Here is a 72089-nt window from a genome sequence, read left to right on the forward strand (position 1 = left end):
AGGGTGGGCTACCTGAAGGAAACGCAAATGAAAGAATTTCACCATCTTGTGCATGGACTCGCTCCTGACCGGTTGCTCCCTCCTTGCTCCTCTCCCAGTACTGCTGCTGCTGTCTTCTTGGGGATCTCCGCACTGCTGAATTACATCACGGTATCGCCTGCATTCTGTAATCTAGAGGCATCGCCTGCATTTGACCAATTTGTGCTGTATTTCAAATCTCATAACTCACAGTGATTGTAGCGCCGCCCGCCCTGCTTTGCATGTGTTTGTAGCGTCGCCCGCCCTGCACTGCATTTAACTGTATTTGCCCACCTGACAGCAACGTGCATTATTGTATTGTATTAATTTGGGCTGTCCCAGGCGACCTACTGCCCCTGCCTCGCCTCCCCTCTGACCTCCATCTTGCTTGCTGTTGTTGTTTTCCCTGCCCCTCCTCCCCGCTACCGCCTCCCAGCTGCTGACCCTCCCACCCACGTTCACAGAGCCTACCTCGTCCTCTCAGCCCCTGTGACCGCCCGGACTCGCTCCTGACCGGTTGCTCCCTCCTTGCTCCTCTCCCAGTACTGCTGCTGCTGTCTTCTTGGGGATCTCCGCACTGCTGAATTACATCACGGTATCGCCTGCATTCTGTAATCTAGAGGCATCGCCTGCATTTGACCAATTTGCGCTGTATTTCAAATCTCATAACTCACAGTGATTGTAGCGCCGCCCGCCCTGCTTTGCATGTGTTTGTAGCGTCGCCCGCCCTGCACTGCATTTAACTGTATTTGCCCACCTGACAGCAACGTGCATTATTGTATTGTATTAATTTGCGCTGTCCCAGGCGACCTACTGCCCCTGCCTCGCCTCCCCTCTGACCTCCATCTTGCTTGCTGTTGTTGTTTTCCCTGCCCCTCCTCCCCGCTACCGCCTCCCAGCTGCTGACCCTCCCACCCACGTTCACAGAGCCTACCTCGTCCTCTCAGCCCCTGTGACCGCCCGGACTCGCTCCTGACCGGTTGCTCCCTCCTTGCTCCTCTCCCAGTACTGCTGCTGCTGTCTTCTTGGGGATCTCCGCACTGCTGAATTACATCACGGTATCGCCTGCATTCTGTAATCTAGAGGCATCGCCTGCATTTGACCAATTTGCGCTGTATTTCAAATCTCATAACTCACAGTGATTGTAGCGCCGCCCGCCCTGCTTTGCATGTGTTTGTAGCGTCGCCCGCCCTGCACTGCATTTAACTGTATTTGCCCACCTGACAGCAACGTGCATTATTGTATTGTATTAATTTGCGCTGTCCCAGGCGACCTACTGCCCCTGCCTCGCCTCCCCTCTGACCTCCATCTTGCTTGCTGTTGTTGTTTTCCCTGCCCCTCCTCCCCGCTACCGCCTCCCAGCTGCTGACCCTCCCACCCACGTTCACAGAGCCTACCTCGTCCTCTCAGCCCCTGTGACCGCCCGGACTCGCTCCTGACCGGTTGCTCCCTCCTTGCTCCTCTCCCAGTACTGCTGCTGCTGTCTTCTTGGGGATCTCCGCACTGCTGAATTACATCACGGTATCGCCTGCATTCTGTAATCTAGAGGCATCGCCTGCATTTGACCAATTTGCGCTGTATTTCAAATCTCATAACTCACAGTGATTGTAGCGCCGCCCGCCCTGCTTTGCATGTGTTTGTAGCGTCGCCCGCCCTGCACTGCATTTAACTGTATTTGCCCACCTGACAGCAACGTGCATTATTGTATTGTATTAATTTGCGCTGTCCCAGGCGACCTACTGCCCCTGCCTCGCCTCCCCTCTGACCTCCATCTTGCTTGCTGTTGTTGTTTTCCCTGCCCCTCCTCCCCGCTACCGCCTCCCAGCTGCTGACCCTCCCACCCACGTTCACAGAGCCTACCTCGTCCTCTCAGCCCCTGTGACCGCCCGGACTCGCTCCTGACCGGTTGCTCCCTCCTTGCTCCTCTCCCAGTACTGCTGCTGCTGTCTTCTTGGGGATCTCCGCACTGCTGAATTACATCACGGTATCGCCTGCTTTCTGTAATCTAGAGGCATCGCCTGCATTTGACCAATTTGCGCTGTATTTCAAATCTCATAACTCACAGTGATTGTAGCGCCGCCCGCCCTGCTTTGCATGTGTTTGTAGCGTCGCCCGCCCTGCACTGCATTTAACTGTATTTGCCCACCTGACAGCAACGTGCATTATTGTATTGTATTAATTTGCGCTGTCCCAGGCGACCTACTGCCCCTGCCTCGCCTCCCCTCTGACCTCCATCTTGCTTGCTGTTGTTGTTTTCCCTGCCCCTCCTCCCCGCTACCGCCTCCCAGCTGCTGACCCTCCCACCCACGTTCACAGAGCCTACCTCGTCCTCTCAGCCCCTGTGACCGCCCGGACTCGCTCCTGACCGGTTGCTCCCTCCTTGCTCCTCTCCCAGTACTGCTGCCGCTGTCTTCTTGGGGATCTCCGCACTGCTGAATTACATCACGGTATCGCCTGCATTCTGTAATCTAGAGGCATCGCCTGCATTTGACCAATTTGCGCTGTATTTCAAATCTCATAACTCACAGTGATTGTAGCGCCGCCCGCCCTGCTTTGCATGTGTTTGTAGCGTCGCCCGCCCTGCACTGCATTTAACTGTATTTGCCCACCTGACAGCAACGTGCATTATTGTATTGTATTAATTTGCGCTGTCCCAGGCGACCTACTGCCCCTGCCTCGCCTCCCCTCTGACCTCCATCTTGCTTGCTGTTGTTGTTTTCCCTGCCCCTCCTCCCCGCTACCGCCTCCCAGCTGCTGACCCTCCCACGCTCCGCCCCCTCCACCATCCATTTATGGCCAATGCCTCCACGTGCAGCGTCCACGCGCTACGTCCACGCCGAAGGTGCGCCAAAGGTAAGCCCGTCTACGCCCATCCGCGCCTGGACCGCGCCCAGCGCCAGACCCCCTGCCCCTCGCGCCGCCCAGCCCCCCCGCATTACCTACGATGCCGCATCCCTCCTAGCCCTTAACTCCGGTCGCGCCCCGAACTGCGTCCAAGCCGCCCCTGGACACACCCATGGACCCTTCTCCTGCTACTCCTGCAAATTCTGCGGCACAGACAACATCACCACTACGACCACACCACAGACTCCCAACCCCAACCACCTACAATGCATCCTTCTCAACACCCGATCAGTCCACAGGCACGCCATTGACCTATGGAACCTACTAGACACCATCTCTCCAGACGTCGCCTTCCTTACGGAAACATGGATGAACGCTTCCTCCGCACCAGACATCACCATTGCCATCCCTGAAGACTATAAGATCACTCGAAAAGACAGTACCAGCCACACAGGAGGAGGAATCGCTATCGTCCATAAGAAATCAATCCGCATATCAACCAACTCTGACGCCAACCTCGCCAACTCCGAACACCTTCACTTCCAGATCCACATCGACCCCAAAACCACACTCCGAGGCACTCTCCTCTACAGGCCACCAGGACCTCGCGCAAAATTCAGTGAAGACATCACGGACTTCATCACCCCACACGCGCTCCCCTCCAAAGACTACATCCTTCTGGGAGACCTCAACTTTCACCTTGAAAAGAACAACGACCGCAACACCGCCACCCTTTTGGACAACCTCGCCAACCTCGGACTTAAACAACTTGTCACCACCTCCACCCACATCGCAGGTCACACACTCGACCCCATCTTCACTTCCAGCAACCATGTCTCCTTCAGCCACACCACAGACATCCTCTGGACTGACCACAGCTGCGTTCACTTCTCCTACAACAAACCAAAACCCAGCATCCACCTCCAACCTACCCTGCAAAGAAACTGGAACAAAATCACCACGGACCAAATCTCCGCTTCGCTCCTTCAAAACACCCCAGCCCTCTCCTCCAACACTAACGAAGCCGCCGCCAACCTCACCATTTGGCTATCCAAAACCGCTGACACCCTAGCACCACTGAAAAAACGTCAAAACAAACCTGGCAGCAAGAAGGCCTCATGGTTCAACGATGATCTTAAGAAGTCCAAGAAACTCTGCCGCACCCTTGAAAAGACATGGAAAAAAGACCCAACCACCAGCACCAAGGACGCCTTCAAAAACGCCACCCGCATTCACCACCAACTAATCCGAAAAGCCAAGAAAACAGCATTCAAGGATCGACTTGACAACAACGCTCACAACAGCAAGGAACTTTTCAACATCGTCAAGGAATTTTCCAATCCCTCGGGCAACTCCAACGACATCACCCCCTCTCAAACCCTCTGCGACTCCCTAGCCTCATTTTTCCACAACAAGATTGCAGACATCCATAACAGCTTTGACAACCAACCCGGAAACCAACCCACCCTACCAATTGCTGATCATCCTCCCCCCGCGAACACCCTTAACGACTGGAACCCAATCTCCACTGAGGACACCATCCGCCTGATGAACTCCATCCACTCAGGATCTCCCACAGACCCATGTCCTCACCACATCTTCAACAAAGCAGACTCCGTCATAGCACTGCACCTCCGAAACGTCATCAACTGCTCCTTCAACTCCGCCACCTTCCCGGAAGACTGGAAACACGCTGAACTCACCGCCCTTCTGAAAAAACCCACAGCGGACCCCACCGAACTCAAAAATTACCGCCCCATCTCACTTCTTCCATTCCCGGCCAAAGTCATCGAGAAAGCTGTCAACAACCAGCTCGCCGCCTTCCTCGAAGCCAACAAATCCCTCGACCCCTCACAATCCGGATTCCGAGCAAAACACAGCACTGAGACCGCCCTCATCGCAGCTACAGACGACATTCGAACTCTACTGGACAATGGTGACACTGTCGCCCTCATCCTCCTTGACCTCTCTGCAGCATTCGACACAGTCTGCCACAAAACACTTTTACATCGCCTCAATAACATCGGAATCCAAGGAAAAGCACTTGAATGGATCACCTCGTTCCTCACCGGAAGAACCCAGAGAGTCCGTCTTCCACCATTCACGTCAGAGGCCTCTGAAGTCATCTGCGGCGTACCACAAGGATCCTCACTCAGCCCCACCCTCTTCAACGTATACATGAGCCCCCTTGCGGCCATCGCACGCCAACACAACCTCAACATCATCTCCTACGCGGATGACACGCAACTGATCCTTTCTCTCACCAATGACCCCAGCACCGCCAAAACTAACCTACACGAAGGAATGAAAGAAGTTGCCGAATGGATGAAACTAAGTCGCCTGAAACTGAACTCAGACAAAACAGAAGTCCTCATCCTAGGTACATCCCCATCTGCATGGGACGACTCCTGGTGGCCGGAAGCCCTCGGAAAAGCACCCATCCCGACAGACCACGCACGGAACCTAGGCGTCATCCTGGACTCTTCACTTTCAATGAACAGACAAGTCAGCGCCGTATCCTCTTCCTGCTTCAACATTCTTCGCATGCTCAAAAAAACATTTCGCTGGATCCCCTCCGACACAAGGAAAACAGTCACCCACGCTCTGGTCACGAGCCGACTGGACTATGGAAACACCCTCTACGCAGGTACTACCGCAAATCTCCAGAAGAAACTCCAACGAATCCAAAACGCCTCAGCCAGAATCATATTAGACATCCCACGCAACGAACACATCTCTGGTCACCTTAAAGACCTCCACTGGCTACCCGTCAATAAGAGGATCACTTTCAGACTGCTTACCCACGCACACAAATCACTCTACGACATCGGTCCAGAATGCCTCAACTCACGACTGTCCTTCTACACCCCCTCCCGCCAACTACGTTCTTCCAGCCAAGCCCTTGTCACTGTACCCCGCATCAACAAGACCACCATGGGAGGCAGATCCTTTTCATACCTGGCTGCTAGAACATGGAACTCACTCCCCGCTTACCTTCGCCTTACCCAGAACCACCTAGCATTCAGAAAGCAACTTAAAACTTGGATATTTGACAAGTAATCCTCCCCCCTTCCTAAGCGCCTTGAAACCCTCTGGGTATGTAGTGCACTATACAAATTCTCTGACTTGACTTGACATGGTAAAATGTGGAACTCTGCAACTAGGGGTTGTAGTGACCCCAGGAGTAAGTAGCCCATTGGCTACCACCCTTCACTACCCTTAGCACCTCTTAATTGAGTATTTAGGTGTCCCCTTGACACCAGGAACCTAGATTTGTCTGCCTAAAGAAGGACAAAAAAGAGCCCAACACACAAGAACTGAGGCGCAGCAGCTGACCTTGCCAGCCTGTCTGCTGTCCCCAACATTTGCTCAGTCCCAGCTCCTCCAGAAAGCGTTGTCACCACCAAAAGCTGTGGGGGAGTGACCCATGACTTCAACTGGCCAGTAACATTTCCCTTGGGGCAGAGGAGCTGCTTCCCTGCATAATTGCAGGCACCAAAAGGACCGACACGAGAGCCTCTGCCAGCGTGACTGTGCCGGACAAAGCTGAACTGCACACGAGCCCCCCAGCCCGAGTTGCTGTGAAACAATGGTGCTCCTGAGGCATAGAGACCCTCAAGAGGCGAGGCAAATCTTGGGTTTAGCCAGACTGGCCCCCCCAGTCCTCGCCTGCAGGCTCTTTTTGCAGGAAAGCAGGAATCGAGAGAGCCTTTGGACCATGACGCCTGAAGACACCACTGCACCCGAGCCCAAGAAGAACAAGGCCAAATGGTGCCCAATGGTCCTGAGACCCTCCTCAGCTGAATCCACCTTTAGGTTTGGCCAGACTGGTCCCCCAGTCCAAGCCTGCAGCCTGTTCTTGCAGGCAACCAAAAATGGTGATGCATTCCGCAGTGCAACCCCGCCGGAGAAAGCACCATTGTACATGAGCCTCCCAGCCCAAATTCCAGGTCCAGTGGGCAAATGGTGTCTCTGCGGGCCCGAGACCCTCAAGGAATGAGCCCCCCTGTGGGCTTGCCCTCACTTCCCCCTTTCCCCCGGTCCTTACCTGAAGCCTCTTTTTGACCAGGCCATTCCCCATTGATTTAAATGGGGCAACCGATGCTGGAGGCACCTCTGCACATGGATGCTCCAGAGCCGACCGAGATGGCCTGTTGGTGCTGCCTTGGACCTTGCCCCATACTTACCTTAAATTCAGGAGGACAGTCCCGTAAGTTGCTGCTTAGTACCAGTATGCAGTAAATGTTTGTTTCCCATAAGATTACATTACCCCTGTACCAACAAGTGCTAATGTACTTCTGTCCATTGCAAAATTGTGATAACTGAATGCGAGTGTATTTCTGTATACTTTCACCACAGTGGTATTTCAAAACAAAGTACTTACCCCATAACAAAGTCTTGGTGTTAAAGATATATATAAAAAGAAGGGATCATTTCCTAAATTGGTGTGGGTCTCCTTTTTGAGTGTTTGCATCATTTATTGACTCTGTGTGTAACAAATGTCTAACACTCCTCTCGGATAAGCCTTAGGCTGCTGGATAAAAATACTACCCTGGATAGAGCACATTGGTATTGCTAGAGCAAGCCCCTGTCCACTCATAAGGGATTCCTGGACTCTTTACACAGCATACCTCTTTTTAGTATACTGTATAAAGAGCCAGCTTCCTACACCCATCAATTCAGCTTCCACTGTCCACCGGTGCCAGGCTTTAAAAAATAGTGCCCCAGAGCTTACTCTTAATATTGCCCATCAGTGCCAGCTTCTTACAGCTCAGCAGTACTAGCTCCCTGCACTGCCCACAAAATTGAGCAATATACACTGTACCGCACTCTGTCCATCTCAGTGTGAGTAATATCCACTATTCTATAGTGCACACCAGTGATGTATTAATATTGTTTCTCTTACACTCTTCATCCAAGAGGGAGTAATAAACATCACCCACGTCCTCCTCAAGGCTTGAATAATATGCCCCCTCTTCGACTTCGTCCACCCATGAGGATGTAATATCAGAACTCCTCCACTTCCTCCACCAAGGAGTAATAAAGGCCTCCCTCCACTCCCTCCGTCCATCCTTGAATGAGTGCTTGAGTGACTGAACTATAAATTTTCACTTTAAAACAAAGAGCAGTAAGAGTGCCCTCAACTCATCCACCAATCCCCAGAAGAGCTCTATAAGAAGCGAAGTATTGTGTCTCAGACCAGGGCTGATACTGCTGGTCCATGGCAAATTGATGGGCAGTGATGGAGGTTTCTATGTAGTTGCTCAGTTGTGAAACACACTCAGGCCCAGATTTATGAAGCCTTTCTGTTGTCCTTGCATCGCGCAGGGTGACATAAGGACAATGCAAAGGCTTCAATAATATTTACAAAGCCACACAAGGGATAATTTGCACTGCCTTGCAGGGCTTAGTAAACAAATTTACTACTGCAACCCAGCTAATTGTGCTACATTACATTTCATTTTAATGTGGAAGGCATTCCATGGGTAAAACATGGGTGTTTCCATGCATCCAACCATAGATTGTGGTGCATTTCTAGATTTACTACAGCTAGTAAACATGGGAATGTGTCAAAATGCTTCATCTTCCACAGTGAGGAGCAATGAGGAGAAATATCATTATATCTCCTCGTTATTTTCTCTTTCAACGTGTGCTGTATTCCGCAGCACACATAGAAAGTGAATTACTCCTCTAAGGATTTTTTTAGTGCAGGAAGGTAACCTACACAAAAAATCCCTAAATGTAATGCAGGCAGCCTCACACTATGGTGCATGGGTAGCTGCAATGCCGCTAGCTGCACAGAGTGCACCAGCACAAAAGGAGAGCAGAAATGCTTCATCTCGTTCTAAATATGAAGCATTTTTGCTCTCTCTATTTCAAGCAACGCAGCACAGCAAATTTGGGGCAGATTTACTCAGAAATCAAGCCATGCAGTATAGCAAGGCAAGTTGCTGCTCTGTGTGGCGCAAATGGGAGAGAGAGCTGAAAATCTACTAGATTGGCACACCTCAACTCTCTCCCTGTGTTGGCGCACATGAGGCAGCCTAGCGCCAGCACAGGTACCCTTGAACCATGGTACAAGGGTGCCTGTTTTATGGGTAAGATTGTTTTGCATAGGAAGGCCTTCCTGTACAAAAACAATCCTTAGAGGAATATTCCTCTTTCTATGTGTGCTGCAGAATGCAGCACTCGTAGGAAGATAAATTAACGAGGAGTAATAAGCATATTTCTCCTTGTTACGCCTCATTAGGAATGCGTAGACTTTTAAAATATACCCAGGTTTAGTAGCTTTAGTAAATCTGGGTGTGTGCCAAACTCTATGAGGGAATGCATGGGACAGCCATGCTCCACCCATGAAACGTTTTCCTAATACAAGGTAAAGCTTGCGCTGCCTTGCCTTACGTTATATTTACTATACCACGCAAAGTGGCTTTACATGGCTTAGTAAATACCCAAAATGATTTTGTGTTGGGCTGCACCACAAAAGTGACACAAAATCATAGTAAATTTACTACTTTGCTTGCTGCCCTACGTGCATGCAAGATTAATAAATATGCCACTCATTTTTTTACATCGGCTTATCTTCTGATTCCTGTGAATACTCCGGATTAGTAAACTGCACATTAAACATGAACAAAACTTTCCCTTCAACAAGTACACGCTGAAGTTGGAAAATCAGATTTACTTAGAATTCATGCAACACAGTGCATCAAGGCAAGTTGTTGTGCTTCACTACGTGTATAAATGCAAAAACAAAAATTGATGGACGAAATGTTGCACAATGGCAAAACATTCACGCCCAGTCTCAGATCTGGGTTTAATCCATCGTTATTTTGCTCACCACATCACCCTAGTTCAGACATGGCCATATGCAAATCAATCTTGACCCTGTGCCTCATGGGAACAATCCAGCCCGAACTGCCAAGCCATGTCTTCCCTGGACCGGAATCAAGCATCCTAGGACCAGTTTCTGGCTATCAGCTGTCATCAGCCAGGATAGCTTGATTCCAGTGGCATGGAGAGCACGGTACTCAGGTCTTAGCATACCTGTCCCACTCGGGGTGACAAATGCAAAAGCAACAATTGATGGACGGAATGTTGCACAATGGCAAAACATTCACCCCCATTCACAGATCTGGGTTTAATCCTTCGTTATTTTGCTCACCACACCACCCCAGGTGGAAGGCTGCGGAGAGGTCGAGGAGGATGAGGGCGACTGTGTCTCCATTGTCCAGTAGAGTTCGAATGTCGTCTGTTGCTGCGATGAGGGCGGTTTCAGTGCTGTGTTTGGCTCAGAAGCCGGACTGTGAGGAGTCGAGGGAGTTGTTGGCTTCGAGGAAGGCGGCGAGCTGGTTGTTGACAGCTTTCTCGATGACTTTGGCCGGGAATGGAAGGAGCGAAATGGGACGGTAGTTTTTGAGTTCGGTGGGGTCCGCTGTGGGTTTTTTCAGAAGGGCGCTGAGCTCAGCGTGTTTCCAGCTCTCCGGGAAGGTGGCGGAGTTGAGGGAGAAGTTGATGACGTCTCGGAGGTGTGGTGCTATGATGGAGTCTGCTTTGTTGAAGATGTGATGAGGGCATGGGTCTGTGGGGGATCCTGAGTGGATGGAGTTCATCAGGCGGATAGTGTCCTCAGTGGAGATTGGGTTCCAGTCATTAAGGATGTTCGAGGGTGGTGAAGGTCCAGCAGATGGTTGGGTGGGTTGGTCTCCGGGTTGGTTGTCGAAGCTGTTGTGGATGTCTGCAATTTTGTTGTGGAAGAATGAGGCTAGGGAGTCGCAGAGGGCTTGAGAGGGGGTGATGTCGTTGGAGTTGGCCGAGGGATTGGTGAATTCCTTGACGATGTTGAAAAGTTCCTTGCTGTTGTGGGCGTTGTTATCTAGTCGTTCCTTGAAGGCGGTTTTCTTGGCCTTTCGGATCAGTTGATGGTGTATGCGGGTGGCGTTTTTGAAGTCGTCCTTGGTGCTGGTGGTTGGGTCTTTTTTCCAGGCCTTCTCAAGGGAGCGGCAGAGTTTCTTGGATTTCTTAAGATCATCGTTGAACCATGAGGCCTTCTTGCTGCCAAGTTTGCTTTGTCGTTTTTTCAGTGGTGCTAGGATGTCGGCGCTGTTGGATAGCCAAAGGGTGAGGTTGGTGGCGGCTTGGTCGGGGTTAGATGAATGGGCTGGGGGGTTTAGCAGAAGCGATGAGGAGATCTGGTCGATGGTGATTTTGTTCCAGTTTCTTTGCAGAGTTGGTTGGGGGTGGTTGTTGGGTTTGGGCTTGTTGTAGGTGAAGTGAACGCAGCTGTGGTCAGTCCAAAGGAGCTTCGTGGTGTGGCTGAAGGAGACATTATTGCTGGAGGTGAAGATAGGGTCGAGGGTGTGACCTGCGATGTGGGTGAGGGAAGTGACCAGTTGTTTAAGTCCGAGGTTGGCGAGGTTGTCCAGCAGGGTGGTGGAGTTGCGGTCGTTGTTCTTTTCAAGGTGAAAGTTGAGGTCTCCTAGAAGGATGTAATCTTTGGAGGGGAGCGCGTGTGGAGTGATGAAGTCCGTGATGTCCTCACTAAATTGTGCACGGGGTCCTGGGGGCCTGTAGAGGAGGGTGCCTCTGAGTGTGGTCTTGGGGTCGATGTGGATCTGGAAGTGAAGGTGTTCAGAGTTGGCGAGGTTGACGTCAGAGCTGGTTGAGATATGGATGGATTTCTTATGGACGATAGCGATTCCTCCTCCTGTGTGGCCGGTACGGTCCTTGCGTATGATCTTATAATCTTCTGGGATGGCAATGGTGATGTCTGGGGCTGAGGAGGCGTTCATCCATGTTTCTGTTAGGAAGGGGACGTCCGGAGAGATGGTGTCTAGTAGATTCCATAGGTCAATGGCGTGCCTATGGACCGAGCGGGTGTTGAGCAAGATGCATTGTAGGTGGTTGGTGTCGGGAATCTGAGGTGTGATCGTAGCGGAGTTGTTGTCGGTGCCTATGAATTTGCAGGAGTAGCATGAGAAAGGTCCATGGGTGTGTCCAGGAGCGGCTTGGACGCAGTTGGGGGAGCGGCCGGGGTTAAGGGCTAGGAGGGTGGTGGCATCGTAGGTAATGCGGGAGGGCTGGGAAATGCAAGGGCCAGGGGATCTGGCGCTGGGCGCGGTCCAGGCGCGGACGGGCGTAGACGGGCTTACCTTCAGCGCGAATTGGGCGCGAACGCTGCGCGTAAACGCTGCGCGCGGGAACAGCTGTCATATATGGAAAGTGGAGGGGGAGGGGCGAGGGCGGCTCAGCTGGGAGGCGGGGCGGGTTTACAATGAGCAGCACAACAACAAACAAAATGGCAGCGGAGTGCTGGGGGATAACGCGCTAACACAGACAAAGTTACACTGGCACAATATTATGCAAATCAAAACAGAGCAAAAGCGGCGCGTTTAAATGCAGCAATGTGAAAAGCGGCAAGCGAGGCAGATTGCAGGCAATGAAAGCGAGGAAGCGCTGCACAACGATTCCAGTCACAGGGGAGCGACCACTCGGCTCGAGAGCTGAGAGCGAGTCACAGCGCTTAGTGGAATTGGAGCGCTGGAAGTAGTCTGTGGGAGGGCGGCTCAGCTGGGAGGCGGGGCGGGTTTACAATGAGCAGCACAACAACAAACAAAATGGCAGCGGAGCGCTGGGGGATAACGCGCTAACACAGACAAAGTTACACTGGCACAATATTATGCAAATCAAAACAGAGCAAAAGTGGCGCGTTTAAATGCAGCAATGTGAAAAGCGGCAAGCGAGGCAGATTGCAGGCAATGAAAGCGAGGAAGCGCTGCACAACGATACCAGTCACAGGGGAGCGACCACTCGGCTCGAGAGTAGCTCTGCTTTAGTGTCCTCCAGGCCGCAAGAGGTTTGACGCGTGTCTCTTTGTCGGGTTCTCATGCCTTGAAAACACTGATTAGCGGCGGCTTCTCCACTATGGCGGTGAAACATCGCCACCCCTGCCAACTGCCTCAAAACAGCAGGAAATTAAACATAAAATGATAATAAACACGTTTTATTATCGCTATATTTTTCCTTTCCTGCTGAGTCTTTGGGGGTGGGCTAAGGGGTATGACAGGCTGCAGGAGGAGTGGTGAGCACTGTTGTCAGTGCGCATGACGGTTTGGCCAGCTGTCTTAGGCCGGCCAACGCATCAAGCTCACTGAATCTGTCTCCAACCCGAGCTGTGTTGCCGGGTTGGAGAGTGCAGGCACCAACTCGCAGTCTCACTGGAAACACAATTTCAGGGCGCTCAGGCCAATCCTGACGCTGTTCTCATGACATGAGAGAAGCGTCCGGATTGACCACAGTGGCGTCTGAGAGCTTGTGCCTCCGAGGAGAGGAGCAGAAAAGAGTGATGCGGCTGACTGCAGGTAAGTTTTAATTTTTTATTTTATTTTATATAACGAAAGGGTGGTGAGGGGTGAGAATGATGAAGGTGAGAGTGGTATGCAATTAGAGAGAGGAGGGGTGAAAGACAAAGGAGACAGTGTGTGTAATTATCGGGGAAGGGAACCCTATGTGATTGCTAAGGTGTCCAAAAACAGTGGATGTCATGCTATTAGTTCAAAGAGTAAATGTGACACCATTTCTAAAGGCAGTAGCGGCCCTTGCAGGTAAGTGCGGTGAGGCCGGGTGGGGGGGGGGAATTTGACAGATGGCAAGGGAAAATTAATCATTTATTTAATTTTCCCTTGTTGTCGTCTATTAAATCACCCCTCCTCCCACCCAGCCCCAATACGCTTCACTGCACGGGTTGCTACTGGCTGAAGGGGTGGTATAGACAAATGTTCATACACCTAGGGTTTCATACATCCTTGCACTGACCTTTGGTGGTGGCGAGAGAAATAGAAATAGGTAATAGGAGGAAGTAAGAGTGGAGGTAGGTGAGAGACACAGGGTGAGAGGGTGGAAAAATGAGACATTTGACAGAGAGTAGGTGTAAATAGGGTGAGAGGAGAGAGAGACATGCGCTGTGAATGAAAAGTACAAAGCTTGGGAGGGTAAGAAAAAAAGCACAAAGTGAAATGATGCTGAAACAGGAAAAATAGATGAGTGGAGGAAGTGAGCAACTGAGTGACAAAGGGAGGGAGAAAGGGTCGAAAATGTAAAGAGATACAGAATGACTAGAGAGAGATTGATAATATCTATATATAGAGAAGTGGAAACTAGAGAGTAGAAAGGGCAGTGGAGTTTTTTTTTTTTTTTACCATGTGGAATATTTTGGGCCAAATCATGCAACACAGTAAGTATAGCAGTTGCATCAACAGAAGAGAGTAGAACAGTGCCATGCCTACTGAGATGCGGAGCTGTTCTCTCTCTGCACTGGGAAACTTTAAGCTGCTGTTGGGATGGAAAGGTTCCTCGCACGGTGTTGGGCGTGCTCCCTTACCCTAAGTGTCTTATCTGCAATGATGTCTGATACCTAAAGTTGATTTTTCTTGTCAAAGGCAAACACGGATCATGAGTGTGCTCGATGGCTTGAACCTGACTCACAGATTGTGGTATTGTTGGACCAGGAAGGACACCCATAGTGCTACCTTCATAGTGGTGTAAGGTTCTTGCCTTTACCAGGAGCTAAGCAGCATGAGTGAGGTGGTGGCAGCATACAATGTAGTGACCAGTAGGAGTGAACAGGTCCTTTTTTCCTGTGTCACTGGAGTGGGGTCTACTAGTTCACTCATTTAAAATTCTGCTGCTGTGTTCTTAACTCACCCTATATCGATTTAGTGTGTACTGCTGTGCAGTGCATGTGCGATTTCCATGTGTTGGGTGTATGTGTGCTGTACAATACAGGGATAATGCAGTACTGTGCAGTGCATGTATATTGTCTGCTAGTGTTGGTATACGTGTGCCTGCTAATGGTACAATACATGAAGGATGTAGTGCTGTGCAGTGTGTGTGTATAAAATGCATGTGCTGGGTGTATGTGTACCTGTGAAGGCTACAATACATGGAAGACTCAGGGTTCCATTTGTGGAGGCACAGGGCTGGATAGAGAAACATGAGGAGAGAAGGTAGAGGCATCCGTCCGAGACAGTGACAGATTTATTTTTTGTTGCATTCCTGTAAGCTAGGTGGGACAACCTGGAGAAAGCCTGGCTCCCCAGTACACTGCAAAGGGTGCTGTTTGATTCAGAGAGAGGTCATAAGCAAGAGGTTTGAGCATATCTCAGGAAGGAGAAGGGGGTGATAAGATAATCATAAAGAGTAGGGCTGAGGCCCTGGGTAACCTTTTAACACACATGTCCTTGTGGCTGACATCCCAGTGTTAACCTCTAGTCACTCCCATGGCCTGTGTTGTGGGGTTATCAGACTTGGAGACACTCCTGCAGCGACACACAGCTTTCTGGAGGAAGAGAGAACAGAAGAGGGGGCACTTCAAAAGGAAGCACACCCTCAACATAAACTTCAAATACTTAGCCTTTAAATTTCTTTTGGTGTCTGTAAATGTACTATAAGAAGGGGAGTTTGAGATCCCAAAAATTGACAACTATCAAGCAGTCAGTCACGCTGAGCAAAACATTTACCTGTGACCAGGACTGGGGGCCTAGGGCTGCTAGCCTCCCGGCTGGCTGAGAGAGCATCGCCCAGGGAATCCAGGAACACCTGCCCTGTACCCTGGAGCACCAACCCCTGCCCGCTTGCCAAGAACACTGTGTGCTGTGAGGAAGAGGAGAGTGTTGGAGGGAACAAGGTCCAGTGGGGAATCCTGGTGGGTGTATTCCCTTAGCAAATTGTGAGGTGAAGGCTGCGGCACCAATGGGGTAATTGCCCATGTGCAAGGAAAGTCAGCAAGCCCTGTATTCTGCCATAAAGTAAGCCTCATCATTTCTGCCTGTGTGCAGTGTGAAGTTGGCAACCATGTATGCCAGGTGGGGGCACCGTGAAGAGTGCTGCCGTGCTAAGCGGGCCGTAGCCCATGTCCGGTGTGAAGTTGGGGGACCCTGCATGCAAGGGGGAGGCCACTGTGAAGACTGTTGCTGTGTCGTGTCATATGGGGTAATCGGGACCAAGTAAGATGTGGGGGCTGGTCAGGATTGTCATTGAGGCCTCCATGGTGACCCTAGTAGGTCTGAGCTATGACTGTGGACCAGTACTAGGATTGTCACACCCCCCCCACACACACACTACCAGTGGGGAAACCCCAAAAAACAGACCAGCTTGGAGGAGCCAGGAGAACCTTCCCGGCTGCTGTAGGACCGTATGTCGGAGATATCTAGGACAGCCAATCGCAGCCCACCTGGGCCTCATTTAAAAGACTTACCATAGACAGCTGCTGCATCTCTAGTGCCCGAAGAGGGAACTCACTAAGAGACTATGGATGCCTGAATCCTGCCAATACGTTTAAGACAGATTTCAGGTCAGACAGCCTTGAGGGAACTCGTGTGGCTAGATAGCATTGTGGCACTAGAACACTTTTGACTTTAATAGAGTCAGAGTAGGACTCCTGTGACTCAAACTTAGTGGGGCTTCACCTGAATGTCACCTAAAGTGAATGGAAAATAACACTACCTTTAGCTTGAGGGGAGTGGGGCTCACAAAAAAGTAAGTATTTGACTGGGCAATCACTTGTTGCTGCTGCACATATTTTCAGTTGTGAGCCTTTGCTCACCCCCTGTATGTACATCCCCACTTCGATAAGCAGTAGACTGCTCGACCTGTTCTACTACTGAGAGTCCAATGCTGAGGGGCTACTTAGACCAGTTGCTCAAAACCCATAGTAGGTCATTCCCAGTACATCAGGACTAAAAGACCTCAATCCCCACGTTTGGGCCCAGTAGTCCCTGCTTGTCCTGTTGCCCTCTGAATGGGTTTCTGACAGCTGCCATCCACCAACACAGCCTCACTTGTGCCATGCTGCAAGGGTTTATGTCTTCTTGTAACTATCATTTTTGTGCAGGAAGGGCTTCCTGCCCGTACAATAAACTATACTTTAAGGCATTTCCCTCTTTGAACGTGTGCTGCAGAATTCAGCACATGTGCAAAGAGAAAAAAAATGAGGAGAAATGAATACATGCACCACCAATGGACAGTGGTGACTGCTCCCAATACGACGTGGTAGGGCGGCAGCACGGGGGAATACAAAAATCAAAAACACAAAGGAAAACATTCAAAAACATAAAATATCACTTACCTGATGCTAACCCTGGGCAAAGCACTACGCTACGCTCGCGAAGTTTGCGCAACTTTGGACTACGCAAACTGCACGTAGCACAGTGCAAACATGCATAGCGTTGAGTAGTGCAGCAGTAATTTTTTGCTTGCTCGCGGTCCTCAATGTCGAGTTGGGGACCACGAGCAAGCAAAATGACATTGTCGCAAGACTTTTTCCTTGTTCGCGATCAGCAACATCAAGTTACCGATCGAGAGCTTGGAAAAGAAACCTCCCGTCCAGATTCTCAGTGCTCGGAGGATAGGTTTCTCATTGCGAGTGGTCGTGCATGCTTGCGACCGCTCGCGATGAGAAACTACCAGTCCGCGTTGAGAAAGCTGCAGCTCAAGTAAAAATCTACTAGATGCTTTTTTCAATGATTGCACAGTGCCGGATGCTTGTCCGCACTGTGCAATCATTGAAAACGAAATCTTGCACAGAGCGAACATGCTACTAAGCGGTTCGCGTAGTGCTAAGCGTAGCTGCGTAGTGCGAAGTGCACTTTCACCCCACTCTGTGACTTGGCTGACTTAGTGAAAAATAAAATGATAATAAAGTTCTTTTCTTAGCATTATTATAAAGTTATAGTGGAGGAGCCGCCCCTGCCAATGGTATACCCCATTGATGCAGAGTAACAAAAGATTGCACGTAGCGCTGCCTTGCATTACTTTGGGTTACAATCCAAGGCAATTCTCTATCTGTGTTGGATTGTATATCCAACGTCTAAACTTTGCATTGAGTTAGCCTTACTTTTTTAAACCAAAGCCAACACAAAATCTTGGTAAATCTGGGCCTTTGTCTTTACATGACCCTGTTAGACACTGGCTTCTCCCACATCCTTTCCACACTATTTCCACGCCTCTATTATGGAAAGTCTCTGTAACAGTATAGCAAGGGCTCTCAGCCTTTTAAATGTAAGTTTCAATAGAAAATAGTGAATGGCACTTGTAAGATCTACAGGAAGTGACAGCAGCAGGACTGCAGGATATAACAACAGTAGTTACAGAGTCACACCAGCATACAGAGGGGCTGCAGCAGAACTTTCAATATATAACAGAAACATCACTGACAGCATTGTGAGTGAGTAAGTGTGATAGCAAATGTACTGACAGTGAATGACTCCTGAATGAACATGGTTGCAACATTTAAATATTCCCTCTGATATCCACGCACACTCTTATCTCAGTGGATTTTGGCCAATTGTTGGCTAAAGAACTAGGACTGTCTGCTGATAACAAATATCAATCAGCCACTTGGCTTCATTTAAAAAGCAAAATAAAATTCACTTTGTGATTTTCTGCATTTTTCTCCTTCCAAGGTAAAGGGTTGACAATCCCGTGCTGGAATTTGTTCTCTGAACTGCAGAGAATTATCCCACTGCTAATGGACAAACATTAACACTCTTCTAAAACAAAGAAGCAAGCTAAAATGATTTATTTGCCCAGAATAATGAGAGTATGCATGGAACTTGAAAATGTGGATAGAGCACAACCATCACAGACCCCTCGCTGTTCCATGCCAGTCACTAGTCTATGGAGCAGCAGCAACTCATTATGCCTGAAGATAAAGGTTCTAAGCAAAATAATGGTGCACGGAATGCTGAATAAATCTTACATTCATGCCCAGTTAAGAGATCTGGGTTAAATCCATTGTTCTGCTGCTCACCATGTCACCCCAGTTTAGACCTAGCCATATGCAAATCAGTTTAGACCCTGAGTCTCATGTAAAGAAAACAAACCGAACTACCAAGCCATGTCCTCCCTGGACCAGAAACAAGCTTCCTTGGACCGGTTTCTGGGTATTACCCTTCATCAGCCAGGCTAGCTAGAATCCAGTGGCACAGTGAGCAAGGGACCCACGTCTGGGCATACCCAATCACACTTATAGTGAAAAGTGCTAGGCAAACAAATGATGGACGGAATGCTGAATATATCATACATTCACCCCAGTCAAGAGACCTGGGTTAAATCCATTGTTCTTTTGGGCACCATGCCACCCCAGTTTAGACCCAGCCATATGCAAATCAGTTTTGACCCTAAGTCTCATGGGAACAGTCCAAACCGAACTGCCAAGCCAGGTCCTCCCTGGTCCAGAAACAAGCATCCTGGGACCGGTTTCTAGGTATTACCCTTCATCAGCCAGGCTAGCTTGAATCCAGTGGCACAGTGAGCAAGGGACCCACGTCTGGGCAGACCCATTATACTTATGGTGAAAAGTGCTACGCAAACAAATGATGGACGGAATGCTGAATAAATCATACATTCACGCCCAGTCAAGAGATCTGGGTTAAATCCGTTGTTTTTTTGCTCACCATGCCACCCCAGTTTAGACCCAGCCATATGAAGATAAAAGTAAGCGCATGTGCAGGTACTCGTCTCGCGCATATAGGTGACACAGACCCTAATGCAAGCAAGGAAAATGCGCCCACCCACAGCTTCTGGCTTGGAAGTAAGAAGACAGTTTTAATTAGGGTGCATTTGGCCTCTCGGATCCTCTGGCCACAGTGCTACTGCACCTTTGGCAATAAAGATACATACGTCACTTCGGTGCCTTGAACTTGACTTACCTGTATATAAGTTCAGTTCAATAACTTTTATTCGATTACAGTTTGTATAATCATAAAAAGTACATAGTTAGTAAAAGGGACAACCTAACATTTCATCATATACAAAGGTTTAAAAATAAGAGAGAACTTTTAAGAAAGACATAAAAAAGAGCTTATTAGCTAGGTTCTTCTATTCAGTTTATAAGTTTTTGAAGGATTACGATGGTGGCCTTTAAGAACCTTGCTACAAATTTAGCTACATGCGGTGAATCCAGACGTTGCAAAAACAAAAATGCAAGGTGACACTGTCTAAGACCGGCAGATCGAAGAAGCGGAAGTATCCAAGATTTACGAGCATTTGTATAGTACTTACAGAAAAGAATAACATGGATTGTTGTTTGTGGAGACATTCCATCACATGGGCAGTTCATTAGCATACGGGACCAGTTATGAATTACAGGGAATGAGACCAAACAGAAAAAGATATTGAAGCGAAATCTTGTTAGTAAAATTTTTTTGTGATTTGATAGAAAAAACGACAGGTAGGGTTGCATACTTTTCAGAGGTTGTATCGCACAGATCTGGATATTTGAAGGTTTTATAATCTCCACCTGATTTCTCAACTCTCTCAAGTGCGCCAAACACATCCGTTTTAGCTGTTTCCTGGAGATGTCTTCAATAGTGGGGGGGTCGTCAAAGTATGACTTGTGGCCGAGGTCATAAAAAAAAGTTCCTTACATAGACCAGCCACAGAATCTTTTGCCAGTTTGTTAAGGCTAAACAGTCTGTGATCAAGGAACGTGTTAGATGGCACTCGGGTTTGGACCATATACGTTGCCACAATAAAATAGGTTGGCAACGGATAGTGTCTACTATGTATTCCATGCCCAGCTCATTATAGGAGGCAAAGTTCGGGGCGCTTTGCTGGAGGGCCAGCACATATTTGATGAAGGAATTCTCAGTTGTTTGCAGGTGTTCAATATGGCTGTGTCCCCACACTCCTGCTCCATAGATGGCCACACTGTGGCATTTAGCATAGTAAATCTTCAAGAGTTCCGATGGCGCAGGTTTCCCCAACTTTCTTTTGCTCACCATGCCACCCCAGTTTAGACCCAGCCATATGAAGATAAAAGTAAGCGCATGTGCAGGTACTCGTCTCGCGCATATAGGTGACACAGACCCTAATGCAAGCAAGGAAAATGCGCCCACCCACAGCTTCTGGCTTGGAAGTAAGAAGACAGTTTTAATTAGGGTGCATTTAGCCTCTCGGATCCTCTGGCCACAGTGCTACTGCACCTTTGACAATAAAGATACATATGTCACTTCGGTGCCTTGAACTTGACTTACCTGTATATAAGTAACACACAACCTGCTTTAAACATGTGCAACACTTGTCAGTGCAGCACAGAGGGCCTCATTTACTATAAAATGATGCAGCGCAGTGCCGCAAGCCATTTTGCTGCACTGAGCAGCACCATTTTAAAAACCCTGGGATGCGTCTTATTGACAACGATGCGAAGCATTTTGTGTTTTCTAGCTTGCCTGCATTGTGGGGATGATTGTTTTTTTGCACAAAAACAATCATTGATGGCATTTTTCTCTTTCTATGCGTGTTGCAAAATGCAGCATGCATAGAAAGAGGAAAAATTGAGGAGAAATAGATGTATTTTTCCTTGATGCACCACTCCTACACCTCCCCTGGGGACGCATAGTAATCTGATGCATTCCAAGGCTAACCGCATCGCTGCTACGGTGATTTTTGCGCTGTGCGGCTGTTTACCCTTTTCCGCGTTACATGACGAGCTCAGCTCGTCATCAGCACACGCCACCCATGGCTGATGACGAGCTGAGCTCGTCATCAGCGTCGAAGGGGTTAAAGAACACTTTGTAAATCTGGGAATGTGTCAGGTTTCATGGATGTTGCGTTGGAACCCCGCAGCAACACCCATGGAATGTCCCTTTCAAGCAGAGTAATGAGTGAAAGGGGCCCATATTTACAAGGCCATGAAAAAGTCACGCAGGTTGACTTTACATGGCCTTGTTAATATGGGAAACCCCATTGCACCTCCGGTGCGTTAAAAAAAGGTGACGCAACGGCGGTGCAATGGACTTGTAAATGAGGCCCAGAATAGGATACCCCCAGATGTCTCCTCATCTTTCGCGGTTCATGGGATGGCTTGACACACTACTAACAGGGAATAGGTAGTACAGCAAAGGCTTGAACGCTGGTGGTTCTGGGAAATTTAACAAATCAGGCATTGCTGCAGAGAATCTAAAGGCCAAATGTACTAAGATTCGACTCAACGCAGTGCAGCAACCGAAGCTGCTGTGTGGCGCTGTGCTGTATCAAAGGAACACACGAGACAATGCCTAGTCTACTGAGAAATGGTGTTCTTTTTCTCTCCCCTTGCACTGGCGTACTTTGGGCTGCCTTGCACCATGCAAATACCCCTGCACTGTAGTGCAAGGGTGTGTGCGTGCGTTGTCAGTCTTGTGTTTTGTACTGGAAAGGTAACCTTTCAGTGCAAATACTATTCGAAGGCTTAGTTCAAAAGTGTTCTTACTTTGTGTGTGCTCTATATTACAGCATACATGAAAACATAGAACGGTTTTGAGAAAAGAAAACAATTTACACATTACGTCTGCCTCAAGAGGTTTCCTTTTTTAACGCAAATTTCTGTGGAGAGGGACATCAAAAACCATGGGCGGTTGCATGTGAACACTCCTACCCCAACAGGGATGCCCACTTGACGCAAAGTAGCGCCTAAAGCTTCTTTGCATTAATTTAAGGTTACTTTCCTGAGCCAAGCAAGTTTTGTTGTGCAAAGTATATATCAAAACAAATCTGTACCCATTTAGGTCACTTTTGTAACAGAAACTCGGCACAGAGTTAGTTAACCTGGGACTAACCTTGCCTGCCCCTTACTAGCCTAATAGGAGGAGCCAGGCAGCTATTACCTGTCTCCGGGGTTCTGCCCTGCTGCTCATGGTGCGTTGGGGTACGGCTAAAGGATACGGAGACTCACAGACACACTTTTTATTACAATTGAAATCCGTGGCATGCAGGTGAAAGTTCACCACAGTTATTGTTGTCAGCAAGAGTTGGCAGTACACCTGCTCCCGACGTGCACTTTGACCCCGCCTTATCGCCTGGCGCTTTTTTTTATATTCATTAATTTACTTTTTTCGAAAGGCACGCTGAGTCTCAGGACATGGTGGGGGGCGACGGTCAGAGGGTTCGGCCTGTGACATCACCGGCAGTGAGTGTCTTTGAACCTCCACGTCGTGTTTACACAGTCGTGCGACTGTGTATGGGTGCGGCTCACCTGACCACGTGCACCTGATGTCACGGACGCACGTATAAAAGTACGCAATGGGCCTGCGCGTGAGCACAGACACGCAGGAGTTGCGGTGCCAGCAGGCAGGTAAGGCCAGTTATAAGACTCTGAATTTACAATTATACGGTGTACTAGCACTGACTGCGGAACTATCTATTGAATTACAAAAGTTATAACCCAGCGCTCACACAGGCTTGTGGCACAGGCGAAGAAACATTGCGAATGAATATTGGGCTCTTTGCACAGCTGCAGACTATTAAGTGAATGAATCTGGATTATTTTATACAGGTGCAGAATTAATACATATGAGGTGTTTCGCATGGATACAGAATATAAAGTGAATTAATGTAAGGTGTTTTCCACAGGAGCAACAATTTATATAGGTTATCTTGTAGTGGTATGAAATTCAGTCAACGAATACGGGGTGCACAACACAAAGTGACCCAATTTGTGGGTGCTTTCCAGAAGGATAAAATGAATCAACATGTTGGACTGCGTTTAGAGTGAACCAATATAAGCTATCTCACCATGTACAGACATAAAACGAATGGATATAAGGTGTTTTCATATGTACAGAAGAATACGGAGAGAATGAATATGTCATATTTGCTTACCACAGGTTCCGAATGAATCCATATGGTGTGCTTTCCCCAGTTATAGGATACAACGTGTATGAGTATAGGTGAATAACAGATAGTCAGTGTCTATGGGGTGCTTTCCATCGGTGAAGAATGAAATAATTTGGAGTGCTTTCATGAGGTGCGAATACAAAGTGAATGCATGTGGTGTGCCTTCTGCGAGGGCAGCATACATGAATATGAGGTAATCACAATTTAATGAACACGGAGGGATGCATGATACAAAGTGAATCGGTACAGTATTGCTCCCCACAGGTGCAGAATGAATGAACGTGTGATGATTTTGCTAAAGACGCACAATACCGAGTGAATGAATACTTTGCATTCCACATTTAAATAATACTGAGTGGATGTTGATGACATAACTCTTATCGCTGTAGAAGAATACAGAGTGAATATAAATATGGTGTTTCCCGCACGTGGAGAATTATGAATATCCAAGTACAGAACGTAGAGTTAATGGCCATGGGGTGCAGAATACACAGCAAACGATTATGGGGTGCTTGCCACAGATACATTGTAAATGACAATGGGATGCTTTCCTCCGAGTCAGAGACCGTAATGGGCGGGGACTACTGGATGGACATTGGCATATTTGCTTCAGCGAATATGTCCCAGTACTTTGTGAAAAAGTAACCCGTTTGGAACAGGAGTGGACCCCGCCAAACTGGGGATAGTGGCCAGAACCAAGAGAGGGATGTCTTTTGAGACACACTGTGCTTCTGCTAAAGGCATGATCACAGGAGGGGGTGTGGGCTGCCAGGGCTACAGGCGTCCAATCATGCGAGGCTCTCACTAGACTGGGAAGTAGGGCTTGCTAGCAACCCTCTTTGGTCCAAGTGGCTGTAAATGTGTTGCCAATAGCATTAGAACTGCCCTCTGCCATATACTCACACTGCTCTGAATCACCTTTAAATTCCTCCATGACATCAGTCTCTCCATCTCAAAATCCCCTTCTCCTTGTTTCAGAAGTAAAGTCAATGTGAGTAGCCAAAAATCCCCTTATACTGTATGACTCCTTAATCCAGGCTTGCATGTTTTAACATCTGCTCTCTGCATTCTGGAACTTGCAATTTGTGTTTTTTACATAATAGCTATTGGTCGATGAATCTCCTTAGGGCCCTGTTCACAAACTGCATCATGTAGTACCTTTAGCAGTGCGACAGTAATACCACTACTACAAAATGCCTTTCACAAACCTACGAGTGTAAATCTTCTCTTCCACCTCTCCTGTCTCTTCTATGAGGAGGTCCTCACACATATATGCTTAGGGGCTTATTTGCAAGCCCCTTGCTCCGTCGATGCGTCACTTTTAATATGGGAAAAAGTGAGGCACCGGTGGCGCAAGGGGACTGTGGTTCGGACTAGGGGGAATGGTTCAAAAATAGGAAATACTTACAACATCATATGTGGGATTTAGGGAGGACTAAGGGAGGGTTAGGAAGAGGGCTAGGTAGTTATGTGCACCACTAACAAAAGGGTACGCCCATTTCTATTCAAAACTGTGCTTCTTCTAAAGTTACTAGAGGGGAAAAGGGGACCCAAATCAGTACTACATTTTACCAGCAAAGAGCTGGCTTAAGTCCAGCACCACACACGACTAACCAGTGCTGCTGCAAAATCCTCCCATAGAAAATAATTGAGGTAGGGATTTAAGATAAAACCCCAAAGTAAATAATGTTAAATTAAATGATTTAAAATAGTTGGAAGTAAAAAGAAATTAAATGTAATGTTTAAAAAAAAAAACAACTACAAATTTTTATACAACACTTTTAATAATAAATAATGCAAAATAAAAACAGTTTTTTACATTAGGTGGGAATACATTTTTTAATTAACATATTTAAAATAATTAACCATTTAAATTACAATTAAGTTAATGGCGCTGTAGCCTTTTTCCCTTTGTTTCGCATTAAAAATAAATATATAAAATTAATTTAAACACAAATATTTTTACAATAATCTTTTTAGAGCTAAACTTTTTTGCACTTTTCCTACACTTTACCATAGAGAGACACCACCATTGGGGCGGAGATCTCCATATAGTAAAGTATAAGGGAAAAGTAAAAAAGTTTCCCATGGGGTTTTATTTTAAGCCCCAACCTCTATTATATGCTATGAGAGGGCGTTGTAGTATCAGTAGTTGGCGATGTGTGGTGCCGTTGGAATTACTACTTTTTCTTTTTGGCAGTAGTAACTTACACTCTCAAATTTAGCTCCATCTCCTGTGTCAGGGGGTGGAGACATGTAAGCGTACACCTTTGAATCATTTTACACTCAGATTTTGTGAATTGCCAAAAGTAGTAATGTTATTCAATAGAGTAAGAGTAAACTTAAGCTTGTAAATTGATCACTACTGTAAGTTACCTGTGTGAATAGCTCAGTTAGTCTAGGCTCATGGCTCTTTCTATCCACATCTCTCATGCAGAACGCACCCCAGTTGTCATTAATCTCCCTGTCCCCCAATCCTTGCACCCTACTTTACCATTCATAAACCTTTGAAGCCAATTAGCCCACTGCTGTAGAGAAAAGAAGTGTGAATGATAAAGGGTTCCTTTCCACATGTGTAAAATAGAGTGAATGACTATCAGATGTTTTACAAATCAGTAAATACAGAATGATTGAATATCAAGTTTTTCTATGGGTGCAAAATTGAGTGAATCAGTATGGTGTGCTCATAAGTTTGGAATACGGATTAATTAATTAAGTATTATGTCTGCATTCCACAGTAGGTAAAAAGTAAATGAACATGATCTGCTTTCTGTAATATAGGATATACAGTGAATGAATGGAAGTGCTTTCCAGAGAACTGTGTTTAATGTCAGGAACAGGCAATGTTGTCCAGCCACACATGAAACAAGAGCTAGCAAAGCCAATAGCTTTGAATGAATGAAATAAAATGTATAAAGCGCAATGGCTACCCAGAGGCCTCCCAGTGCTGAGGACAGATAAAATAGACAGAATGTAAGAGATGAATACAGATCTAAACCAGCCAGGTTTTAAAGAGTTTTCGGAATGAGAGCACATTAGGCTCTTTCCGCAGTTGAAGTGGAAGGGCATTCCAACTGATGGCTCCATTATATGAGAAGGTGCGCCCACCACATCTGGCTCTCCTTATTCTGCGCTGGAGGGCAAGCTTTAATACTCAAGTGTCAGCCAAAGCAACATAACAATTGCTTGCTGTGCGAACATAATAAGGTTGACATAAACAATTACATGTGTGGTGACAGTCTTCCTTTCAGATGTGAAAGAGCCCCCAAACATCCCAATGGGGTAGGAATTATACTTCCATACATTCAAAAGAAAAAGGTTGACCCTAAAATACGTATGTGGCTGATACACAAGGTTGATGACAATTTACTCAGCCAATACCCAAAGTTTCCTGAGCCAAAGAAGCCAATGGTAGAAGTGGTAGGCCAAAGCGCTTTAGGGTAAGTTTGCCAGATTACACATCAAACCTAATGAATGGCACTAGCACCATTACACGTGAGAAAATGATGGACTTCAAGGTGTGCTGGGTATGTCAATTACCTGGACACCATGAGCTTCAAACACGCCGTGTCTGTTAAGGATGCAACTACATAGGCCTCTCATGGGAATAAACTGATCTGATGTCGCTCTGTCTTTTGTTTAGGAGACTGTCCCTTCATATGAGATGAAGTACCTGCGAGTATCAGTCCTTTTCGTTCTGCTTCTTCCCACAGGTAGGTGGTTTTCCCTTTAAACCAATGTATATGAAGCAAAAGGGAACTATTTTGTCTAAAGCTGGAACTCGGAAGGCAAGAGCAGTTACACAGGTAATCACATAAGGAGTTGCAGACTGGCAGTGTGGATGCATAATTTAGTCTTGACTGGGGTATGAGATAAGCAATGGTTCTAGATGGTAATACACCTACCTGTAGGTGCCAAGGACTTCAGTCAAGGCTCAGCCTTTCATCCACTCTTTGTATCCAGCCCTTCTTCGCCCAGTAGGAGCACCTAGCAACTCAAGTCTTTAATAGGCCAACTTGTTCTAACCAGACATGCCAGAATATTCCATCTGCAATGTAAAAGTTGGACCTGTCAGCCTTAGGGTGGTCTTCCCCAAGCGTTCTGTTGGCCTCTGTGCACTTCACCACTGCTAACTGCTAACCAGTGCGTATGCTCTCTTCTTTCAACATGGTAAAATTGGCTTACACCTGATAATGCATATTTAATTTACTTATATGTCCCTTTTAGAGAGGTATACCATAAACACAAGGCCTGTAAATTAAATGCTACTAGTGGGTCTGCAGTACTTATTGTGCCACCCACTTAAGCAGCCCTATAACACATGTCCCAGTCCTGCCACTGTAGCCTGAATGCAGTTGTAAACTGCCATCTAGACCTGGCAATATAACCCCCTTACCAAGCCTTCAACTCTAATGTTATTGCAGATAAGTCTCCCCTAAGGAGGCCCTAGGTAGCCCATAGGGCAGGATGCACTGTAATTAAAAGATTCAACAAGTACTTTTAAGTTTAATATGCCCTGGTAGTGGAAAACTGTAAAACAATTTTTTCACTACTGTGAGGCCTACCTCTCCAATAGGATAACATTGAGTACTAACTTGAACTCATGATATAACAAGATCTTTGGAGTCCTCTGAGGTGTAACAAGGATGCAGTTCACACAACAAGCACCCGGGCCACCCAGGAGGATAGGCAGACTGATGTAATCAGAAAGAAGATGAATACTTCAAGATAGATTATTCAAGTTACTTTATTAAGTTAAGATGTTAAGTTATAATGATAACCCCATCAGGAGCAGCTGTCCTGCTGCTCAGCCCTCATCCAACTGACATTCACAAACCACTAACATTCCATTCATCCAACATTCCACATCACATGCATTCTAGCTGAGCAGCAGGAAGATATAAGATACAACACAGACCCAACTAGGATTTTAAGATTTTAGTTTTTCAAACAAATAGTGAAATTCATGATTTTTAAAAAATCCTCTACAATAATTATATTTGAAAACAGAGGCAATCCTCCTTTTATTCGCACTGCACTGTCACTGAGCCAATAAAGGAGGGTAAGCAGCAGACACAAGAGTTGTCTCTTCTGGCCCACCCCCCTGAAGTCCCATATCATCTCTGGACAGTTTCCTTGCTGCCTTCTATCACTTGTAGGCCCTCCCTCTACCCTACCTTTTCTGGCCCCACCCCATGTCTCCTTTTACCCCTCCCCATAGACTCATGCAATGCCAACTTTAGGGGAGTGCAATCAATGGAACTGCACCAGGTGCCAACTTTAGTGGTGGTGGCATTTACGTTCTGACAGGAGGGGAGGACAGAGTAGACAGGTCACAAGTGAAAGGCAAGACAAGAGAAGCCTGCAGAGATCTTTGTGCGACCATCAATTTTCAGGAGATAATAAGTGAGCGCAAGATTACTATGATGGTTAAGGAACTTGTTGGAGAGTTCTGTGCTTTGTCTAGTCACATTTTTGACTCTTCATAGAATAGCACAGTGGGTTAATGTCCCTGCTGCAAAGTACAATGTGTAATATGCAAATCACAGATGGGTATATTATGTAGATAAGTTAGTGGGTTACTGCTTTTGTCACAGAATTACTTTTTTTACTTCAAGTTCATAAGTTACTGTCCTCCTAATATAGTGCAGCAAACAATGAACTAGCATGCATGCAAGCTGCATGCAAACTCTAAGGCATAGATTGAGAACCCTATTTTTTCCAATCTTTTGTTATTTTAAAGGTTGCAAAAAAGGGTTAGATTGGATAGTATTATGTTACATAACATATAAGACCTACCAGCATGAATGACATGTTACTTCTACTCCTCATTGGCTTGTGTAACATGTCTTATATATTCATTTAGACACTTGTATGATTCATTGTCTCCGTATGCTATCTGTGTGTTGTGTAAAGCGCTTTGACACCCTACATTGGGATGAGAAGTGCTATAAAATAAACGCATGTAATAGAGGGAGGCTATGGAGATATGAGGGGCACTGTTGGAGGGTGGCAGTGAGGCTATTTGTATAGAAGGAGGTCATTGGGGGAAGTGCCAACAAAGATTGTCTCACGGGGCAACACCAACGTTAATGTTGGCCTTGGATTCATACCTCCTCTAGCCCTCCTCCCCAGTCCTTGCTGTGGCCATGCCCAGAAATCATGCTGTCACTTACCATTAGTATGCTGGACCTAGATAGATAGGGCATTGGACACTCTCCCAAAAAGTGGTTTACTTTGGGGGGCTTTACTTAGGAGCCCAGCTCCTACATCAACAGCAATAAACAGCTGAATGGGGAACCTCCAGTGGATGCAGGATTGTGGAGCTCAACAGGGAAAAAAATGCACATACGCTTGTCCAGAAACATATAAGGGCAGGGTGGCACTGCTTTACAAAACCATGCTGAGGATTTCCTTCCCAACACTGGTGAAGTTGTAGTTAAAATAACATTAAAACCTAAATGAAACCCCATATATTACACTGGGAATTCCACTCTAGAATAAACTTGGTAAAGACTGGGGAGAACTCACTCTGACAAGCGCCTGAGGTGATGTGGACTGGTGGGGTCCTTCTTTCACATTGTTTGGGAGTGTCAATATGTACAGAACTACTGGAAAGCAAGCTCGGGTGCATGACTCAAAAAGCAGGAATGCATCTAGCAGACTCCCCCAAATGGGCCCTATTCAATGTATGGGGGGAAGAATCAGCCTCGAATCATCAACAAATCTGGATTGTACTAGGCCTGATAGTGACACAAAAACACATTGCTTGTAAATAGGGAGTGAGGGGTCTGCCACTTGAAGAATGGAGTAGTAACATGGACTGGTGCATGCTGGCCGAAAAAACAATATACAAAAGTAGGGCTTCCCTAAGAAATGGGGAAAATGTGGAGTGCCTGGGGGTCATACAGAGGATACTAAAGACCAATGAATATACATGCAAAGCCACACATTGGGACCAGCACATGTACCTAAAATAGCTAAGGGCATGCTACGCGAGGGGGTGAATACTGTTCTTCGAACTCGTCGGTGCATACTGTGACCCATCTGGTGACTGTGCAATTTTGTTGCTTGCGTTTTATATAATGCCAATTAAACAAGCTTAAAAAAAAACACATGAATGAAAAAGTGAAATCATGTCATTCAAATCCCTTTCTTTAGTCAGCGGCATCACAGATATCTGTTGTGTGGTGTACTCACAGTGCACCAATGGAAAATTACATTGTGGCGCTCATGCGTACATCAAACACATGAGACTGTCTTCCAAGCTGCACCACATAGGTCTTTCAACTGGCAGTCGATGGTCTACACCTGCTGTGCGGGTCTGCCCTCGACACATACTCATACTCTGTGCTACTTTCTTTGTTGAGTAAAGAAATGATGCATTGATCAATGGGTTCATTGTTGTGGTGTCAATGGAGTACTCAATACCTCGCTCCAACAGCTCTCGCAGATCTCAGTGCAATATCACAGTTGGCCATCATTGGACAATTATAACGCAAAATAATGGGTTCCCTTTTTCTTCGCAGTCTTGAAGGCAGAGTACACGCGCAATGGATTTTGGGAGTATATAAGCCAGCTGACCAATGCCAAGGAAAGCGCAGATCAGGTGGAGCAGCTCAAAGTCAGCAGAGAATCAAAGTAAGTTTTATTATTATTGCTAATTAGCATTTGAGTAGTACATAATTCCCCTTTAATATGACATTGCTGGGACTGGTTCGGTTTGGTGGAGTAGAGTGATCAGTAGGGTTGAACATTATTCCTCCTACCTACACAAGGATGTGTATTACACACATGCCAAGGACTGCAATAGTGACTCCTAAAAACAGGCTTGATGCTAAATTCATTTTTCTACGCCAACACTGAAAAACATTCATGTGCAAAAACATTTTCCACTTGAATTAAATCCCACCAATTGTTGTGAAAACAGTTCTGAACCATGCTGACTTTTATCTTATTTTGCAAATCTGATAATATCATTCCAAACGCTGATTATGTATGTGAGTGGCATCGGAGAGATTGTGTGGTGATAGAAGACCCACAAAGCCTTAGGGCTGGTTTATAAATGTGTCAGACTGCTGGTTTGTCTAATTAGACATTGAAGTGGGCATGTTGTGAAGCTGGCAGGCATTAATCCTTTGTTGGGACAGAGTGATTCATTCTATTCACGATCCCCTGCCTATCACGTTCTACTGCCCTCAAAAAGCAGTGATTTCTGAGACATTCAGTCTTCTTGAGTCTCCTAGCCGTGCGGCTAGAGGCTGTAGGGATAGGCTATTGATGCTGTAAATGCCCGCTTTTGAGGGGTTAGAGTGATCCAAATATCACGCATCAGATTTTAGCACATACCCCCTGTCATTTGCTAGACCACCATGAATATAGAGGCAGATACACTTCGGATGTGTCTCAGAGGGACAGCATGATGAACAGTACTGTTATTTGCAAATGGCCCAAATCAGATCCCAAAGAGACATACATGCAATTGCTGCATTCCAATGCCTGCCAACTGGTCCAGCCCACATATCTAACATGAGACCTACCAAGTCATTTGAAAGTGGGGCATTGGGGCCAGGTTTGGGGGGGATTTTGAAAGACGACAATGGAAAATTAATAATTCATTGAATTTTCCCTCATGTTCGTCTGTTGAATCCCCCCCACCCGGCCCCACCGCTCTTACTTGTATGGGCCGTTAATGAGTGGAGGGTTGGCACCATCTTTTACCTTTACGAACAAGTACCCAAGTTGTGCTATTTCAATGAGAGTCAAGGTGATGTTAGACACTTACTAGTCAACCAACATTATTTGTCCAACCAGGCGCTTCAGAAGCACTGTGAGCATCTAAGTCTAGTTACCTGTGGTAGTTCTAAAGGAGAGGATATTTTAACTGGTGTTTTCTCCCCACAGGAGTCTGAAAGAGAGTCTGCAGGATGGGGTGAATTACATGGGACACCTCCTAAGCCCCCTAAATGCTAGATTTCAAGAGCGGCTCTACCAAGACTCGGATGGATTAAGACGCCTAATCCGAAGGGAACTGGAGGACCTCAGGAGGAAACTGTCTCCTTATGTCGACGAGGTCCACCAGAAGATCACCAGGAATGTGGACCAAGTGCGTCAAAGATTGTTACCGTTCACAGATGAGTTGCTGGACCAAGTTGGTATTCAGGCGATGGACCTAAAAGAACAGCTTGCTCCCAACCACCAGGACATACGGAAGAAACTTCAAAAAAGCTTGGGCGAAATTAGGCAATTTGTGTCAGAGTACGCTGAGGAATTCCAGGACAAAATCAGTCTCCACACTGGACAGGTGAAGCAGGTGTTCCATCCTTACGCTGATAAAATTGTCACTGAGATCCACCAAACTATGGAAGAACTCCATCGAAATGTGGCACCGCATGCCCAAGCTAGCCAAGAACAACTCAAGCAGCATGTCCAGGAGCTCTCCCAGAAGCTGACTAAGAATGCAAAAGAGCTTCATGAGAAGATACACAAGAACCTGGACAACCTGAAGGCGAAGCTGATCTTATACCCAAGTGAACTCAAGGATAAATTTGGCACTGAAGCAGTTGAACCTCAGGTAGGGGATGTCCCTCCATACATGAAAGAGCTGAGCAACCAGGTGGAACAGGAGATCGAGGAGTTCAGGAAGAGTACCTTCCTCCAGATTGAGGACTTCACCAAGACAATCAACCGGGAGACAGAAGAAATGAAGTCCAAGCTGTCCGTGCCATCAATGTACACTGAAGAATTACAGGATAGCCTGAATCCCGTGGAGGACATGCAGCAAAAGCTTGATTCCCTCTGGGAGGACCTTTCCCGGAGCTTGAGCTAGGAGGGAGAATATTATACAGAAAGTTTGCAAACAAAATCAGTGGAACGCATTGATCTCCATCCTCTTTATCAGGGTGTCATCGAAACACATGTGTAACATGGTGGAGATGGACCAAGGAGAAGTGGAATGTTCTAATTAGAATGAGAGACAACGTTAGAATAAACGATTTCTAAGAGTGAGTCGGAATAATGGGAAGTTCCAATGTCTGAAAAAGAGGAGATATTGGATGCTTGGTGTTTTTTTTAATGGGGAGTTAATCTCCTGCTTGTTGTATACACACTTGTGTTTTCTTTCACATTTAATGGTTTTGGAGAGTGGTTATTTCGTTTGACATTAAATCTACCAGGGCACGACAGCCCCTGAACCAACATAAAATACTGGGTGCACATTGATAACTTCACAGCTGTTTTCGGAACATCACTGATGTCATCATGAAAAGAGAATATATAGGATCCTGGTGAAAATACATTTACCAGAAAAAAGATTTTGAAGCTAGGTGGCCAATTAGTTACAAGGCTCAAAGCTTCAAGCAAAGAGCACTGACGTCTCGCGAATGACTCCAAGGCAGTCTGCACCTCTTCGTACTGAACTTGCGTTCCCCTATGGCCTGTCGAGATAGACAAACAGATGGGCATTATCTCAAAAGTTTCAGACTGGTCCCAAAGATCTACTACTCCATTTTAAATGGAGGATAAACTCATTTTAGAATGGCAGGTCGCAAAAAGAACAGGAATTCGATAAGCTGTTAAGCTGTGAAACTATATCTTTAATAATAAATTAAATATGAACACCAATTATATCAAATCGATTTATACTACAAAAAAGAGCAGAGTTTTATATTTTCAGAATAACCAAAATAGTTGAGAACGTGCTTTTTTCATTTAGAAAATGGTATATGTAGGGAAGATGGGACATGAGGTCCTAAAATATGTTATACATATTTAAAATTATGTGCATGTGTGTCACATGCTGAACAGACTGTACAGTTTTTTTTATAGAATGAGAAGGAGCTAAGGAGAGAGATAAGTTCCATATCTGGTCCTTACATATGGACGCCGACAAGACTGTCCTTTTCACGGATCAGGGCTGGGAACTCTCAGTAACCAGGGCAAGGTGGTCGCTTGAACGGGTTCCTCTCACAGACAACCTAGTGCTTATTTTGCCGCTATGCATTATCGCCTGTATTTTAGTTTGTGTATGGTTATGTGTCATACAGTCGTTGAGAATGTCCTTTGTATTAAAACAATGTTTTCTCGTTGCATTTGAGTATTTTAATAACTACGCTTATGTTTATCATTGTATCTGATATTCTGAAACATACAAGGCTGTTTGGGTGGATACAGCTAATAAAAGTAGAGAAGCCCATGATGAGGTTATCTGGCTACATTACAGTCGTTTAGAAATTTCCCTGTCTTAAAAAGTTTTCATAGTCCATTTGCATCATACCATCTAAACTATAAGGGGCAGATTTACAAGCCCCTTGTGCCACTTTTGTGTCATTTTTCCCATGTTAAAAGTGACGGAAAAGTGGCGCAATGGGCTTGTAAATCTGCCCCTAAGTGCGCGAGAAGGCCAAAGGCCTGACAACGACAAGGATAAATACAGCCCAGGTATCAACAAACACACAGTTCCATCAGATGTGTCAGCTGGTTATCATTGCTCTCTCAACCTCACTTGCCACTTTGGGATACCGCACACATAACCCAATTAGCAAGCACACCTAGCATGCATCCAACATGGCAAAAATACTCGATATAGTTCAATTATCGTGGTACCCACAACCACTTCCACCCAACAGAACCCGTCTCAAAGCACTTTACCAAGTAAGGGTATTAACTAGACCCCCCCCCCATGCACTTATGTTGCCAACACAGCACAAAAGCAATGTATTTGGCAAAGTGCCACCATCACAACAACACTCCCCTGCACCACTTTCACATAGCCTTAGAATAATTGAGAATCTTTTAACGTACACATACACATACTACACTATAACGTGCACAAAATAACATGATGACTAGTTATCTAACTACCACGGCAAGCTAGAAAACAGTATGCATAGGCGAGTTTTAAAAAGGATGACAACCATCAAAATGGCAGTCTTTGACACGCCGACCCATACACATTTGACACTATACAGATATTTAGCCCATTCAAGCACATTTAACCTCACTGTAATTAACCTAGGGGCAGATTTATTAACGTTTAGCACCGCGTTTGAGTCACAAAAGTGAAGCGAACCGATACAAATATTTATTTTTATTTTCCTTAGTTTAGCGGTGGAAAGTTGCCTGAAAGTGACCCAAAGCTGCACTTTACACTGTGTTGCATTAGTTTGCATCAAGGGGGTGTTCCATGAGTGGTACATGGGCGTCCCCATGCAATCAACCATGGGTTTTGATGCAAAGCCCTATCTACCAACAATAGTGGACTGGGTTTTGCGGCAAACAATAAAAACACTTTAAGACAGGCTTAAAAAGCAGAAATGTTTTTTATTTCTCCAAACATTTCTGGCTTTTAATGTTCGCCTAGGCATAGTAATTTGAACAGAAACGGTACCCTTCCAGTACACAACCCATGGTAGTCATGATGCGGACACCTTTGCATAGAGGTGCAGAGGTGTGGGTGTGGCACTAGTCAACCTGAGCGCTAGGGAGAGTACAGACCGCCACCATATTTTAGTAGATATGGTGCTTTCCTGCTCCCACTCAGTGCAGGGCAGTGGCCTTAGTTCATGTGCTGCATTGCATAACAGCTGCCGACATCTGGGCTCAAGAATCATTACTTAACTACATGCTTTTGAAACCTCTACCAACCACATACAACCAAACAACCAGAGCTGCAATGGGGGTCCCAGAGCGCAACACAATAATAACCAGCGCCAACTAGGACATTGCCAACTACAAGGGCTATGTCAATGCAGATTTATAGGACAGCAGTAATTCACGAATCACGTTTCAGGGTTGTGGCTACTCTAGTGGCTCAACAATATAAAAATCTAAGATCTATACTAGAGGCTAGCCAAAGGGTGAAATTACCACCCACAGTGCATGACAGGTTCTTTCCTAGAGTGAGACTAGTGCTGCACAGTGCAAAACCAGCTTCAAGCATAATTCACTGCCAAAGCTAGCCCCTATTAGCTTTTAGGACAAGACCAGCACCAACCCCAAATCAGAGAAGAGAGCAAACTATGAAGGCTACAATATCACAAACTACAAGGGTCGGACCAGCTCCAACTACTACAGCGAGATCAGTGCCATTTCTCAGGGTGAACCCAGCTCCAACCACTAGAGCAAGAACCATACTTTCTCTTACCAAGAAACCAACTCCTAGGACCAGTGCAGTGCCACCTATTAGGGTGAGAACAACTCAGAGGCAGATACCAGAACAAACTACAAAGATTAGAACAGCAATGAGTACCAGGCTGAGACCAGCTCCAACTACAAGAGCGAAACCGGTGCCATCACTAAGAGTGACACCAGATCCAACTTCAAGAGCGAGAAAAGCTCTAAATCATAAGACCGACAAACCTTAGGCAGAACAACAGCATCTTTCAATGCTGGACATTCGCTAACTCAAAGGACATGAACAGAAGAAATCCCAGGGTTGCTCCAACTTTAATCAAGGAGCCAGCCAATACGCATACCACCAAAAGAGCTGTAATTCCTAAGGTGATGCCAGCTCCAACTCTCTTGGTCAGGTTGTATCCCCAGGGCACTTCTAAAACCTAGGGCACAACTACAAATAACAGGAAGGGGATGTCTAGCTCCAGCATTTCAGGAAAAACACCAACTTCAGGGTTGAAACCAGATTGAACATTGAGAGCAGGATAAACACTAAACGAATGGGCGGGAAAGCCTGGAGTAACCTCAATCCCAAGGAGAAACACCAATCTTGAGGGCTAGGCTAGAATCAACTCCTAGGACTCGACCAGTTCCAAAGCCTAGGTCAAAAACCGCCCTCAAATTTTCTGGCAAACTCAGTGGCATCTACTGAGTTTTGAACAATTCAACATTTAAGACTTGGCTGGTCTGAGGCAACTTTTTAGAGCACTACCGGCAGAAACTACCTGTTACAAACTGTAAGGTCCTCTTTCAGGGTGAAATTAACTTAGACTCCAAGGATAAGAAAGTGACTGTGCATATTTTTGGATCAACTTTAAATCTGGTGGCTGGTGAGTGGACGAGAGAAACACTCAAAAGGTGATGGGAGGAATTCTTGCAATTTGTTTAACCACTGGCAATCGCTCAGGGTATCATCCCAAACAATCGTTCTTTTGGTCACCATGCTGCCTCAGTGTGGGCCCACCCACATGCAAAACAGCCTTGACCCTGCTCCTCATGAGAACAGTCCAGCCCGAAGTGCCAGGCTAGGTCCTCATTGTTCCGGAAGCCAGGCAACCTTAGACCCTTTTCATCCTGATAAGTGCTCATAAGACAGGTATAGCTTAGTTCCAGAGTCACAGTGAGCACTGGATCCACGTCTGGTCATACCCATGCCACTTAGGGCGGTACATGAAACACTCAAAAGGTGATGGGAGGAATGCTTGTGATTTGTCTACCCACTGGCAATTGCTCAGGGTAGCACCACTTACCATCGTTCTTTTGCTCACTGAAAGAATCCCTGAAAGAATGCCAAGATCATCAACTGCAACATACAACAATATTCTATTAGGTATCAGTGCAAATTTTAAATAATGATTTATAAAATACCAAGATTGTATCGTACGGCACCACAAGTCAACAAAGAAGATATGACCAAAACAATCCTTTTCATATAAAAAATTCTTAAATCATTTATATTTATATGCAGCATACATATACATTAAAATCTGTGAAATAAGTGCTTAGTGTCTTGTCAACTTACAGTGCTGAAGAATGTGTGCAAGCGGCACAGAAATTGTGATCACAATACAATCAAGGAACTGCTGAAAGAACACAGCAACACATGCAGATTCAATGATATTGAGAATCTCAAAGCCCAAGAAGGAACAAAATATTTTCTGCACAATGAGATCATAAATTAAAGTCTCTCTCAGCTGAGTGATTGTCGATGGCGTTTCAACCTATATCTTAGTGTAGGGTCATCATCAGGAAACAGGAATGGATAAACTGAGCACAATAATGCGGACGTATTACTGCACAACTACTTGTAATTGTAATGAACATTTTAACTGCTACCTAACAAGACATTGTTGCATGTTGATGTCATATTACCTCATTCTCTTGGGTCTACGGGTGACTCCTGTGGTATATACAGGGGATAAATTGAAGGAGTCAAAGAGCTAATGCTAATTAGGGTGTGCCAGTCCACTGTACTGAGATGGAATTTTTACCTTTGTTTTTTTCTACACACATATGTGTTGTAGGACTTTCAGGTCTGTTTCCTAAATGAGAAGAGGGCTAGTTGTCAAAGACACTAGTCGGGAACTCAGAAAATGACCCCATCTGCCAGTGGCCGCGATGGCACTCGTCAGTCAGAAATACTTGGAGTTCTGCTCTGGGGTTGACTTAATTCATTTGCCAGCCTAAGATTTAGATCTCAGGGTCTCTCTACAGCTGTAGGTTACATGTGATTTCAGGGTGGTGGGTTTCACTTCACAATAGCCACTCAGTCACTTGCTTTTTCTCCGGATTTGCAAGGCTGGAGGGTAGAGCCAAGTGTTTCCTGACAAATGCGTGTAAGACACCTGGACAAAACCAGCAACGCTTCTCAAACTTGGCCAATCAATACACACCTTTAGGAAAGAATGGAGGTGGAAATGGGCAGTGACTGTCCTAACAATTCAGGGGGGCTTCTGCCTCCAGCGTTCCTTGCATAGGAAGCTGGTCCAATTCAAAGGGCTCTCAAAAATTTTCTAGTGGCAACTTACAATTTAAATCCCTTTCTGGCAAGCCCTCTCTGTCTCTAGTTTGAGAACCACAATCAAGAGATCCTTAATGGATTCCAATGTCCCTTCAATCACACATGGCCCACCCACTCCACATTCATTCTTCCACAAAATTACAGAGGAAACATACATGCGCCACCCATTCCTCACAAGTGTGAAGTGCAGGAAACAGGCGAAGGGACTGGCAGAAGTCTTTTCAACAGGAGATGTCAGTAGGCCACTATCACCATGAAGGTAGCAAAACAAAGGCCTGTGCTTGCATCTATGAACAATTACTGACAACACTAGCAGTATTTCTCATCCGCTAAGCGGAGGGTAGTCACTCTCAGCAAAGAGTGGTGCACTTAATGCACAGCTCCTGATCACAGAGCCTTGCTCTGGTTCTTAATCCAAGCTACATGCCCTAAATAGAGATGCATGGTGCTCGTGTGCACTGAAGTGAAAAATCAACACAAAGGTACAAAATCATGACATTGGAAACTTAAGGCATGGGCACATAAACCAGCAGGTCATGGACAATACCTTTCCAACACAGACCAACAGGAATATCATGGTCATTAAAAACTTAAACGCAAAAAGAGCGGCAATTTCAATGACGGTGATCCATTCTCGAAGCAATAGGAAGAAGCAAACATTTGAATAGGACATCCAAAATTTGAAAACTAGGAGCATTCAAGAACAAGTGGTTAGAGGAGGGACAAGGAGGGAAATCAATGTGAAGAAATAGGCACACCCTGGTAATAAATCAGGGCTCCAAGGGCAGGGAACAAATCAGCAACGTAATAAATAACCCTTTGGCAACCACATAGATTTTCACGTAATTACATAATAAAGGTCACGTATGAACATGAAATTTAAAATATTTATTATCTTTTTTATTTTTTATTAAATGATTATTATTTAATTCACTGTATAGATAGATTACAAATTGGATCATTTAAAGGCTCTCTGATAATTAATATTCTGAACAGCATTGGCATTAAAATGGAAAAAAAGAATAGAGAAAAAAATTGAAAACATCCACATTTCTAATATTATAAATACAATCACGGTACACAATGAATATCAAACGTGAACAATACAAATGTGAAACAATTAAAATCACGTAAAACATTAACACAAAAATTGTGACATGTAACATCTCATAACATACATATAAAATTCATGCAATATGTACAAATAAAACCTACATTCTGAAAAATTGGATTAATTAATCTCTAGTATTTGCTATTCAACTGTTTCTTGATACAGCAAGCACTCTTCTACGTGCATTTTGGTGTGAAAACACACATTCTTCATGAAGAGTGACAGATGGAAAAGGGGACAAGGAAGAAAGGCAGAGAAGTGGTCAAGAAGATAAGGGTCACACCAGATGCTATCAACAGAGCTAGACTAGTTGGAACTAAGGCAAACTGAGATCAAGGGTGTTGTAAACTATTGAGCAGAATGGAGTAGAAAGGTGAATAAATCAAGTACCTAGCCACTTTTATGCACAATCAAAACTAACTGTCCTAAACAGGAGGTAGCAGGTAGATTTTACTACCATTATATACCAAACAGTGAGACACTTGTCAGCCCTCCATGGGAACAGTCCTTTAGCAGACGAACCTGAGAAAGAAAAACTTTTAAGGTTTTGTTTAGGGATTCAGTCAAATATTGTCATGCGCATCCTGCAGAATATCAATGATTTGTTCATCTGAAGCTACACAGAGTATTAATTAGATATCTATACAATTTGTGTTACTCTGTTGTAGTATTGGTGAATCTTGAATTTCATATTATGTGTAGTGTGCACAGTTTTTACATTTCGTAGAATGCAAACTTTTTTTATGGTTTTTGCCAACCTGTTATCATCGGTGACAAAGTGAGTGAAGCTAAACAATATTAAAAGCATGGAGATCATCTTAGAGGACCTAGGGGTGTATATTGACCTTATTAGCTTAGAAAAAACAAGTTACTTACCTGTACACTGTGGTTCTCCAGTATTGATATATTTCATAGATTCACATGCTTGTATCTTCCCCGTCGTCATGGTGGAAGTCTTGCGGTAGTTAGAAAAGTAGTACCATAGAAGTACATTAGAAACTACCAAAGGAAAGGAAACTGACATTTGTCAGCATCTTTATGTAGATCCAAATTCTGATCAATCAGAGATGATCCCTAGACCTCAACTCCCCAGCAGAGCCACCAGACCTCAGATTTCATGCACAAGTGTGCTAAGGTTAAGATAGTGTGAGTAAAGACAGTTCCCAACAGGTATTATGCGAAGACAGTTTTGGAAATGTATGCAACATGCATTACAAAGAAAGGAAAACCAAGGAGTCAAATGCTTTTCAGAAAGGGTAATCTTATTTTCAAAAGCAACAGGAAAAAGCTTTCAAGGGTCAATACAGTTAAAGCAGCACTGTACAGAGTGGATCTTGTGACAACCCGGTGACACTTGGTGCAAGTGCTATATACAATCAGTGACAAGTGGGTGTGCAAGTGTTAAAAACAACAGCAAAGGCGACGCATTAGTCAGGGTATAAACATCAAATAATGGCCCTAATAGAGACAAGTAACAATCACTTGAAGCACAATAATGTCTAGTCTGACTAGACAGCTTGAATTTCACGACGCATTTCACGTCTTGTGCTCCCATATAAATAATTGTGTTTCAAGTGATTGTTACTTGTCTCTATTGGGGCCATTATTTGATGTTTATACCCTGACTAATGCGTCGCCTTTGCTGTTGTTTTTAACACTTGCACACCCACTTGTCACTGATTGTATATAGCACTTGCACCAAGTGTCACCGGGTTGTCACAAGATCCACTGTGTACAGTGCTGCTTTAACTGTATTGACCCTTGAAAGCTTTTTCCTGTTGCTTTTGAAAATAAGATTACCCTTTCTGAAAAGCATTTGACTCCTTGGTTTTCCTTTCTTTGTAATGCATGTTGCATACATTTCCAAAACTGTCTTCGCATAATACCTGTTGGGAACTGTCTTTACTCACATGATATACCCATCCCAACGAGGTTTATGGGTCTTCTCCTGTTGTTCTCACACAAGGTTAAGATAGTAGCATGAGGTAAGAAGTGGCAAGCCTAGACGGGGAGGAGGGAGGGCTGCATGTGAATCTATATACTGGAGAACCACAGTGTACAGCTAAGTAACTTGTTTTTTCTCCAATATTGAATCTTTCATAGATTCACATGCTTGTATCTGAGTAGTCAGCAGTGTCATTCCTGAAAATGTTTGCGACTAGGCGAAGACCTTCACATGCATTAAGAATTAACACATTTAAGCATATTGATATATATGAATCATGAAAAACAAGTAAATGACTATAAACATATAAATCTGTGAAACCAAATACACAACATAAAATAGAGATGATAGATATAAATAGACTGAACCTCAAGAGAACAGATGCCTCAGGACCGCTTGACCCACTGCAGCATCTGCTTTTCATACTAAATCTAGGCAGTAATGCTTGGTGAACGTATGCATGTTAGACCATTTTGCCGTTCTACAAATGTTTGGAAGCGATACCCAGCACAGAGGGCTGTAGAGGCTGCCATCTTCCTTTTGGAGTGCGCAGACACCTTTGCAGATAGAGGTTTTCCAGCTTTGTTATGGCAGAAAACAATTGCAGAGGAGATCCAATGTGCAATACTGCTCCTTGAAAGGGCCTGGCCTTTCCTTGGCGAAGTAAAGGAAGTAAAGGAAATAAAGAGCAGATCCGATTTTCTGAAAGTCTTTGTTCTATGGATGTAGAACTTGATGCATCGCTTTACATCCAATGAGTGCAATGCTCTTTCGGCAGCGGTTGCAGGATTTCCAAAGTACGTAGTGAGCACTACCAGCTCATTTAACTGAAAAGTGGTTGGAACTTTAAGAATAAAGCGAGGGTTTGTTCTTAATACTAGTTTGTCTTGCTTGAATTGAAGAAAGGGTGCAGCCACAGTGAAAGCCTGAATGTGGCTGATTCTTCTAGTCGATGTGAGGGCCAATAGGAGAGCCGTTTTCAATAAAACATATTTTAAGTCAGCTTTGTGTATCAGCTCGAAAGAAAACTTCATCAATTGGGCTAGGACTGTGTTTAACTCCCATTGGACTGCTGAGCGCTATAATGGTGGAAAAACTCTGAAAAGGCCTTTCATAAACTCAGTTTAGAGAGTCTCCTGGTTTTCTGTAAACCTGGAAATTGCAGCCAGGTGTATTTTGATTGATGAATTATCCAATTATGACTTAGCTAAATGTAGAAGATTAGGTAAAACTTTCTCTGGGGTTGAGAGCAAAAGGATGTATGTCCTTTTCTACGCACCATTGGCAGAATCTCTTCCATTTTGCAGTGTATGACCTATTAGTGGAAGAAGCTCTGGCCCACTGAAGTCTGGAGCTGCAATCCGGAGCGATGTCTACATCCTTGAATTCATAGCTGGTGAACTTTTCGCACTTCTTGGTGCTTGCGGTCGCAAAGAGATCCTGTTTTGAGTACCCCACAGTTTGAAGACTTATCGCAGCTGCTCCCAGTCCAACTCCCATTCGTGACATTGGGAATTGTTTCTGCTTAGAGAATCCGACCAATCGTTGTCCACGTCCAGATAATGCTCTATTTGCAACGTTATTTTGTGCTGAATTAACCACTTCCAAATTTTCTAGGCCTGTTCTGACAATGTGAGATACCTGGTGCCCCCATGTTTGGCCAGATAGAACATCATTGTGGTATTGCCTGTTCTTACCAGAACCGAGAATCCCTGGACTCTTGGGAGAAATGCCTGCAGTCCAAGAAAAACTGGCCTCAATTCCAAGAGATTGATGCGCAATAGCGTTTCTTGAACAAACCATTTTCCATAGATTTGCAATTCCTGGAGATGCTTTCCCCAACCTTCCATTGAGGCATCCGTGGTCATAACGTAACAAGGCTGTGTTGCTTGAAACGAGAGGCCTGGAGAAATATTGCTTTCTTTCTCCCACCATGACAGAGCCTGCTTCATTGTCTGAGAGAGATGATGTCCTCGAATGAACCCTATGCCTGAATCCACTGCATGTCTAACTGCTCTTGGAGAGTCCTCATGTGAAACCAACAATTCGGAGTCAACGGGATGCATTATGTCAGCATTCCCAGAAAAGACTTGAAAACTCTTTGAGAAGTGGACTCTCTGGTGGGTAGAAGGGTTGCTAAGCGCCTTATCTTGAGCTTCTGAAGTAGGAAACACCTTCATCAACTTAGTGTTCAGTAATGCCCCGAGAAAAAGACGCCTCTGACTTGGAATCAAGTGCGACTTCTCTACATTAAGCTGCAATCCCAGAGACTTGAGAAGCCATTGACAAGGCCATGTAGATTTTCTTGTAGAGTGGAACGTAGTCCCTTTCACCAACCAATCGTCCAGGTAGGGATAAAACTGGTGTCCCTGCCTTCTCAGAAAAGTCGCTGCCGGAGCCATACATTTCGTGACAACTCTGGAAGCTGAGTGAAGGCCTTAGGGCAAAACCTTAAACTGGTGATCCCCAGCCTTTTCGAACCTCCCAAATTGGCAGTGCTTGGCATGAATGGGGAAGTGAAAATATGCATCCAAGAGATTGAGCGATGCAAGAAAATCTCCCTTGTTTACTAATAAGAGAATCTCTTGTAGGGACAACATTCTGATTGTTTCTTGATGTATTTGTTCAGCTGTCTGAGGTCCATGACCTGTCTCAATTTCAAGCACTTTTTCGTTATGAGGAAGAAATTGGAATAAAAGCCATTCCCTCATTGACTAGAAGGCACCTTTTCTATCACCTCTTTCTTTAGCAAGGTCGAGATTGCTTGTTTTAAGAAGACGAGATGATGATGATGATGATGCTTTTTCTTTAGAGGCGGATTTCGGGCAGGCTTGTGGGCAAATTCTAGGGTGTGGCCCTTTTGGATGATGTCCAGTACCCATTTGTCCATTGTAATGGCTTGCCATTGGTTTAAAAATGGAGAGAGCTGATGGGACTGCAGAGGTTGAAGTGGAGATGAGGTGGCTGTTGGGAGACATAGGAGTCCAATGATTTTCCTCGTCCTGCAAACTTGCGTCTAGCTGATTGTACGACACATTGGGAGCACAAAACTGCTGTTGTTGCTGCCCTCCATATTGTGGTCTGTACCCTTGTTAAGGCATATGGCTGTAATCTGTATGACTGATAGGACGATCTTTGTTGGAACTGACCTCATCCTCTATCTCCTCGAAAGGACTGAAAGGACTGAAAGGACTGAAAGCGCCTTTGTTGCAACGGGCCTAAGGAACTTGCGGTTTCAGTATCCGTTTTGATACCATGTAGCTCTTCTTCTACGTGCTTCCCAAATAGATTTTCCCCATCAAAGGGCATGTCTAAAACCTTAAATTGAACTGCAGGGCGGAAGGACAGCCCTGTTTACGAAGAACAGCGACACCTACCATTTGCCTGAAAGCAATCGAAGACAAATCCAATGCTGAGTCAATCACTTCCGAAGAAGCCCTAGCACCTTCCTGCAGGACGTCTTTCACTTCTTTCCGTTATCTTCGGGAAGGTGTTCGAGAAGAGGTGAAAGATCTGACCACAACTGACGGTCATACCACCCCAGAATTGCTAAGGTGTTAGAGGCCTTGATAGAAGTACGGCCATAGTAGCGAAGCGTCTGCCGATGCTGTCAAGTCGTTTGCCTTCCCTGCCTGGAGGCACCGAGCAAGGAGATTGCGGAGTCCTGGAGCGCCTCTGCGCAGCTTGCATTATTACCGAATCCGGACGCAGCATCAGGTGCTTTATATTTTATCTCCATCCTCGGCAATACAGCAGCTAATATCCCCAGGAGGAGAAGTTGCTGGAGGAGGGGAAGGCGACGGAAAAGATTGAGCCACATAATCATCCCATTCATGACCAAGTAGGTCCGGATCCTAAATGAGCTCACTCTCCTCGGACTGATCGTCTCCTTCACTCTCAATGTAATCATATTGAGTTGTAATGCATCAAGAAGCCTGTCTCTCTACCTGCGCAACAGGCAGTGGAGTAACTACTGGCGGTGGCGGAGTAAATTGAATAGCCGGACCATGGAAATCTTTTATAATAGTCATTGAGAATGTGCCTAAGGTCAGTGACCAGGAAGATTAGCACCAGCATGGAATGTTTTTGAAACTCCTGACACAGTTCGTAAGCTTCATAAGAATAATGCTCTTGGAATGAGTTGTATTGTTGGGCTTGAGAGCGACCCGTGAAGGAGTAAGCCCCTTCCATATATTCTGACGTGTCCTGTCCCTGTGTCTCCTCCGCCTCATCAGTGTCCTGGCATTTAACTCTGAGCTGTCAGGGGCTGTAAGCTGGACAAACAGACGTTCATCCCCAGATTCCTCCATATCAAGAAGGTGAGAGAGAGGCAAAGGTGGTATCTTTGATAAAGATGATAAACCTGGAGACTTTCGGACACACCGGAGACCTTTAAAGTCCTTTTTTTGATCTGTCGATGACGGAAGATGCCTAAAAGTGATCATCGTCTATATTGGCAGAGAGGGTGTCTTAAACACTGTTGTCGACAGAGCGCTTGTCGACGGGCCGTAGATGCCTCCGTCGACGGTGTCCTGTTGATGGAGTCGTAGACATAATTGCGCCGCAGTGTTCGTCGTCGTCGGAGCCGCCGATGAGGAAATCGTCGCCATCATATTCATCGACGATGCAGTCATCACAGCCGTCGACAATGCAGTAGTCACCACAGAAGTTGGGGATTTAGTAGAAGTCCCCGACAACATGTCTGTCGACGATGCTTTTTTCGTCAACTAAGCCTGTTTTAGATGTGTGACAGGCAGAGAAGAAGAAGATCATTTTTTCTGGCCCGAATTTGTTTGCAAAAGGGCTGTTTTATCAGCAGTGGAGGAGTTTTATGCCTTCAATCTCTTAGAATCAGCCTTTAATGAGGTAGAGCCCTCATTTTTATTCTTCCTCTCACGCTCAGGACACTGTTCAACATCAGATCCAGAGTCCAATTTAGATTTTTTCTTCTGGAGCCATAATAATAATCTTGCCACTCTATCCTTTAGAGTTTTGGCTGAAAAGGTTCTGTAGTATTTACAGACCTTGGCTGTATGTTTGGTGTAAAGGCAATAAAGAAAGTCCTTGTGGGGACTTTCAGAAAAGAGCCTTGTCTACCCACAAGATCTGCAGGGTCTAAAAAAAAGCCTATTCTTAGAACGCTCTGACAGTTTTGAAGCAAAGAACGTAGAAATACAGTACCTTGAGGAGAATTCTAGCAGTGTCAAAAGTTCACTCACTGACAAACTGAGCAGACCTCAGGGAGACTCCCTTACACATGACGTTCGGTTAGAAATCTGAGGTCTGGTGGCTCTGCTGGGGAGATGAGGACTTGGGCTCGTCTCAGATTGGTCAGAGTTTGCACCTACATAAACGATGCTGACGAATGTTAAAGTTTTCCTTTCCCGTTGATGGTTTCTGATGTCCTTCTATGGTACTACTTTTCTAACTACCACAAGACTACCACAATGACGACGGGGAAGATACAAGATTGCGAATATATGAAATAGTCAATACTGGAGAACCTTCTGATTCTTGGAGAAGAACGATATCAGGATATTTGGCAACTGAAGAATGATGTTACACTTAACACAGGGGGACAACCACTCAATTTCAGAGAGATTATATTCAGAGGTTTCGGTGACAACTATGGTAGTACCAGTGGTTGAGAACAGAGGATGGACAGACTGTATCTGTCAGATGATAAGAAGAACTCAGGGTCAATCCCTTGGGCACCAGGATGCTTAATCTCTGAGTTGAGGAGGATATTTACAAGGGTAGAGTGAGACCAAACTCAGAAGGGAATGGTGTAACAAGGTGGGACGATTATGCCTAAGAGTATGGTAGGATGATATTTACAAAAGACAAGAGCAGCAAAGATAAGCTAGGTGGAGGGAGAATGTATCAAGCAGTAGTGAGGTTAACTGGTGCAAAAAGCGGGATTTGGGGAAAGGGAATGCAATCTAACTAGGGAGGAAGGAGGGTTGCATGGGAATTTATTAACTGACCCCAACGATGGGGAAGAGGACTCCGAGGTAAGTAGCAAATTTTATCTCCAGCAATGGATCTTTTACAGATTCATATACTTGCATCAGAATAGAAAGCAACAATCTAATGACATATAAAGAGCTAAAGGAGCGTCACTGTCAATGAAACAGATTACATAGGACAGCAGTATTCAGGCCCAGGCAGCAGAGCTTGGTGAACATGTGCCTGTTGTTTCAAGCTGATGTGCAGCAAGTGACAAGGAAAGATACTCCTGCTTGGAGAGCTGCAGCGGTGGGCAGGTTCCTCAGTGAGAGATTGGAATTTCTATGGCAGAAAGTGATGCAGGCGGAAGTCTACCAGGCAATGCCATGCTTTGTTAGAGGACATCTAAGAGAAACAAAAAACTGATCCGATGTCCTAAAGCCATTCGCTTTTTCTATGTAGAACTTTACATATATACGAGTATCCACAGAATGTATTGGCCATTTTGCCTATGACAATGTAGTCTGAATAAAAGCATACTATCATGGCTCATTTATGTGAAATTCAGAAGGCACTTTAGGAATACACTGGGGTTGGAGTGCAGGTTGACAATCTTCGGAAAATACGTGTTCATGGTGAACGCTTGAATTTCTCCTGGTTGAACTTTTTAATAATCTTTTGTGAGTAAAAGGTAAGGGACTCAAATGTCCTGTGTAATAGGTGATGCAGCCAGAGTCACTATTGTCTGAAGAGTACGAAAGCCCCCCCCCCTCCCCCCCAAGCCAATTAAAACAGGTACAGTATAACCTGATGATGGTATAATGAGAGCAGATTAAGGCTTCCGTTGGTGAGCCAAATATGCAAAATCACTTCCATTTGGTGGTATATGCATTAATCATAGATGGGGCATGGGCCTGCACCAGTACTGCTCCGCAGACGCCTAGAGGACCAAATTCAAATGTTCAAGAACCTTGCTTCGATGCTCAGTGTCTTCAGGACATGGTGCTCCACTTTTTCCTTCTGCTAGAAGAGGAGACTGGGATGGGTTTTTACCTAAATTACTGGGCACCATGGCAGCTGTACCAGATGAGTGTGCCATGCCAGAGCTATGAAGATCAGGGAGCATGCCTTGTGCTGGGTTTCAAGCAGGGAACAGGGGAAACAGTTGAAATGTGTAGACAAAGACATTCAATCACGTCATTGAATGCACAATGGCTTCGGAGTCTGGCTGACAATACCTATGGTGAAGGATTTACATTTTTGGTCTGAAGCATGGCAAAAAGGTATGATTGGGGCAGATTCCACCAGTTACAGACTTGCAGTACTTGGTCCTGTGAAGGTCCTACTCATAACTGTCTGCTATAGAGCGGCTGAAGACATCCACTTCCTCATTATGCACATCTGGGGTCGTATTACACAAAGTGCCCCAGGGCGCAATGGGTGTTTGCACCCGCTTTAGGTGTCCCCTAGGCACTTTGATATTATAGAATGGGCCGTAGATGGTTGTGCTGCCCCTTCTGTAATAGCAATAGCACTGGTGCAGATAATGCACCAGCGCTATCTTCAGGGTGTGTTCAATCATTTGCATCAGGGCGTACCCCATGCAAATGAGAGGATCCCTTTGCTTCTGTGCTCGTGCCCTATTACAGATGCAGGCGTAGAGGCAAAGAAGCTCTGAGGAGGTGCACTGAAAGTGCACCACCTAAAGGTGCTGCACCGTCTGGGCGCCTTCTGATGGCAGCCCTCTTCAGGGGTTAAGGGAGTTCGTGTGCACCCCTCAGACTTCCCCTTGGTGGCGGGTGCAGTCACAGTGACTGCACCCGCCTGCAAGGGGATCTTTAAACCCCCTTCAAAGTGCAGGCGGGTTGCCACCTGCACAGTGAAACGTGGAGTGACTTCAAAGCTGCCGCTCCGTTTTTCACAGGAATACACTGTCACCAGGACAGCGTGAATTTGCAGCTGCACTGAGGGCAGCGCATTCATCGTAATATAGCGCATTTTCATTCATTGCGCTGGGCGCACCTGTAAAAAAGGGCACCCAGTGCAATGAAGGGAGATGCTCTACATGTATAATGCTGCCCCTGGGTGTTAACTGACATGCCTTTCTTGTTCGATATGGCCCAGTAACATTGGATTTGTAACTCCTTTTATAGGGTATGAGAGGTTGTGGTTCCCTGCGTGGCTAGTACATGGAGTTTATGTTGTAAATCCTGATCAACGCTGATAGGTTTGCCTGTTGTGGTAGGCATGCTTGCAGCTGCAACTCCAGCATGTGGATGTGAAGGCACTTTTCCTAGCTCACCCACAAGCGCTTTGTTAAAGGCCCTGCACATGAGCACCCCCTACCCTCCATTTTGATATCTATACTTAAGATGTAGACAGTTTGTAGAGGTGGAAAGGAAAGCCCCGCTTTCAGGTTCTTTCTAACTCTCTATCAAAGAAGACGCTGCTTCAGTCACATCTGCAATGTAATCCACCGACCCACTGCTTCTTGCGTCCGTGCTGAATCTCCACACTCACAGATGGCAGAATAGTATCAACAAAATTCTGAATGATATGAGATCCATCAGCATCTTGCGCCTTCTAACTTGACCACTAGGACAGTGCAAACATGTGGCCATGGCCTGCAAACTGTAAATGATATCCGCAGATGGGAACATCTGAGACAAATATACAAGTTGCCCCAGGAAATGGAGTGTCGTTGCTGGGTGGCAGATGACTTGTCCGTACTAAGGGTTAAACTTGGTTGCTGAAATAGGTCTAGACAAGTTACTGTGTAGAGGCACTTCCCTGCAAAAGCGGCTTTAAGAGCTAGCTGTACATCTATTGAAAACATCTGGTGGCCCTGTTTCCAAAGAAAAGCCTGCTGTGACATGGCACTCTGTAAAGGGCCAAAGGACAGATTTCATGCAGGAAGGAAGTGGGGAAATGCGTTGAATTGGTAATTCGGCCTCACATCTGACAATCTCAAATAATACATGTTTGTTGATATAGACTAAATAAGCCCTGTGTACTGGAGATTTAGAGAGGTAAAGAAATCTTCTTGTTAGGCTTACCATCCAAAAGTATTGCTTTTAGAGGAACATTTGTGAGTTCTCTGAGGTCTAAGAGTGGTATCCACCTACCTGTCTTCCTTTTAACCATGAAGAAGCTCTGGGGACATCTTCTCCTGTCACTGTCATCTCCCCTGCCGGCAAAAGATAGCGCAACTGGTCAAAGGAAACAGAGCAACGATAGACCAGTGCTCTCAACTTTCAACTCTCACCTCCACACCACCACCATGAAGACCTAGAACAAGCAACAGAAAACTTTGCGAACTGTATCACGGCAAAGTGCTGATGAACTTGTACCTAGGAAACCCACAAATCCCAAGAAACTAACACAATACCCCAACTGGTTCACGGCAGAACTGAAAACCCAAAAACGCAGACAGAAGGAAAGTAGATGAATTGCCAGTAAGACCTTTGAGGATTGAAAACAACTCAAAGACGTCCTCAACCGTTACCATCACCTCCTGAAAAACATCAAGAAGACCGCCCTTGCCACTCACATCAATGACAGCTCCAACACCAGCATAGAACTGTTCAACATAGTTAAGGAGTTCACCAACCCATTGGTAACTGAAAACACCATCACACCAATACAAGCCCTCTATGACACCCTCTTGAACTTTTTTCACAATAAAATCAACACTATCTACCAAGACTTCGTAACTCAACCCCCACCAAGGACAACAACAATCTCCTCATGCCAGCTGACACCCACCCACTCCAGCTCACCTTGTAGAACACCCTCACTAAGAAGGAAATGGCTTCCACCATGAGATCTTCCCACTCCGGACCTCCAGCAGACACCTGCCCCACCACACTTTCAAACCTCTGCAATTTACCCATCAGCAAAGAACTCACCAAGGTCCTAAACTCCTTGATCACCATGGCCCAGTTCCCCCAGAAATGGAACCATTGCCAACGTGAAGCCGTTGCTGAGAAAACCTACGTGGGTCCAGGAGAACTCAAAAACGACAGAGTTATCTGCCTGCTCTGCTTCCCAGCCAAGGTCATAGAGAAAGCTATCAACATCCAGCTAACTATACATCTGGAGAACCACAACCTTCTTGACCCCTCCCAAGCAGACTTCAGAGAAAACCACAGCACTAAGACAGCTCTAATCGCAGCCATGGACGTTGAATGCTGCTAGCCCATGAAGAAACAGCAGCCCTCATTCTCCTCGACCTATGAGCAGCCTTCAATGCTATAACCCACCACACACTGGTCAACAGACTCCACCAGATAGGAATCCAAGGAGCAGCCCTCAAGTGGATCGCTTCCTACCTCACAGAAAGGATGTAGAATATCATCATCCCTAACAACTCCTCTCTCCCTAGGATCGTTACCCTCAGTATACCTCAAGGTTCATCCCTCAGCCAACCCTTCAAAGTATACATGACATCCCTGGCCGACATAGTCAGGAGCCACAGATTCAACATAATCTCCTATACCGATGACACCCAACTCATCCTTTCTCTGACAAATGACCCAACGACCATCAAAGACAGGTTCCATAAATGCATAAAGGAGGTGGCCTCTGGAGGAACAACTGTCTCAAACTCAACACAGACAAGATAGAAGTTCTCAACTTCTGGAAAGGCAAGGACACCCATTGGAACAAAAAATGGTGGCCACCTAAGCTGGGCCCTACCCCCAAACCCACCGAAAAGGCCCGCAACTTCTGCCTCATCCTCAACAGTCAGCTATCCACGAAGAAGCAGGTCAACAGTGTCTTGTACCCTTGCCTCCTCCCCCTATGTATGCTCAGGAAGGTCGTCAGATGGCTCCTGCCAAACACCAGGAGAACTGTCATGCAACCTCTCGTCACTAGCAGACTCGACTACAGCAACTCTTTCTACACAGGAATCACCACACAACTGTTGAGGAAACTGCAGACCATCCAGAACACAGCAGCCAAACTCATCCTCAAGCTCCACAGACAGGCACACATCACCCCTCAACTTAGGAAACTCCATTGGCTACCAGTCACAAACAGATGCCACTTCAAACTGCTCACTCACGCTTACAAAACACTACATTAAAGGAACGGCATACCTCAACAAATGAGTAAATTTCCACCATCCAACCAGGGAAATCCATTCCAGATCCCTCGCCCTAGAAGCTAGCCAACGCATCTGCAGAGCGAACAGTGGAGACTGCTCCTTCTCCCACTGGGCGGCGAAGGCCTTGAAAAACCCTCCCCCAACACCTCAGAGAAGCTCCATCGCTCCAACAGTTCAGGAAGGACCGCAAGACCTGGATGTTCACCAACAGGAACAGGCACTGGAATCCCGCAGTAGGACCCCACAGTGCATCAGGACCCTCACGGGCGAAGAAGCTGCAATATACAAATCCTGATTGATTGATTGACTTTCAGAAAGAGTATTTCCTGCTTTGAATTTGTGGAACTGGAGGTTGTGTTCCTTCACAGATGGGGAGAGGGGTGGGAGTGGTTTGTACACGAATTCCAGGGTATGAAAAGACTTCACAATTTCAAGCACCCAGTGGTGTGTTATGGCTTTCCAATTCAAGCAAAAAGCTCCTCCCTCAACTGCCTGCATGGAAGTTGAGGTGCAGGCAGCATTCGGATGTCAGGTATGCTTATTGTTGTCTTGGAGGAGTGACTTCAACACACCCCTCTTCTTGCTTAAGGGTCTTGGTATGCTTGCCACTGCTTTATGCAAACACTAAGACACAGTCAGGCTGCCTGTAAGAATTGCGAAAATTTGATTTAAGTAACGTGCTAGGCATACACTTGATGGCATAGCACACGAAACATTTAAATTAGTTATCCATTTGTACAGGTTGCTTTATTGGGTGTGCTCATACACACATTCTAAATTTCCAAATAGAATTGCTACAGTGCCAAAGTACAATGAAGCAAGCTATATCCTGTCAGTTTTTTCACCAAACACATCTTTATATACATATTTCTCAAAATGGGTTTCCTCGTCGAAGGCATATCAAGAATCTTGCTTTGCGCCTATGAGGCTTTCCTCACAGTGTTCTTAAACCAACCCCGTCTAAGTAGTACTGTAGCTCAGCTAACTATTGGAACACCATGTTGGAAATATCCTTGGATGAATCTCCTAGGGCAGCCGAGGCTTTGGCTCCTTCTTTCATGGATGCGTTTGCTTCTCTTCAAGAGTCTTCCAGAAAAAGGTCGATGAGTGGTGAGATATCACTCCACAAATGGCCAGTTCGTTTTCTGTGTTTTTTAAGTGGCTGCGATTGAGCAGATTCTGTATCCCAGGTGAGCAGTGAGTCTTCCATGGTTGTCTGCGGGGATGGAGTTAGAGGTGGCAGGACTAGTAGATCTCCTCTTAGTGGTCCCATGTGATAAAATAGTTTTCCAAAAAACAATATTTACAAGAATGTCGTGTCTCTATGTAGTTTACTATTTTTAGTTAAACACCAATTTATAAATGTCGACCTCCCTTAAAATCGGTCTAATTCATTTCGTTTATGGTATTGCGCCATTTTTCATGTGTTACTCTCTCTATACACTGTCTTAACACACACTGCCTCCCACACCCTCTTTTTTATTTTCCTATTTGTGACTTACACCATTTATTTAATAATTTATTACATATAACTCTAATCGTGTGTGTTTGTTCTTTTTCTTTAAGGGAAATCCCCAAATTCCTGTTTTATATGTATGTAGAGCCTATTCTGTAACGCAATTTCTGTAAAAATGTCTGTGTTAACTTTCAAGTTTTGTAGTTATAAATAGGCTTTTCTGTCAGAGTGGAATGTTAAAGTTGACTTAGATATTAAGGTAAAATGAAGTTGATAGAAAATATGTTTTTGTAAAGCGATTTTTTGAAAGATGTTTTGGAAAATATCACGTTTCGACTCTTTAACGAGTGATGTAACAATGGAATATGGTTTGAGGTGGCAGGTGATGCATGAGGGCCCGCCCGGAGCCTGTTGTGCCTTGTATCTCTCTTTGAGTCTGACCACTGCCTGAACTGTGCTTTGGAAACAAGGTTTGAAACTGATTAGGACTCAAACGTACATTGCAACAGAAGAAGGTCTAACTCTGTGGCTGCGCTTTCCAAAAGAGTGTAAACATTTGCTATGCCAGCCAGCTGAGAATGCCAGCGTTTTATTTTCTAATCATCCCGACGGATTATAATATTTCTCTACTCATCATCCAGATCATTGTACCCAGGCACCTTGCTGCTTTCTTATACCTCTTCTTGATCACTGTCATGTTCGCACTGGTCATGAGGTGTGGAACAGGTCGGGTCTATGGAGGTGGCAGCAGTGGCAGCAGTGGCGCAGCCTACGCAGACGAGGTGGAAATATTGGGGAGGTGGTAACAGGGGATGTTACGTTGGAAGCAGGACCGGACTGGCCATAGCGGCCATCGGGCATTTCCCTGGGAGGCCGGAAGGGTAAGAGCTGATTTTGCGGTGGAGGGGGCCATTTTTGTTACTGGGGTCCTCTTTTGCAGTGGCGCTACTATATCGGCCCCCAGTAACAGAAGCAGCAGGAAGGTTGATCCGTCAACATTGCCAGGGCTGCTTTGGGTTCCCAGTCCAGCCCTGGTTGGAAGATGTGGAAAGGGTTGCAGGGCAAGCAGAGGCAGTAGCAGCTGTGTAAGAACCACAAAGTACATTTGAGGTCGTAATACTAGTCTGTATACATTCTCCATCATCTATTTCAAGGTAAGGAGACTGCGTACAGGACCTTGTAACACAGGTATGTGTAGACAACGGTATATGGGTTCATAAGTATGATCTTGGTCCTATCAGTGCTCTTCAACTATGTGGCACGTAGTTGGGGCTAAACACACACCATTCCACAAAGAAACCTCTAGAATCTTTGCCGGAGAGGCGGCCTCCATAGTGTTCCTCATGCAAACAGAACAATTGATGGGCAGAATGCAGAACAATGTCATACATTCACCCCAGTGCAGAGATCTGGGCCTGTATCCATCATTTTTTTGCTCACCGTGCAATTCCAGTTTGGACCCAGCCATATGCAAATCAGTCTTGACCCTGCGCCCAATGGGAACAGTCCAGCCCGAACTGCCAGGCCAGGACCTCCCTGGACTGGAAACAAGCATCCTAGGACAGGTTTCGGGCTTTCAGCCCTCATCAGCCAGGATAGCTTGACTCCAGTGGCATGGAGAGCACATGACCCACGTCTGGGCATACCCGTCCCACTCGGGGTGACAAATGCAAAAAGAACAATTGATGGACAGAATGCAGAACAATGTCATACATTCACCCCAGTACAGAGATCTGGGCCTATATCCATCGTTTTTTTTGCTCACACTGGCATTCCAGTTTGGAGGACCTGGCTTGGCAGTTTGGTCTGGACTGTTCTCATGAGGCACAGGGTCAAGACTGATTTGCAAAAGAATGATAGAGTTAACCCAGATCTCTTGACTGGAGTGAATGTATGATTTATTCAGCATTCCATCCATCATTTGTTTGCGTAGCACTCCATAGTGTTCCTCTGAATGTTCACACTCTGGAATTGTTTGTACAATGAACCAAGTGGTACTTTGGCTGTCGCTAAAGCTTGCTTTTAGCCATGGATATCTGTGTCCTCTTTACAATCCAGAACGTTCAGTTAGTTGTGCTGATACATACTGTGGCGAATATGGGTCCTGAGTAAACAGAACTTTAGCCACCAGCAATTGCAGAATACCTATATCCTGTTATGTGAAGATCACAGACTCGGCCATCAATGAATGCACTGATGGCAGTGTCTGAACAGATGCATGCTGGGAAGCAGAATCATTGTTGACAGGGTCGTTGACTGGACTTGAGTCAACAATGGAAAAGCTGACGACGCACCCATTGGCGCTGGGGAAAGTGAGACGGTTGGTGTGTGTGTGTAACTTTTGCCAAAGAATGTGGGTCACCTGTTCCAGAGATAACGAAGAACATAGTGCAGATAAGGGTTATTAGACCTGTCATAGGGTGGTCTTCATACCAATGTTTTGCCGGCTTAACTCCAAGGTTTTCTGACATTCGTTTTTGTAGGCCTTAGTACTGGTTGCACTTTACCACTTCTTAAGTGCTTGTGCTCACTCCCCTAAACATGGTTTGATTGACATTTACCTAATGGGCATATTTAATTTAGTTTTAAGTCCCTTATTGAGTGGTATACCATATACCCAAGGCCTGTAAATGAAATGCTACCATTGCGCCTCCCGCTTTAGTAGAACTCTAAAACATGTCCACGACCTGCAATTACAACCTGAATGCAGTGTTACACTGCTATGTCGACTTGGCATTCAATCCCCCTTGTCAAGCCTTGAACTCCCCATACAAGTCACCCCTAGGGCAAGCCCAAGGAAGCTCATAGGGCAGGGTGCTGTGTAATTAAAAGGTTGGACATGTAATTTTAGGTTTTACATGTCCTGGTAGTGAGCTGCCTTCGACCTTGTCCCCAGGGAAAGCCTATGGAGGGTACTGAAAGAACTAGACCTCCAGCCCTACCTGCTAGATGTCCTGATGCGCTTCCATGCAGGGAACTATGCCAAGGTGAGATGTGGGAAGAACGGGGAATTATCAGCCCGCTTCCCCGTGACCAGAGGCGTACGCCAGGGCTGTGCCCTGGCTTCGACGCTCTTTAGTCGTTATATAAATGGCCTGGTGGGTGAACTGGAAAGGGTCAGGGACAGTGATGCTCCTTGGTTGGCCACTGGCCGGGTACCTGCTCTGATGTTCGCAGACGACACCCTGTTGTTGTCTCGAACATCATCAGATATCCAGAGGGTCCTGGATGGTTTTGTATCCTTTTGTGCTCTGAGGGGATTGGAGATAAACTTAGCAAAGACGAAGTTTATGATATTTCATCCCCCAAAGCGAACTCGCCCTAACCCGGTATTAAATGGCGTCCCGCTCGAAACAGTGAAAACCTTTGTATACTTGGGGGTTACCCTGACTGAAGATTATGGTTGGGGCCCACAGGTATCCAAATCTGCTTTGAGGCTGGCTTAGATCGGAGGGGGCATTGGCAAGTTCCATAGAACAACCCTGTTTAAACCAGTTGCCCCAACCCTTGAGATCTATGGGGCGCAAGCTAGACCAGCTGTGATGTATGGTGCAGAACTCTGGGGCCAAAGGGGAAACCAAACCTCCTCAAGGTGGAACAGGCCTTTATGCGGAACCTGATAGGCCTCCCCCAGAGCACCCCGCTCACACCCTTGAGACTAGATCTAGGCCTAGAGTCCATCTCAGAACTGCTAGCCACCCGACCTCTCCTGTATTGGAGAAGGCTCTGGACAGTGCCAGAGTTCGAGGATTATAGAGTTGAATTCGTCGCAGTCTGGGTGCACCTAAAGACCAAGAATATCCCCTGGCTAGCCCATATCAAGGCCCTTGTATATCAAATTGGTATGCCCAATTATGGGAGACCCCGGAGGTGAGCTGCCCGAGAGTGAAGAGAATGGAGCTCTTGGCTTCCCTAAGACATTACAACCTAAGCCTTCTCCATAGCTCAACAACGCTGGGCAGTCTGTCTGCAGAATTTTTGCAGGCAAAACTCGTGTCTAAGAGGGAGGAGTTTTTGGACCTAATACAGCCTCCCCTTGCAAGAAAACTTTACACACAATTAAGACATGGTTGTCTACCTATTGGGGCATTTACTTGCAAATGGAATGGACAAGAAGAGGGAATTTGCCCAGTTTGTAATAACACCAAAGAGGATATTGTCCACGTCTTATTCCTCTGCCCAGCCTACAGTACAATAAGGAGATACTGGTTGGCACCGCTATGTAGAAGCCTTGGTTTAAGACAATGTGCACAAGCTGTCAGAATTTTAAGATATGACACCTCCCCCTCTATTGTGTTTGCTGTATCCCGCTTTTTATATAGTATGTGGCACAGAAGGCTCACTTTAATGAATTGCGACAATCTGTGATTAACTGGGATGTTTTGATACCATTACTTTGATAACTTACTGTTCAATAACTTTTTAACCATGTATTTTTTAATTACTTATGTATTTTATTCCGTGTATGTACATATTTTATCTGTGCTTTTATGGTCTATGACCGCAATAAAGTTATCAAATAGAAATAGAAATAGAAAAAAATCCTAAATTTGTTTTTCACTACTGTGAGGCTAACCCCTCCCACAGGGTAGCATTGATGATTCCTTATTACATGTAATAATAATCTGTAATTCCTAATTGAGAGCAGGCAGATATGTCATATTTGAAGGAACTAGACGTCATCAGAGCACTAACAGCTGGTCTTGTTAAAGTTAAAGGTAAAGGATACGCCTTCAACTCTCAGCACACTAGGGACTGTCAACAAACATTCAGACTTTACTGTGAGAGGAAAGCACACTAGGGAGCGTCAACAGCAATCAGACTTGTGAGAGGAAAGTGAGGAAAAGTGGATCCCTACTGCAGAGAATGCACTTCTGTCTTCCTTTAGAAGAAAACTCGACTGGGTATAACAGCACACTCCTAGTCATCCGAATAGACACTCTAAAACGCTCTGTGAGGGGGTATATGTTCAAGGAGAAACTTTTCGTTCCAGTCTTAAAGCATTACAAACAAAACAAACAAAACAAGCATAGGCTACTGCAAAAGGGGTTACAAAGGGCGCCACAATCTAACTGCAAATCCGTGAGTTTTGTGAGAGCTTCTGCGACGGTAATTGGACCAATTGTTGGAAAATCTATACTAACAGCACAGACAATGTCCGAAACAACTTCAAGTATCTCTATGAACAAGGTGCTCAGCGAGGACGAGGTTAATGATGAGGTAATCGTGCCTAGTGAGCTAAAGGTGTCAATGAAATCATCCGCCAAAACAGCAAAAAACATGTTGGCAGCTGAGCATGAGAACACCAAAAAACAGCTGATCAGCCACCAATTGAAAAATAATGGTTCCACCAGAAGACCAGAAGACCAGAAACAAGAGGACTGAAAGCACAGACACAAGAAGTGATAGAAGCCAAAGGTGGTGAAGAAGGTACAGAAGATATCGAGGGCATGTCCTCTGACAAGGTTAAATACAAAAACATGGAGAAAGGCAAAAGTCAAACCCATACTCCAATTCAGAGCAAAAATGCCCTGAGAAGTGATGTGAAGGAGAAGGGGAAGGGGAAGGAGAGAGATGGTGAAAGGGGGCGCCAGAAGGAAAAACCTCAATCAATTGAACGCAATGAACGCAATGAAGGAGAGAAATCCGACGATCAGGCTGATCAGAAATTAGATCTTTTGCTTAAAAAGGCCAAAAGAGTGCAAACTATCAAAAATCTGAAGGCTGCAGCAAAATTAACAGGGCAGCGCGACGAATCCCAACCAAGGATATCCAACATATTTACGCCACTCCCAAAAGAGAGTGAAACCTGTAAGGAAGGAGGCAAGGGGGATGACAGCTGCAGCACTCTCAATTATAACGGGAAGCTAGTGGATGTATTGAACAATAAGACCTCCTGTGATGGAATAAATGAAATAAATCCAACTAGCACTAATGAAGAAAAGGCGGAAATAACTACAGATCAAGTTCAAGATCAAGAACGGGACTACGTGGATGCTAATGTGGACGCTAATGATCGAATATTAGCTGGGGACAAAGAAACGGATGCTAGGGGAGTAGATGTGCCAGAAGAGACTGATTCCGAAATTTATGAGACTGGAGTCTCGATCACTAGCGAAATCGAAAGTGATATTGAAGCCACAAGTGCGGCTAGTGAAGAGGAAAACTCCCCAGACGCCAATCTGGAAATAACAGAGCTAAAGATCAATTACAATGAACCAGGTCAAGACTCAGCCTTAAAAAAAAAATTGGAGAAGAAGAAAACCAAATTTAGGAAACCATACAAAACACTAGATGATGAAACAACAGACCAAGGAAGCAATCAGGATCAAACAAAGAGAAAACATAAACCCCTTCGAAAAAGTCCGACGTCTACACGGACAGGAGATACAGAATTTAAGAGTCCCGAAACTGGGGCAGCTGAATTGAGCAACAGCAAGGGAAAGCAACAATATCAGGATACCGACAAACTAGAACCATCATTGAGTGAGGTCCTGAAGACCATAAAGGATTTTCATCTGGACGTCAAAACAGATAGTCAAAGGAATCACGATGCGATTCAACAACTCCGAGGTGCTATCCAGAAGGTAGATAACACCTGTATGGAAATAGTCGATAGGATGGCCTCGGTGGAGAGCCGTACTGAAAATCTGGAAGCAGATGTTAGCAAACTCCAGGCTAAAGAAAAATCTCAATCAGCTACTATTGAAGACTTAATGACAAAGGTGGAGGACCTTGAAAATAGGGGAAGAAGAAACAACCTCCGCTTCCTGGGAATTGCAGAAGGGGCAGAGGGAAAGGATGTCAAGAGCTATATTGTAAATCTGTTGAGGTCTTCCATGCCAGAACTATCAAAGTGGGAATTAGAACAAGAAGTACAACGGGCCCATCGCTTCCCTTTGACACTCCCTAAAAACCCTATTAAAGAAAAACAGTACCCAAGAGCCATTCTAGTTTGCTTCGGAAACTTTCTTTTAAGAGAAACAATCTACGACCTGGCTAGACCAACGAGCAGGAGGGAATTTCAAGGAAATAACTTTTTTGTACGTCCTGACTTTGCTCACACAACGGTTGAACGCCGATGGAGGATGAGACAACTTTTTGCCCCATTTGAGAAAATCGGAGCAACTGTTTTTTTGCTGAATCCAGCGCGCCTAAGAGTTATCTACAAAGGAAAGACAAGGAACTTTACAAGCGAGATTCTTGCTGAAGCTTATTTACATGAACTTTCCGAACTAAGAAAATAGAAGGGGGGGGGGAAGAGAGGGTTAAAAATTGAAACATAACCATCTGAAGCGCTATAAGGTTTTGAAATAAGGATCTCAGGCGATCAAGCAGGCGGTGATACTCGGATCACTCGATTGTCCATACCTGGGACCCCTTGGTCTCAGGATGCCTCAGGGACTGGTTGGGGGGAGGAGGTGTGAGAAGGGAGGGGGGAGGGAAGAAGGAAGAGAGGGGAAAGGGAGGGTAAGTAGAAAGCAAAAAGCAAAAACTAAAAAAAAAAAAAAAGGGGGAAAAAGGAAGGAATGGTGTAGAATAGGTAAAGGTCAACAGAGGTATGCAAGGAAAATGATCTTGCAAAAGAGTTTTGATACAGGTTGTAACACTCTCAGTGATGACACGCATTAATATATGTACAATGAATGTGGGGGGATTGAACGACTGGAGGAAAAGGCAGAAACTAGCATATCTAGTTAAGCATAATAGAATAGATCTTCTCTGTTTACAAGAGACCCACCTCCCTTGGTCTAAGAGAAATTTGCTTTGTATAAATGGGTTTGAATTGTTAGCCTGTACAACTCAAACATCAACAATCAGAGGGGTTGCCATTCTAGGAAGGAAAAGCTTAGGGAAAGGGAAAAAGGTGAAAGTAGATAGTAATGGCAGATGGGTGATTGTTGAGATGGAGCTGGGGCTAACTATTTGTACAGTGTATGGTTCTAATGAGGACGATCCTGAAATCTATGATTTTCTAGAAATAGAACTTGCAAACTGGCCCTCTCCTACAGTGTTTACAGGAGACTTAAATATTTCAGCTGAATGGGGGATAGGTAAATCGTATCAGGGAAGGAAACCTAGAGTCTTTAAAGCGGTTCAATCTTTATTAGCTTCTCATGGGCTTCAGGATATATGGAGAACAAAAGAACCATTAAATCTAGGCTATACTTACTTTTCTAATCCAGCACAGAGATACTCTAGATTGGACTACTTTTTTGTTTCTGCCCCTGAAATTGAAAAAGTTAAGATAAGCAGACTCCCAAAGGTTATTTCAGATCATAACCCTCTGCTGGTGAATTACGACACAGGAGGGCTAGAACGGCCTAAAACAAACTGGACCTTTGAAAGAAGGCTGTTAGCAGACAGTAGATTTGTGGATCATTTGAATAAATGGGCTGGCAAATTTTTTGCGGCAAACCGATATAGCACATCCCGAAATGGGGTTTGGGAGGCTTTCAAAGCTGCTTTAAGAGGAGAATCAATCAGTTGTGCTGCCAGGCTTAGAAAGGAAGATAGAAGTGGAGTAGAGAGACTAATGGTCAAACTAGCCGAGGTGGAAGAACAACATATAAAGGATATCGCTACTGGCAGCAACACCGAGGCTAGCCAGGGTTTTTTGTTGGCAGTTAAAGCAGCATTGCAGAAGGAGGTTACACGGCAAGCAATAGGGGAGTACCAAGCTTCAAAAGCAAAAAGGTATGAAACGGGTGAGCAAGCCGGAAGAGCACTTGCACTACGGATAAGACAGGAAAAAACAAAGAATGCGATTCCATGTATAGAAGAGGAAGGGATAATATATACAGAGTTAAAGGATATCCTATTGATATTTAAAAAATACTATCAGAAATTATACGAGAAGGACCCTTTCAATAGTGATCAAGAGGACAGGTGTATTGACAGAGGACCGTGTTTGGATGATACAACAAGTAAAGCTCTTGATAAAGATATTACGTTAGAAGAAGTCTTATCTACCTTGCGAGAATTAGTGCCTGAGAAAGCTTCGGGCCCTGATGGGCTTCCCTCTGAGGTTTATAAAGCTATTGAAAAAGAGATCGCTCCTCTTCTAGTAGATCTTTTTAATGGAATATTGTACTCTGGGGTGGTCCCCGATTCATGGAAGGAAACTAACATTATAGTCTTTCATAAGAAAGGCAAACCAATAGAGAAACCGGGGTCATATCGACCTATATCCTTAATAAACGCTGATACTAAGCTATATTCAAGGATTTGGGCGAAGAGGCTGGGCAGGATCATAGGCGATCTTGTCTCTCCATGGCAACATGGTTTTGTCCCTGGGCGTGGCACGACAGATCACATATCTAGAGCAATAACCCTGTTTGATGCCCAGGAAGTCATGGGGGATGGGATGGCCATGATTCTGCTCGACGCAGAAAAAGCTTTTGACCGGGTGGAGTGGAGCTTCCTCTGGAAGATTATGGCTGGGAGGGGGTTTGGTCCAAATATTGCTAGGGCTATTAAAGCTATGTATACTGACCCAGAAGCGACAATTACGGTAATGGGAGAGAAAACAGACAAGTTTAAGATAAGTAGAGGGACACGGCAGGGCTGTCCCTGCTCCCCCATATTATTTGCTTTATATATCGATCCGCTTATTCAGAAGATTCTAGAGAACCCCAGAATATCCCCTGTGATCTACAATGGTTAAGAAAACAAGATTTTAGCCTATGCCGATGACCTGGCGGTTATCACAACAGACCCGCAGCAAGCACTCCCAGAACTGGTACAGATGGCTAAACGTTTTGGTAAATGCTCAGGATATCTCCTGAATTAATCTAAAACCCAGATAATTTGCTCTAGAAACATATCAAGACCCGACCCTAGGTATGTTGATTCTGCTTTATATTTAGGGGTTAAGATAAATGCTACAGTGGGTAAGATAGTGGAAGAGAACTACCCTCCCCTTATTAAATCCATAGAGGTAGAACTAAAAAGGATGGATGCCCTTCATCTTTCGCTGGTCGGGAGAGTAAATGCTGTAAAAATGGCGATGTTCCCAAGGGTGCTTTATCTTTTTAGAGCAATTCCCCTATATATTGAGGAGAAAATTCTGAAGCAACTAGAGTCTGTCTTTATCAAGTTCATATGGCAGTATGGCAAGATTCGACGCTCAACGACCCTTATGTCTCTTCCGTGGGAAAGGGGTGGGATGGCACTTCCGAACTTGAGACTATATCATTGGACCTGTCTCCTAACCCAGATGCCAATTCTGTTTCAATCTGACACTGATGTAATTATTGTAGACAACCAGGGTCCCCCTTCCATCTTTCGATTACTAATGGGGGAGAAAGCTTTGGGATTACTGTTAACCGAACTGGAATATAGGTTTTATAGAAAGGCACGATTTAAGGTCCTGCTTGGTGCATGGTATATTTGGAAATCAATTTTAAAAATTTTTCATATTCCTACAGTCAATCCGTCTCTTCTCTTGTTTAACTCTAGCCTCTTTTCTCATTTAAACAATGACGGGATACTGCAAGTCTGGAAGGATTTAGGGGTTAAGACTATTGGAGATCTAATGGTAGGAGATAGGATAAGCGGGTTTGAGGACATGCAAAGGAGATATGGCCTCCCCTCAAATCATTGGCTTATATATGGCCAAATCTCCGGCATTTTACATGCTTGTAGACCAAAGCTTAAACCCCTTGTAGATTTTCCTGTGGTTGAAGGTATGAGAAGAAGATGTAGGAAGATTAAAGATGTGTACAATCTGTTTGTGTCCAGATTACAGGACGATGTAGGAAAAGTGGAAAGTGATTGGGCAATTAGATTGGGAAACCCGGATGTAGATTTGGACCTAGCATTAATCTTGAACAAAAAGATTTTTCGGGCGTCCAATCTACGAGCACAACACTTCAAAACAGTCTTTAATCTATACCATACACCGGCTAAATTATTTGCCTGGGGTGTCAAGAATGATGATTGTTGCCCAAGATGCGATAAGGGACAAGCAGACCTAATACATATGTTCTTTACATGTGAACGATTGACCCCTGTCCTGGATGGAATAACAAAATACTGGGAGGGGCTGCTAGGTCGTAAGATCGATCTATCCCCAAAACTAATGCTATTTGGCTCAGATTCTAAACTGGTTTTAACAGATGACGAGGCCGCATTGGTTTTTATGTCAGTTGCCGTACTTAGAATTATTTTTTCGGCCGGTTGGAAGGATGTAACAGCCCCGTCTTTTCAGATGTGGATCTCTAGATTCTTGGCTATTTATAATATTGAGTCTAGCCTTTATGAATTTAAAGGCGCTAAAAAAAGAGAAATGGGAAGACGATTATGGGCCCCGGTTAAGAAGTGGATGGATGATAGAATAAGAATCTGAAATGTACTGTATTGCTATATTTATTGATTGATTTTTATTCAATTTTTTACCTCCACATTACATTACAATACTGTGTTCTTTAATTGTTCATATATGTATCAGATGTTCTTAAACCTTGCATATGGTAATGTATTTATGTATTTCCTTATTGCACCAGGAACTCCAATAAAAAAAAAAAAAAAAAAAAAAGATAACTTACTGTTCAATAACTTTTTAACCATGTATTTTTTAATTATTTATGTATTTTATTCCATGTATGTACATATTTTATCTGTGCTTTTATGGTCTATGACCGCAATAAAGTTATCAAATAGAAATAGAAATAGAAAAAAATCCTAAATTTGTTTTTCACTACTGTGAGGCTAACCCCTCCCACAGGGTAGCATTGATGATTCCTTATTACATGTAATAATAATCTGTAATTCCTAATTGGGAGCAGGCAGATATGTCATATTTGATACCCAGGGAATTGTAATGACACTCTCTTTAATGGTAAAGTCATATTTTTCATTACAATTTGAAAAATCCACTTTGAGAAAGTTGCCATTTTCCTGCCATTAGCCCTTCCTTCTGTGCCTGTAGCCTGTCAAATGATTGGGTGTAGCCGAAAGATTGAATTCCTCCGAGACCGTCACACAATGGAGGGAGTAGATGTGCCTGAATGGACCATCTGCTGACAGGATTAGGGACTGAGCTAAGCACATCCCCCCCTTACAACTGAATAACTTGTGCTCTGCCTTCACACAAAGGGCCTAACGACCCTGCATTGCCACTCCAGTCATCTTGAAGCCAGGGTAGGGGCAACAGGGAAGTCCATGCACTTCAAAGCCACTGTCTAGACGGGAAGCGCCGCTTACAGCGGATAAATCGCATCGCGGTGACAGTGCATCGCTGCTGTTACATCGTGCACGACATCACATCGCATGCCGTCAGGACGCATGCAAGTACATCGCATTTCCTTCTACATCGTTAAACATTACATCGGAAGACACTTTCTTTGTTGAAGACACTTGTTTATAAGACACTTTTCTTTATTTAAGAACAGATCCGCCCATTAAACATTACATCGGAAGACACTTTTGCGAGCAGAATACCACTTTTGTTTATTTAAGAACAGATCCGGCCTTTTACATTACATCGGAAGACACTTTTGCGAGCAGAATACCACTTTTGTTTATTTAAGAACAGATCCGGCCTTTTACATTACATCGGAAGACACTTTTGCGAGCAGAATACCACTTTTGTTTATTTAAGAGACACTTTTGCGAGCAGAATACCACTTTTGTTTATTTAAGAGACACTTTTGCGAGCAGAATACCACTTTTGTTTATTTAAGAACAGATCCGGCCTTTTACATTACATCGGAAGACACTTTTGCGAGCAGAATACATCGGAAGACACTTTTGCCAAATACGACCAGCGGTATTGTGCGCATATGCGCAATTGTGTTTATCAACACAAGAGACTTTGGTGCTCTTCTTAAATAAAGCAATTGATTTGGAAAACAAAGAAATGCAACGCAAATCCGGTCATTTCTTTCAAGATACTAACATCTGATTCAAGCCGGCACTTACAATACGTCAATAAATAAGAAAAATAAATAAATAAAAATATGTGGTCTGACGGATCGGTTGCCTGACTTTGGTGCTGGCAGACAAGGTTCGAGCCTCCACTCATACCAAAATGATATACGACCAGCAGAATTGTGTTTATAAAATGGAAATTGTCTTTATTAAATTACATTTATTTGGAAACAAAGAAATGCATCTTATTTATTCAGGCATCATATTTAATAAACACCTGATGAGTGGATGCATCATATTTAATAAACATCTGATGGGTGTATGGATGTGTGCAGGTGGATTAATGGTTGGATGGGTGGGTGCTGGAGGATGGATGGGCGGGTGGGTTGGATGGGTCCTGGTGGATTGATGTGTGTGGGTGCAATGGGTGGATGGATGTGGGTGGTTGGGATGGGTGTATGGGTGGATTAATGGATGAGTGGGTGGGTGGGTGGGTGGGATGGATGGATGTGGGTGGTTGGGATGGGTGGATGGGTGATGGTGGATTAATGGATGAGTGGGTGAGATGGGTGGATGGATGGATGTGGGTGGGTGGGATGGGTGGATGGATGTGGGTGGGATGGGTGGATGGATGGGTGATGGTGGATTAATGGATGGATGGGTGTGGAATGGGATGGGTGGATGGATGTGGGTGGGTGCAATGGGTGGATGGATGTGGGTGGGTGGGATGGGTGTATGGGTGATGGTGGATTAATGGATGAGTGGGTGGGTGGGTGGGATGGGTGGATGGATGTGGGTGGGTGCAATGGGTGGATGGATGTGGGTGGGTGGGATGGGTGTATGGGTGATGGTGGATTAATGGATGAGTGGGTGGGTGGGTGGGATGGGTGAATGGATGTGGGTGGGTGGGATGGGTGGATGAATGGGTGATGGTGGATTAATGGATGGATGGGTGGTGGAATGGCCAGGAGGTCACACAAAAACGAGGGACACAGGCCAGAAGGCCTCACGAAAACGAGGGAAAACAGTGCTAGAACGGCTGTAACAAACGGGAAACACACATTACATCGGATAGATCACCATCGTCCAGTTACTACCTCAGCTGCCCCTTACAGATGGCCACCTATATTACTGACCCCCATTTCTTAAATTTCTACTACAAATAGATGAATGACCCTTCACCCCCATATAAAGCACTTGGCTTTAAAACCACATTGGATATCTAAAGCAGTGCACGCAAAAACGAGGGGAACGTAGGGCTGGGATGCACGGAAAACGAGGGAAACATATGGCAGGAGGGCACACAAAAACGAGGGACACATAGGCCAGGAGGGCACACAAAAACGAGGGACACATAGGCCCGGATGGCACACAAAAACGAGGGAAACCAGTGCTAGAACGGCTGTAACAAACGGGAAACACACGTTACATCGGATAGATCACCATTGTACAGTTACTACCTCAGCTGCCCCTTACAGATGGCCACCTATATTACTGACCCCCATTTCTTGCACTTCTACTACAAATAGATGAATGCCCCTTCACCCCCATATAAAGCACTTGGCTTTCTTGCAATGCGATTGTTTAAAAACAGGAAAACATAGGTCAGAAGTGCACGCTCAAATGATCGCTTCTGATCAGCTTCTCACAAAGATGCTTTTTGGGGAATATTATTTATAGGCAGGTATGGCACGATGAAAACATAGGGCACAAGGGCACTAAAAAACGAAACGAAGTAGAACGAAATAAAACACAAGCCTACTGGACAATTACCGATTTAAAATGCTGTCCACAGGGTAACGGCACAGCCACAAATGGGTGCAGATACGGTGTGCAACACTATATATACAATCTATACTCCCCACCCCTCCACCGACCCATTGGCTGTGTGAAACATCGCGTTGTCATGTCGCGCGATGTCATGTCGCCGATGTGACAAGCGATCCCAGTCTGAGGCCGCATTTGCGTCGCAACGACGTGCGATGCAAAAATGGCCGATGTAAATGCTTTTGCGATGTATTGGCTGCGATGCGAACGCCCGCGAGGACTTTGCATGCAATGGATTGTCATACAACCTGTCTAGACGTTTCTCCCACCTTACAGAAAAATGGCACCAGAGTATAAATGAAGAACCTCACACACCAACTCTTCCGTGTGTAGTGTAGTTCCTAGTTTCCCACTAGGCCCTGCGCATTGGAATAACATAAACAGTAGTATCAACGTGGAACTGCGGATATTCCAGGCCTCCACTGACTATGCTAAACTTAATTGGGTTTGTTACCAACTAGCTCAGAGGTCACTGGAAACTTTCTTCTCTGCATAGGAAGTGATCAGCTTCCTTGGCACAGACAAGAAGGGATTCAGCTTTCCAACAACCGTGCAACATGACAACTTTGCTCCTCAGATCAAGAGTCAATCTCTAGGGTCGTGTGAAACAATAGACAGGTATTTCACTCAGTCAGTTTAGTGCAGTTTACTTTCACGAGATGTAGAGAATAGAGAGACGGGCGTTTGTCAATAAAGGGTTAACATTTATTGAACAGTCTTTCCTCTCGTACAAGAGAAATGTATTGCCACAATTGCAAGACTTGTTATGATAAAAAGTACGTACAGTAAGATAAGTATTGCGAAATAGAACTGTAAAAGCATTGATATGGTTTCTTAGCCATACAATGGTTTAAAAGTAATAAAACATATATACATTCATATATACATTAGGCTAACATACTCAACTGGTGCTTCTAACTACGCCTACCCCAGTGTGCCTGACCTAAGCCTAACACGTGGAAGGGGAGTAAGTAAGTAGCTTTAAGTTAAGTTGGTTTTGCCAAGGTTTGCTTCAAGAATTCTCGTCTAAGGGTTTAGTCAACACCATACCTCTGAATAGAATGATGGAAGTCTGGTATTTCCTTCAGGGGGCACTCAATATCCCAGTCACCCGCGAGGGCAGACCGGAAACGCTGGAGCTGGATTTCTCTGCAGGAGAAAGGCAGCAGCTCTTCTTCAGCGCGTCGGGAGGAGGAGGCGGGGGACAGCGTCCGCGGCAGCTGGAATCTGCTGGGCTCTTCGTAGAGGGACGGCTGTTCAGCTCCTACGCGTACTGCACCATCGTTCGCGCTTTAGCAGCGATAATGGTATCAGTAGCTTCACCACCAAGGGACAACAGCAGCAGTGTACTGCCTGCAGCAGCAATGGGATGCACACAGGGTGCACGACAGCTTACAACAGCACGACAGCTCTTGTTGGTCTCATTGCTTAAGGCAACGTTGGTAATATTTATACCTGACAGGTGCCGGGTTTGACGCAAGTTTGCTGGACATAAGACGTCAATTAAAGATGTCACTAGGAAGTGATAGTTATCAGTTGCTCATTAGAGTTCCATTACTAATCAAAACACAGCAAGCGGGGATTTCCAGGTTTGCTGAGATTTTATCTTGTTGAAGAACTCGGAGTGTTAATCTAGGAATATCAGATAGTGACTTCTGCTCTGTCATTGCACTAATTGGTTGCAAAGGAAGTGGCAGAGAACTATGCTGGAATGTGGCTCTGTTCGTGTGAGGCCAGAGATGATTTTCTGAAAATCGCACTTGAACGGTTATGCCAATATAGGGAATAAATGGATTTATAGCCGAATAGGGGCATAAGGTTACAGTATCGATCAGGAACCTAGATAAACACGCAACACCCACTCCACGTATTCATGTCCATCAAATTACTAAAACTAGAGCAATTGGATGCATGTGTAACATTGCCCACCCCAAAATACATAAATGCATTCGAAATAGGCGTATTTGTAATACATGAATTTTAGCTACTGTACGTTTTTTGAAGCATAGAAATCATTCAAAAATTATTGCATATGAAATCAATGAACGATTATGCAAAAAGAATTACACATGAAGTATCTCTGAACAGAAGAAGGGCGAGATAAATCATCACATATAAATGCATTGTAATAACATGTGCTAGAGGCTGATGTAATTTTGTTATGTCTCTAGATGTGTGTAGAAATAGAAGTGTGAAGCTTCTGTTCCCTAAGAATAGTTTTTACGTTAAGCAAAGAATTGTTTGTGCCAAAAAAAGGGTGAATTTTAGAAAAATTGTCCAAATCAAAAGATTTAATGCTTGAACGGGGAAATAGAGTTACAAAGCTTTTTGCAGTTTTTGTTGATCAAAACTGAAGGCCGAATTCAGAGTTCATGGGAACGCTGTGTGTCGGAAAGCTTCTCCAAAGTTATTGTTTCTGTATGGGTGAGAACATCGTATCAGACAGGCTCTCAAAGAATTGGTCTACAAATTCAGGTGATAGTTCAACCAAATTAGATAGCGCTGTAACTTGGCAGGTGTGAGAATGATTGCTGTCATCATAGTCGGGACCAGCAATGCTCACGGAACGTTGTACCTGGATGATGTTGCTTTTGTCACTCGCTCCAC

General features: G+C 45.1%; 1 protein-coding gene across 2 annotated transcripts; it reads left to right on the forward strand.

Moving 5' to 3' along the window:
- The first annotated feature begins 22865 nt into the window (after window positions 1-22865).
- APOA5 (apolipoprotein A5) lies at window positions 22866-34605 on the forward strand. 2 transcript variants are annotated; one of them, XM_086956811.1, is made up of 5 exons: window positions 22909-22975; window positions 25537-25571; window positions 27161-27230; window positions 31047-31158; window positions 32422-34140. In XM_086956811.1, the coding sequence occupies exons 1-5, from the start codon at window positions 22924-22926 to the stop codon at window positions 33344-33346; spliced, it is 1194 nt and encodes a 397-aa protein (XP_086812937.1). In that variant the 5' UTR covers window positions 22909-22923; the 3' UTR covers window positions 33347-34140. The 2 variants fall into 2 exon arrangements, with proteins under 2 accessions (XP_086812936.1, XP_086812937.1); XM_086956810.1 differs by lacking the exon at window positions 25537-25571 and having other exon boundaries at window positions 22866-22975; window positions 32422-34605.
- Window positions 34606-72089: the final 37484 nt, after the last annotated feature.

The sequence above is a fragment of the Lissotriton vulgaris genome, chromosome 2_1 (assembly GCF_964263255.1).
Source record: "Lissotriton vulgaris chromosome 2_1, aLisVul1.2, whole genome shotgun sequence".
NCBI classification, from domain to species: Eukaryota; Metazoa; Chordata; class Amphibia; order Caudata; family Salamandridae; genus Lissotriton; species Lissotriton vulgaris.

Coding starts and splice junctions, on each gene's coding strand:
- APOA5 (XM_086956811.1), top strand. CDS start 22,924: ATGGGCCTGCGCGTGAGCACAGACACGCAGGAGTTGCGGTGCCAGCAG. Junction 22,976..25,536: donor GTTGCGGTGCCAGCAGGCAG/GTAAGGCCAGTT, acceptor ACTTTACCATAG/AGAGACACCACCATTGGGGC. Junction 25,572..27,160: donor GGGGCGGAGATCTCCATATA/GTAAAGTATAAG, acceptor TCTTTTGTTTAG/GAGACTGTCCCTTCATATGA.